Genomic DNA, 71,488 nt, shown 5'->3' on the forward strand with positions numbered 1-71,488 from the left:
GCAGAGTAAGGTCTTAGCAGACATGGTTCTCAATGTGCTGGTGGCTAAACTGGCCTAAGAATATTTCCAAAGAACCGAGAAAATGTTTCTGGGGCTGCCCAAAGCTGCCAAGGGACCCAAATTGATTGAAACTTCCTGTGTTTGCTTTTTGGTCACTAGGACATGCTGCAGGACATGGTGACTTCCCACTCAGCAGGACCAACTACCTAATTTGTGGGGCCCAGAGCAAAATGAAAATGCAGATCCTTTGCTCAAAAATTAAGAATTTCAAGACAGTCACAGCAAGGCCCTTCTCAGCATGAAGTGCAGTGTGTCTGTACAGATTACATGGCCCATGAATGCTCAAATCTGAGAGGGAAGTCAAAAGCAACAGTGGAAACTGGAAAACCGTTAAGTGAGGAAATGATAGTGTACTCATTAGGAAGAATTTGGAGAGTCCTCCGTGTAGGAACGTTTTCCTTCTGAATCCTTCCTTTGGACTATGAGGCAGAAATACATGAAGACCTCATGGAAAGGGGGAAGAGAAGCTTGGTTCCATGATTGAATGTAGCATCCTACACTCTCCACTGACTCAAAGTGTTGCCGGATCTTTTACCTCAGTACCCGGGGTTTGTTATCTTGCGGCTTCCAAGAAGGAAGAGGTGGGCACAAAATAAAATGAGCAGCAGGCAAAAGTTTATCAGAGAATAAGATTAGAGAGTAAGAATAGTAGGAAAGCTCTCCTTACAGAGAGGGGGCATTCAAAAGTGATTCGAAAGTGAATGCCTGAGGACTATAGGCAGGTTTTTGTTTTATAAAGTTCTGGTCAGCCCCCACTTCCCTTTCCCCTTATTCCTTCTCAGGTCCTACCCTTATGGGCTGGATAACTCTAGGTTGTCCATTCCTGATTGTCCTACCCTTATCGGCTGGGCTGTCCACTCCTGATTGGCTCGTTTCCATCGTATGAGGGGTGGTCTATGGCCAAATCTTTCCTTGTGGGTCATAGGTTTTATGGTCTACTTATTTTTAGTCAGGTCTTTTGTAAAAATTCCTGAGGGAAACTTGAGGGGGAGTAGGTGGTGTCTATTACATTCTTAAGAGGGACCTTATGCCTGAAGGGGTTTGTAGTCAGACATTCCCAGCATTGTTACAAAATATGTGTCTTTCACTCATACGTGAATCTTGAGAAACAGAAGACCATGGGGGATGGGAAGGGGAAAAAAATAGTTACAAACAGAGAGGGAGGGAGGCAAATCCCAAGAGACTCTTAAATACAGAGAACAAACTGAGGGTGGATGGGAGGGTGGGGAGAGAGGAAAATGGGTGATGGGAATCGAGGAGGGCACTTGTTGGGATGAGCACTGGGTGTTGTATGTAAGCTAATTTGATAATAAATTATGTTCATAAAAATGAATAAATAAATATGTGTCTTCTCCCCCCTCCCCCCACCCCGCTATCCCCAAGACTTCAGGTCCTAATCCTTTCCTTCTCTGCCTATTTTATCCTATTTTTCCCTATCATAAAAGTATCACAGGAAGGCTAATTGACCTCATGGGTGACTGCTGCTAGCATAGGGAAGGGTAGTCAGTATAAAGAGGAAGGGAAGTGGTTTGAGATTCAAAAGGAAATTTTATATGTAGTAGCAACATACTGTGCTGTTATAGTGAAGCAGTTTCTTTTTATTATATATGGGAGCTTATAAACATATAAATGAAAGAAAAATGTTATTTTTTAAACAACACTATTATTGGAGAGGTAAGCTAACAAATGAAGATACAGTATTATTTCTAAATAACCCAAAGGAATTGTGTTTTCACTTATTCTACAATAATGACAACTGTCTAGAAATGAGTTCCACTTTTAGTATGACACTTTTAGGACTTCCAAGGACCCACTCCCAGTAAAACTAGTGAAAATTACTTAAAAAAAAATTTTTTTAATCTTTATTTATTTTTGAGAGAGATTGACAGAGTGCGAGTGGAGGAGGAACAGAGAGAGGGAGACACAGAATCCCAAGCAGGCTTCAGGCTCCGAGCTGTCAGCACAGAGCCCGATTCAGGGCTCGAACTCACAAACCATGAGATCATAACGTGAGCTGAAGTCAGATGCTTAACCGACTGAGGCACCCAGTGCCCCAAAAATTATTTTTTAAAAAGCCAAACATTTAAAGTCCCTAGAAATAGTCTTAAGGGCATACAGCAAATGAAGAAATATTTATACAAGAAAACCTACAAAATCTCAGTAAGAAAAATGAGAAGTGAGTGGTATTTGACCAAGACTTACTTCTTTCTTCCAGGTCAGTGACTGAAACTTTACTCCAGATTGATGCAGCCAAGAACAGAGTTTGCTCTCTCCTCAGTTCCTAGTCAAAGGCCTATCCTCTTAGGAAGGGGATGGGGCAGGGGAGAAGCAGGATATCAACATTTCTCATCCTGCCCCCAGCTCCCAGTTGTTGAGTCTAATTTCCTGACAAGTACAACCAAAAGATAGAGGCTCCCTTCTTCCACCTGTACCCCACTCATAAGGTGGAAACTCTGTCTTGGGTTTGGCACCACTAAGAATTCTGGAGCATTAATTGCTCTTGCCCAGGATTATAAAATGGAGGTTCTGCACAGAGCACTCAGTTCCTAACGTGATGATGTAATTAAAAGAAAAGCATGCCATTGTCCCAACCCCCAGCTTCAGGGTCTTGGCTCCGAGATTGGGCAGGGCTATGGAAGGGAGGGAAAGCAAGTTGTAAGACAGAGAACTCCATATCTCTTTCCATAATAGGGAAGAGACTGGTAGATTCTTTGGAGATAGAGGCTACCCCGGTAAGCTTTCTAGTTTCCTGAAGGCATCTGGGGAATAAGACTGCGGGGTGGAGCCCTCCTGAGGTGAGAACAACTCTCAAACTCTGCTGGCAAGGATTATTCTGTCAAAGGAGCCTGCCTTTGATTGGATCCATCTGTGGAACAATTCGTGCCTGGGGGCGTTGTTGAAAACAATGGAGAAGCAGCGGTGGGGTTTAACAGCTGGTGTGGTCAGGAAAAGAGTCAGAAAGAAGCTTGCCAAAACCACCATCATCCAAAGGTGACCGTGGGCATACCTAAGGCTGTACCCCTGAGGAGAAACCTCAGAAGCTTCACAATGTGGATGGAAACAGACTTCACTAAAATAATTCAGCCAGTCACTACAAATAAAAAAGTCAGTAACAAGCCCCTAGGTGAGGGGAAACCAGTACCCAGAGTTGCTATAATATATTAGCTAAAATCTCCAGGTTCCAACAAAAAAAAGATTTATTAGATGTACAAAGAATCAGGAAAGTATGACCAATACATGGCGGGGGGGGGGGGGGGGAAGGTGGGCAGGAAGCAGGCAACAGATACTTATCAGAGTGATCAGATATCAGAGTTAACAGATCAAGATCTCAAAGTAATCATTATAAATATGTTCAGTGAGGTAAATGAAACCACAATTAAAGAATTGAAGGAAAATGTAATGATACTATCACACCAAATAGAAAATATCAATAAAGAGAAATTACACAAAAGAACCAAATGGAAATTCTGGAGTTGTGTCTATGGCAACAGATTTTCTCCAAAGGTGCCAAGACCATTCAATAGAGAAAGAATCATTTTTTCTCAAAAATGGTGCTGGAACAACTGGATACGCACACGAAGAATGGGCACTTTGTACAAAAATGAACTCAAAATGGATGAGAGACCTATAAATAAGAGCTAAAGCTATAAAACTCTGAGAAGAATACCAAGGAGTAAATCTTCAAGATCTTGGATTTGGCAATTGATTCCTCGATAGGACACCCAATGTATGATCCACCAAAAAAAAAAGATATGTTGGAATGCATCCAAATTAAAAACCTGTTGTGCTTCAAATGACATTATTAAAAAAGTGAAAAGATAATTCAGGAAAGGGAGAAAATACCTGCAAATCACATATCTGATAAGGAACTGGCATAGACCTTTACAACTCAATAATAAAAAGACATATATAACCCAACTTAAAAATAGGCAAGGACAGGGGTGCCTGGGGTGGCTCAGTCGGTTGGGCATCTGACTTTGGCTCAGGTCATGATCTCGTGGTCCATGAGTTCGAGCCTCGTGTAGGGCTCTGTGCTGACAGCTCAGAGCCTGGAACCTGTTTCCAATTCTGTGTCTCCCTCTCTCTGACCTTCCCCCGCTCACACTCTGTCTCACTCTCTCTCTCACAAATAAATAAACATTAAAAAAATTAAAATAGGCAAGGACATTTCTTCAAATGGATATATCAAATTGGATATACCAATATCCAATAAGCACATGAAACAATGTTTGATATCATTAGTCAACAGAATAATGCAAACCAAAAACACAATAAAATAGCACTTCAAACCCACTAGATATTCAAAAAGTCAGATAAAAACAAGTGTTGGTGATGATGTGGGCATACTCCTAGTTATAAGGATTCATCAAAGTAAGGATCCCCAAGTTCCTGGGAAGAGGAAAGTGGGCTGGCCATACAGCCTTCCCCTGGCCTGTCTCTGATCTTTCCAGGCTACCTGAATTTATGGCATATGTTAGCAGCCACCCAGCACAAGTCAAAAGCCTCTGTTCTAGCTTTCTGCTATTCATGGAATATGAAAGGACCCTTTCTAATATGTAAGCAATAGTCATCCAAATATAGTCTTTCCACCCTCAAATCCTGTGCCTGGGATCACAGGAAAGCACTATGATATCTTTTAACAAGATGTCTTTATTCACTAAATGCTGCTTTGTTTGACTTCTGAATCAATACAGTCTGGTACAACTTTTGGGGGAAAAAAAAATTACCTTAGATCGGTGTATCTGGAAATAGTTCAAAAGTCAGAAAAGAGAAGAATAAAGGAAATGCCTTTTTCTCACTGCTGCAGAATTTTCCCTCTAGGTTCCCAAAGTCCAGTTTTTGCTATAGGTTGATCCTAGTTTGAAGAACCAGAATTAACCAAATGACCATGTGAAAAATAAATTTCTGTAGGCAAATTCTTATGTAAGATTGAAAAGAAAACCCTCTGGATAAGAAAATGATTAGTCTGAAAAAGGAGGAATTAGTCATCTTCAAGTAGTTGGCAGGTTGTTATGATAGATGTCAGAGTCGTGTAGTCCAAAGAACATAGGAGGGACTTTGTACTTCACGGAGTGGGATTTGAGTAGGTACTGGAGTATTCCTTCATGAACACAAGCTGACCAGAGAACCACTTAGGCTCCTGAACTGTGAACTCAGGAGCTCTACTGGGCAGCACGAAGGAGCTTCTCCTCCTTCTGCTTCCCTATCCTCTCTTTGAATTCTTCTAGCTCTCAGCGCTGGTCCCCCTTCTCAGGTGGCCACAGCTCCCTCTTGTGCTGTATGACCTAGTCATCAAACCACACGGCCTGCCTTTGTATCACCTTGAGATCGAACAGCTGTTGTAGGTCAAGTATCCACCATGTATCTTGCACACAGTACATACTCAGTAAAAATCTGATTAATGAATTACCTATCACCTTCTAGAAATATTATGAGTGAAAATGAAAGATTATGTTGGAGGAAAAAAAAAAACCCAAAAACTAAGTCCATACAAACTAAAATTTATGCTAACAACTTAGGAATTTTCAAGAGACAATTGATGATGAAAATGATTATGTCAAAAAACAAACAAAGTAACGACAAAAACACCATTGCCAAAATGCTTCTCATCTTAAGTGGTCAATATCGGTTAAGAAAATCACCATCATTTTCTTGTCCAGGCTGGAAATCCCAACGCTATCCTCGGCTCCTTGGCTCCAGGGCTCCATCTGACCAACCACCTGTTCCAGTAGATTCTACTTTAGTGATCTCCATGTCCATCATTGCTTTTCTAGGCTTGACACTCATCCTTTATTCTTCCAAATTATTGTAAAGCTGCTCTTATAAACCGTAATATTTCTTCCACTCCAGCTCCCATTTTCCACACACATCTCATCTAATCGTGTCACAATGCTTAACCCCCACCCCCAACCCCCGCCATGATATCCCAACTCCATGCATAAAAGGCTCTTCAAAATCTGGTCCCATTCTGACTTCCAGTCTTGTTTCCCTGTCACCCGCCAGAAGCACCCTCTTCTGGCTTGCTCCAGCAACTTACCTCCATTTACTCTTCTATAACAAGCCCTGTGTTTTCCTGCCTCCAGGCCTCTTCCGCTGCCTAATATGGTATTTCTCTTTCTCAGTCCTTCTCCCCTGCCTGAGTCCTACTTCGACTTTAGGACTCACCTGACTCATCACTTCTCATTTCCTACCTACAGTGCCCTCTCATCCCCCTCCCTCAGGCTGAATTAATTTCCTCCTCATCTATATTCTCATGGCCTCATATACTTCCTTACTTATCACCTTGTATTATGGTTATGTCACTTACGTGTCAATAAAATTTTTAAAGGAAAGGACTTAGTGTTATATTTTGGCACCGGGCCTGGTATAGAGTAGATACAGAGTCTGTTGAATGAAACTTCCAGTAAAAACAATTCAGGCATTATGATCTTTGGACCTGAAGTTCTAAAATTTTTATTGACCAAAGAGGCAGGGCAGTAATAGGTAAGAGGTCAAACCTGCTTAGACAGCGTAGATTCAAGTCATGACTTGGGTCACCTGAGGACTTATTTAACTTCTCTGTGACCCTGTCTCCTCAACTACACATTGTTGATGATAGTACTATCAACCTCAAAGAACTGTGCCTTGGAATAAATAAAATTACCCATGTCAAGCAGGTTCAATAATATCTAGTACATATTAACTGCTAAATGAATGTTAGCTATATAAAACTTCTGTCATATTGACGAGAAGACTCTGCATTATATATTTTATTTTCAAAATATAAAACTTCTACTATAATCAGGACGTAAGGGCATTTAAAGTTAAGATTAGGGTTATTACAAAACTTAGATATTAGTTAACGCTTGATAGTAAAAGTAGGAAGAATCAATGTTAGAGGGAATAAGTTTTGAGTCAGACAGAACTGCTTTCACATCCCAACTCAGTCAAAGTCAAGCTTTGCAACCCTCAGCAAGTCAATTAACCTGTTCTGGCTTTGGTCTCCTGACCTCTAAAATGGATGTTATAATACATAGCCTGTAACCCACAAGAGATAACATGAGCCTGGTGGTATATAATAGGCTCAAAAAAATAATAAAATAAAAAAGACATTGATTATTACCATGAGATCAGCCATCTGTGAAAGAAGTCCAACTTGAAATATGGTCTAAAATTAGACTGTTGAAGGAGTGTGTGAGTGGCTCAGTCCACTGAGCGCCCAACTTCAGCTTAGGTCACGATCTCACATTTCATGGATCCGAGCCCCGCATCCGGCTCACTGCTGTCAGCAGAGACCCCGCTTCAGATCCTCTGTCCCCCATTCTCTCTGCCCCTCCCCCACTCGTGCTTACTTGCTCTCTCTCAAAACATAGGACATAAAAAAAATAAACAAATAAAATTAGACTGTTGAGAAACATTTAGAACCCGCAGGTCAGTCAATCTTACTGGGCACTTAGCTACAGGAAAACATGATTAACTGGAAAAAAAAAAAAAAAAAAAAAACCAGGAATGACTTATTAAAAGAATGTGTTAACAGAAGGGCTGCAATCTGCATAGAATGTAAATGCATGGAAACACAAGAGCCAAGATTTTGACAGTGTTTATCCAACTCTGAGTCAGAAAAGAGAAAAAGAGACACTGAGCATAGAAGATGAGTCACAACAGAAGTATATGCTGTGGAGAAGAGAACATTCACTAAGATTTACCATGGCATCATTAAAATACCATTCAAAGTAATTCAACTCGTGGGATGCCTGGGTGGCTCGGTCAGGGGACCAGCTCTTAATTTTGGCTCAGGTCATGATCTCACGGTTCATGGGATCAAGCCCCTTATCAGGCTCTGAGCTGACAGTGTGCCAGAACCTACTTAGGATTCTCTCTCTCTCTCTCTCTCTCTCTCTCCTCTCTGCCCCTCCCATGCTCGCTCTTTCTCTATTAAAATAAGCTTAAAATTTTAAAAAGTTATCAAACTCCTTTTGCTTTGATTCCACAGATACCAAGTGATATTCCATCTATTTATATGTCCTGCCTTGTGACTTAATTCTAGGAACTGCCATTCCTGAGGGGCAGAAACAAATACCTGATATTAGAAGGATATATTTTCTGGAAGTTAATACATTTTTGCTTTTCATAAAATTAAATGTTCATTGCTGTTGTTGTTCAGATGGTTAACATGAGCCAGACTGGAAGAGGCTGGTGAAGTCTGAAGACGTGGCGAAAATTTAGGATGCTTTGCTTTCAAACCAGAGGAAAAGTTCCCTGGGTCAAAAAACCCCACCACATGACTGTTTCCCTGAGAAAACCTGTCTAGCTGGCCGGCTCACTTACCTCCACGACATCCCGACTCTGACAGTATGTCCTTAACACCAACCACTGATGTGTAGTATGAATTACTCAGTTTGATGATTTTCAGCCCTGAAAAGAACATCCATTAGACACTCTTCTCTTTCTCACACATAGAACAAGAAGAATCTTGAAATTATATTAGGTATCTTGCTAAAGTCCATACATCAAGTGTTAACAGAGCAGGGATAAAAATCCTTAGTCCCATCCTAGACTCTGATATTATCTCAAACCTACTTTCATACTGATGGTCATTTTCTCTTACAAAATATTATTTACTGTTGCTAACAGGCCAAGAGTAGGAAAGATTATATTAATAATGCCTATAAAGGTATATTAATCTTGGTATACTACAATAATCTGCATATGTCATAAGGTAATTTACATACTCATAAAACTTGGTTTCCAGTCTGGTCCTCACTAAGATGTTTGTAACAACTCACCCACAAAAGATGTTTTAAGGTTTAAATGAAAATGGAATCCAGCATTCTATTTTCAAAATATAGTCATATCAACACCACCAAACACAAGCTAAATGTTTTCCAAGTATGTTAAATCTAAGGATTACAGAGCATTTCACAGTTTACTTCTTGGTTAAGGGTGGCATCTCAAAATATGGACCATTGGTTTTTAAAAGCTACTCAGCAAGACATACATGTGAATCAAAAGGCGTGCAAAACTGGGAAAAGAAAAATGAGCCCTAATTTTTATTTCCAAAATCTATTACATGAAAACATATATCCTCTTAAGAAAAGAGAGAGACACTCCCCTCCCCATTTTACTCTTAAAACGAAGGATGTGTGAAGTATTACAGCCCCCAGAGAGGAATATTTGACTCACAACAGACTACGTGGTTTCACACCTTTGTTACTATACTAATCCAAACAGATGCAGAAATACACAGCCACTCATTCCATAAAGAGTTTCTAGGTTACTTATAAAATTTAGAAATCTTCCTTAAAGATGCAAATTTTCCTTCTGTTTATCATGTTCCTACCATGGGAATATGCTACTAAATGGGCCTGTGGTCAAATTTATTGAAAATCCTTTGAGCCGCATTTTCATCAAATATTTTTAAATGTAACAAAATAGATATATGTAATATTTACTAAATCGGTGTTAATGTGTTCAGAGATAAAAGAAAAAATGAGCTTCACCTTAGTGCCATCCATGGGTTCCAAGTCATTGCACTAAAGAGAGAGAAGGATCCAAAAGGCACCTAAACCCTTATTTAGTGGTGAATTCTACACATTGATACCATGTCACCTAAAAGGCTTGTGAATATGGCAGAACAGTGTTGCACTGGAAAGGAGAGCCAGACTGAGCCATAGCCATTAACTATGATATATGATATTCCCCAAATCTACTCCAGTCTCAGGGGAGAAATTGCTCAACGTGTCAACAGGAACACAGTTGTACAAAAACCTGAACCACTATGCAAACTATGTATCTATGCAAAGTCCCATTTAAATCAACCTAGTGATATACAGTCTTTTATATTCATCACTCCTGAGGTGTTGCCCCAGCCCACAGCCTTGTCAGAGAACCTCCATCGCCCACCCACGTCCAGGGAAAAATTTGGCCTTCTGGTTTGTACCATATGACCCCACCTCTCTGGCATGGCCCTGACCACATGGGACCTATCAGAATCTCTCTCCAGGAGCTTGGAATTATGAGAGGGGAAAATCGGTAGCCACTCTCATCTTTGATCTCAACATGTGCACACAGGAGCTGTGGTGCAGCCATGTTTGATCCCATGTTGAGTAGCAGAGTGGCAAATGCCCAACCAGAGAGAGGGGAGGAGGAGGAGAAAGAAGGCAGAGGAGGAAGAAGAGAAGGAGGAAGAGGAGGAGGAGGAGGAGGATGGGGCCGCTGCGTGTCTGAGTCAGTTGAATGTGGACTCTTGATTTCGGCTCAGGTCATGATCTGACGGTTCATGGGTTCACACCCTGGGAGGGGCTCTGTGCCAACAGCTCGGAGTCTACTTGGGATTCTCTGTCTTCCTCTCTCTCTAGGCCCCTCCCCTGCTCACATTCGTTCTCTCTCTCTCTCTCTCTCCCTCAAAATCAATAAACTTAAAAAAAGGAGGAGGATGGGTGCCTGGGTGGCTCAGTCAGTTAAGAGTTCAACTTCAGCTCAGGTCATGATCTCACGGTTCGTGGGTTTGAGCCCCGCATCGGGCTCTGTGCTGACAGCTGAGAGCCTGGATCCTGCTTTGGATTCTGTGTCTCCCTCTCTCTCTGCCCCTCCCCCACTCACGTTCTGTCTCCCTTTCTCTCAAAAATAAAAAAACATCAAAAAAAAATTTGTAAAAAGAGGAGAAGGTGATAGAGGAGGAGGAGAAAAAACAGTAGAGAAAGCAGAGACAAAAAACCATGTGGAGATGTGGGGCGGAAGAGGGGAGGGCAGGGAAAAAGAGACACGACCTGATTCCCAGCATCATTCCACCTCCTATTTCCAGTCCCTCAGGTTTGGCTGCGTTTCTTTCCTCCAGTTCAATTTTCCCGGAGGCTGGATGGAGTGAGTTCTGCAACTTAGTCTATTATGGCTCTTCTTACCTTCCTCTTTGAGATGTCTAATCATGTCCCACCTTGAAACAGCATATTTCTCCTTCCCAACTGCTTCCTTCTCGTAATTGTCAGGCAGAATTCTCTGAAAAATATTTCTCTAGGCGTCTATTGCTGCAGCCAACGAGGCAAGTTTGAAATAATCGATCCTTGTTCTCACGTCTCTCTTGAATTTGGGACTTTTAGGCCCCTTTTTCTTAACGAGTATTCCCTTTTAAAAGCTACTTACGTTTAATCAGAACCAGAAACATACAAGCAACGGCCACGGCAACAATGCCTTTAAGAAGCAGCTGTTTTGCCTTCACTTTGATTTCCGGTTAGTCTGTCTGCCGTGCTTGTTTCCAGGCTTTACAAAGAAAGAAAAAAAGGAAGAGAAGACCTTCTATCTGGCTTGCCATATTTTTTTAATGATTTAGCACACTGACCTGCCAAAAAGCCCAAGGCTCAGAAACCCTAATAAGGCCTTATAATAATAGAGTTTCTCCTCAGAGCAAACTTCTCAAGAGCACCTGAGTCAGCTGGTTCACTGTGTAACAAGTCCCCTAACGAGCTGTGTGTCTACAGATCCCTGCAGAACCAGATAGGAGGACTGAGTTCCCGGGGAAGCCAAGCGGGGGGATTCGGAGTCGGATTCGGGCCGATGCAAAGCCTCGGCGAAGACACGGCTCCAACCTCTGACACGATGTGGATTCTGGTCTTAAAATTGTGGGGCTCACGGTTTTTCTGGATGAGATGTCACGCTATTCTTGAGAGTACAGATGCCGGTCGAGAAGGTCTTGTTTTGTTTTAACATGGGGGGCGTGGGACAGTTTCATGTCAGGGCACTGTCACGAATTTGCTTACGGGCCTTTCGCCACCTCTGCCTCCCTGCCGGGCGAAAACCTTCTGCCTGGTGACACTTGGTAGGCACCAAAGTCTAAGTGGAAGTTGCCTGCCTGTGTTTTAAGGGTTAATAAGCAGATGATCTGCACCTGTTCCCCCCTGCCCCGCTAAAGGGGAAAGAAGTTGAAGTCCACAGGCTTTCAATGCAGGACAAGCATGTCACAAAACTGTGCCCTGACAAAGAGTTCTAGGGCAGATAGATGACTGACTGATTCAGTCAGCGGTGGCCATTCTCCAACGCGTGTCGAACCGGTGGGAGAAGGTGCGGTAATCTGAGCTAGGGCCTCTTGAAGTTGCTCCCAGGCATACGGGTTTATTCTTCATAACTCCCAGGAATACACTGACGCTTTTATTTTATTTGCCTGCCCCCTGTTTGTGGAAATAGTCACAAATCAAAGTCACGGCCGCGGGGCACGCGCCACCTTTATTTAACACTCACATTAATTAATGAATTTTACCTGTTGGTCAAAGGCCTTTCTGTAAATTGAATTTTGAGGACTCGGGCTCTAAGACGCAATCCCCATTTCCAGGCTCTCCACGTCTGGCCGCCTCCTCCTGTCAGGCCCGCTCATTTCCTCCGGTACCGTGACTCCAACAATGCTTGGTGGGTCCAGGGAACCTCAGTCTGTTGATCCTGCCACCTTTGCAAGGTCCTCGGCCCCCCTCGTGTCATCGCTCGTCTCCTGTAGCGGCTCCGCTTTCCTTGTCCATCATGATAATTGCTCCCTCCGTTAGGCCTTCACTCCCAAGACCCTCTCTCACTTTGTCTTCCTTCCTTGGCAAAGCTCCAGGTCCTGCCTAATCCGCGCCTGCACCTGCTCAGCCGATTGGGGCTGCAGACAGGCTGGGCTCTGTTTAAATTCACCACCAGAACCTTAAAGGGGCCCTTCCGGCTGGCAGGCCACTCGGCCATCAGTTCCCAGTCCATTGTTTCGTATCCACTTTTCAGCAAACCTCCAGCGCCTCCTCACCTATTTTCTCGCTCAGCTGGTCACCTCGCTTCCTCTTCCACTGAGAAAATGGAAGTAATCACTAAGGAACTCTAACCACCCCCGCCCCCACCTCCCCGCCCTGGTTTCACCATCACATTTACCCACTCCTTGTATCTGTGCCACGAACTCTTTTTTCTGCTTATTTCAAATAAACTGCCTTGCCCCTTGGGGGCACTCAATCCCTCATTCACCTCCTCCAGAAAATTCACCCTGCAGACCTCCGCCTCTATCGACACTATCAGTTTCCTATCTCGGCCACATCTTTCCCGCCAGCAAACACACATCACGTCATTTATTCCATTTTACCCAAATAATGTCAGTTAATTCCATAGTAACTGCTTACGGAGCATCTCCACTTGAATATCTAATTAGTACCTCAAACTTAACTTTTCTAAATCCAACCTCCTGATGTCCCCACCCCAGGCCTTTCCCCCTATAGCTTTCCCACCTCAGCCAATGGCATCTCCATTCTTCTGGTTGTTGAGTTGGAAGTTTTTTGAGTAGTTCTTAATTCCTTCTTTTCATGGCCCATATCCAAGCTGTCATTTTAATCTTTAAAATATATCCAAATCTGGGGGGCCTGGTGGCGCAGTTGGTTGAGCGACAGACTTTTGATTTCTGCTCAGGTCACCATCTCATGGTCATGAGATAGAGCGCCCCCTTGGGGCTCCTCGTGGGTGTGAAGCCTGCTTAAGATTCTCTCTCTCCCCCTTCCTCCTCTACCCTGCTCCTGAGTGCATGTGCACTCTTTGTTTCGAAAGAAAGAAAGAAAGAAAGAAAGAAAGAAAGAAAGAAAAAAAAAATGGGTCACCTGGGTGGCTCAGTCGGTTAAGCGGCTAAGCATCCGATTTCGGCTCAGGTCACGGTCTCACAGTTCGTGAGTTCGAGCCCCATGTTGGGCTCTGTGCTGATAGCTCAGAGCCTGGAGCCTGCTTCAGATTCTGTGCCTCCCTCTCTCTCTGCCCCTCCCCTGCTCATACTCTCTCTCTCTCTCTCTCTCTCAAAACAAATAGACATTAAAAAAAAGTCCATATCCGATTGCTTCTTGCCACCCCCATTTCCTTATCCTGCTTAAACCCGCCATTTCTCAAAAGGTCTATCACAGTGGTCTCCTAACAAGCCTCTTAGCTCCCTTCAGGTTCTTTTCAACATAACAGCCCAAGTGATCTTCTTTAAACATTAGACATTTACACATAGTGCATCACACCTCAGCTGCTAACCCTCCAGTGGTTTTTCCCACCTCACAGAGAATTCAAAGTAGAGTCCAGTGAACACGTGGCAAGACTCTAAAGATCCACATCGTCCCCCCGCAGTAAGGCTCTGAGCTTATCTCCTTTGGCTTTCCCACTCCTGCCACACTGGCCTCCTTTCTGTTCTTCCAGAACATTCAGGCCACTCGGGCCAGGAATTGCCTTTCCCCAGTTAGCTGCATGGCTCCCTCCTTCCCTTTTCCTGGTCTTTATTCAACCTCAGCTGCATTTGAAATTCTGACCCCAGCAAGCACTCCCCTACTCTCCTGCTTTGCGCTATTCTCCATAGCAACCCATCAGCATCCAACACCATTTCCATAGGGAACTTACATTTGTGGTTGTGCTCTCTTTCACCACCACGGACAATGAACTGAGAATGCAGCCTTCATGAAGGCAGGGGTTTTGTCTGCCTGCTGCTTTATTCCCAGCACCTGGGGCAGTGCCTGCCACATGTATGCCCTCAAAAACTGTTTCATGAGTTAAGAATTTTGTAGTGACACGACCCTAGTTTGTAGTGCACCAGTGTTTTAGGTCGTGCCCTTGTATTACCTGTAAAGCAAAAATGGTGAAAAGTCACTCTTGCCGTCTTACCTCTGGGCTGGCAAGGGGGGGGGGCGGATTGGGGGGGACTGTTTGTTGATACAAATTAGGAGCAAAGAGAGGAAAGCTACTGGGCAGCCATAACAAAATAGCATACACTGAGTAGCTTAGCCAACAAAAATTTATCTTCTCAGTTCTGGTCATAATCAGGGTTCTGGCTGATTTTGTTTCATCGTTTCAGATGGCTGCCTTCTCTCTACGTCCTCACGGGGCCTTTTCTCAGTAGGTATGCAGGGAGCTCTCTGGTATCTCTTCTTACGACACCAAACTTAGGGCATCAGGGCCCAACCCTTACAACCTCATTTAACCTTAATTTCTTCCTTAGAATTCCCATCTCCAATTACTGCCACTCTGGGGGTTACAGTTTCAACATATGACTTTGGAGAGGACACAAATATTCAGTCCATAACCCGGTCGCATTGAATCATCTTGCCTCAAGCCTAGCACAGAGTAAACTATCTTCTATTTTTCTTTTTTAAGTTAATTTATTTTTTGAGAGAGAGAGAGAGAGAGAGAGTGAGCGAGCATGAGTGGGAGAGGGGCAGAGAGAGAGGGAGAGAGAGAGAGAGAATCCCAGACAGGCTCCGATGTGGGCTCGAACCCACAAACCAGGAGATCATGATGGGAGCTGAAATCAAGAGCGGTGGCTTAACCCTCTGAGCCACCCAGGTGCGCCCCCCCGCCTTGCTTTTCATAATGAGTGATGGCATATATGGAATTCAATTCTTAGGATATTTTTTTTGTTTGTCCTCACACACAATGTCCTTTTGATGGCTATAATTATGCTTTTCCTTCCTGATATGATTATTATGGCTCTACTCACTGCTCAAATGTATTACATCTCATTCACAAACACAAAATAAAAACACTACCTAGTATTGGAGTTTCAAGGTTCTACTCATGATCTGATTCCTTAGTAGTACACAAACGGTCCAAGATTTGCAAGTGGGTTTTCTTACTCCAGTCATACAGCTACTAACATTTGCTATGCTCAGGCACAAAGATACAGGCCACAAAGACCACAGAAGAAACATGTAACACTGTCCCTGGGTTTAAGAAGCTTGTGCTCTTAGAGAGGAGAAAAGATTTACGCAGAGCACAGCAGTACAATTAATACAAGGCATGACAGAGTGAAGCGGCAAATAAAGTGTCACAGACAGTATGTGCTGTAGAATGACAGAAGCTTTCTGTGCAATTTGAACCCAATGAAGCCTCTTGATGGCATTTCTATGTATGAAAGTACTGTTGTGGTATTTTTTTATATAAATTTTTTTTCAAGTTTATTTATTATTGAGAGGCAGAGAGACACAGAGTATGAGCAGGGGAGGGGGCAGAGAGAGGGGGAGACACAGAATCTCAAACGGGCTCCAGGCTCCGAGCTGTCAGCACAGAGCCCGACGCGGGGCTCGGACTCACAAACTGCGAGATCATGACCTGAGCCAAAGTCGGCCGCCTAACCAACTGAGCCACCCAGGTGCCCCTATTGTGGTATTTCTTAACGTTTATTTATTTTTGAGAGAGAGAGAGACAGAGCGTGCACCTGCATGAGTCGGGAAGGGGGCAGTGAGACAGGGACAGAGGACCCCAAGGGGCCTCTGTTCTAACAGTGAGCCCACGCGGGGCTCAGACTCAGGAACCAGGAGATCTCGGCCGAGCCGAAGTTGGATGCTCAACCAGCTAAGCCACTAGTGTTGGTTTTTTTAATCTCAGTCAACTTTGATCTAACATGCTATGTGAGGATGCAGAGAAAGGGGAACCCTCTTACACTGTTGGTGAGAATGTAACTGGAGCAGCCACTTTGGAGGCTCCTCAGAAAGTTAAAAATAGAATTACCCTATGATCCAGCAATTGCACTATTAGGTATTTATCCAAAGGGTACAAAAATATTGATTTGAAGCCACACATGCACCCCGATATTTACAGCAGCATTACCAACAATAGCCACGTAACGGAAAGAGCCCAGATGTCCAACAACTGACGGGCTGATAAAAAAAGATGTGGTATGCATGTACAATGGAACATTACTCAGCCCTCAAAAAGAATAAAATCTCGCCATTTGCAACAACATGGATAGAGCCAGAGTGGATTATGCTAGGCGAAATAAGTCAGTCGGAGAAAGACAAATATCGTATGATTTCACTCATATGTGGAATTTAAGAAACAAAACAGATGAACACAGGGGAGAGAAAAAAAAAAGAAAGAGAGGCAAACCATAAAACAGACTCAACTATAGAGAACAAACCGAGGGTTGCTGGAAAGGAGGTGGGCAGGCAGATGCGCTAAATAGGTGATAGACATTAAGGAGGGCACTTGTGATAAGCACTGGATATTATATGTAACTGATGAATCGCTCAATTCTACTCCTGAAACTAATACTACACGACTTGTTGACTAACTAGAATTTAAATAAAAACTTCAAAACAAAACAAAACAAAAATAATATGCCACATGAATTTCAAAAACACAACAGTAGAAAACGATCCTGATCAGGAGAGCAGAAACGTGCCACAACACGACTTCCTGTTCACCAGTAGGAACAGGTAACTCCTCTTTGGACACCGTAAGGCTTTAAGGAAGGGAAGATAGCTGGGTACTGGTCAGAATGATTCCCTTTGCTTGTACACTCACTGTTTTCTACATCAGGACAAAATTGTCAGTCACCAGAGGCAATTGACACATGCGGCAAACTGTTACCTTGTAAAGTAAATGTGTGAGAGGGCAGAATGTTTCTTAAATATTGCTTTCACACTTGTGAAACGGGTAGTAGAATTTTTGAGTTCTTTCGGGGAAAGAAATTTTTTCCTCCCTAATTTCTTAGAATGGATATGAATAGGCGCCTGGGTGGCGCAGTCGGTTAAGCGTCCGACTTCAGCCAGGTCACAATCTCGCGGTCCGTGAGTTCGAGCCCCGCGTCGGGCTCTGGGCTGATGGCTCAGAGCCTGGAGCCTGTTTCCGATTCTGTGTCTCCCTCTCTCTCTGCCCCTCCCCCGTTCATGCTCTGTCTCTCTCTGTCCCAAAAATAAATAAACGTTGAAAAAAAAATTAAAAAAAAAAAAAGAATGGATATGAATATAAAACATTCAGCAAATTTCGTAGCATAATGTTTACTGTGTAAGCTGTATGAATATATGAAATGAAATGCTGAAATTTTCTGAACATGTAAAAAGAACCCGAGTCTTACTTAACTCGATTCCTTATCTATGGAGTGTTCATTGCATAAAGGAAGGAATCCAAAATTTTTGATATTTCATTATCCTGAAAAAATACTGTGTGTATAAAGTGGTGTATTCTGTATTCTAAAGCCAAGAGCTTCCCCCCGCATATAAATCCAACAGCTGCGTTTCTAAAGATATTAATGACAACTAGCCTGTGTCAAGTTTGACACACTGTCACCTAATTGTGATTATGAGTGGAAGGTTGCCACTTTTCAAGGCACATGGCTTCCTTATGACTTAAGTCCTTGTGTCCTGAGCAGGGCACATTCTACAGTAGCCCTGGGTGTTTTGCAATTTATCTCTGAAAATGGTTGGATACAACAATAGCTGTAAAATCTACTCAGACCATACTGATGTTTTTAGTACCCTTCATAAAAAAGTAGAATCTTAATGGGTTATGATAACTTCTACCAGGACCTGCTTTTATCACCTAAAAACCAAGCGTTGCAAAAATTTTGACGCTTTGGTTCCTACAATGTGTCTCTATTAACATCATATTAGAGATTGTAGTGATAGAATGGAGCACATAGTGGTTCACAGTCTCCCTACCCCCCAGCTTATAGAAGAAGCCTTTGGTTTTCCCCAGGACCATTGTTCCCTTATCAATGAGGCAGGTAGTGAATGGAGAATGAGAAATCAATATAGATACAATTTGGCCCCCCACACACAAATGTTATAGTCTCCCTTTTCTTCTATTAGGCTGTTCTCACTGCTCATAAGGCTTCTTCCCTTCTTTCCACTTCCTGCCTAATTTTACAGTCTTCCTTTACGGGGATCCTAGGGCCCAGGTAAATTAGCTGCTTCTCTACACCTCCACATGCAGTATTTGCCTCCTTTTCTTGGTACTATTGTTGTAACCACTCTTCGTTCATATATTTTTTCATCCTATTCCACCCTGATAATTCACCTCCTCAACCTTTCTTAAATTCCTGTAAAGCTGATTGTAAATCCCAAGAACTATTTCTATAATCATTTCAGTCTGAACTGATTTTTCTTTTTCATAAACACCCATAGCAATTATTGGCCACAATAACTCTGGCTCCCGCCAATTTTTAAATGTTGTCGTTTTTGACTCAAATTTCTCTTATCTACTCTTTGCACCTGGACAGAATTGTAAATCTCTTGAAGGCAGTAACCATGTCACCATCATGTATTTAATTCCCTAAAGCAATGGTCCTCAAATTGTGGTCCCTGGGCCGGCAACATGAGCATTACCTTGGAACTTGTTAGAAATGTAAATTCTTATGTGACACCCAAGACCTACTGAATCAGAAATTCTGGAGTTGAGGCCCAGCCATCTGTGCTTTAACAAGCCTTCAGGTTATTCTGATGCTAAAGTTTAAGAACAGGTGCCCTAGAGCATCTAAAACAGTGCCCTGAACATACTATTATATATTCAATCCACATTCACTCGATAAATATTTATGGAGTGCCTACTACATGCCAGGCATTTTGCTAGGGATATAGTGGAAAAGCCGAAATGTCCCTGCCCTCATGAGTTTATAGGCTACTTAGGAAGGCAGACATAATTAAGTAATCTCACAAATAAATATAAAATGGCAGCTGTCATAAGTTGTATAAAGGAAAGGCACATGAGGCTATGAAACCTTATAGTGGAGAATTGATCTTGTCTAAGCTGTGCTTCTGAAAAAGTGTCACTCAAGCTAGAAATGAAGGATGAATATGTGTCTAACAGGTGCAGAGGGACTAATGCACATTCCAGACTGAGGGAACAGCATGTGCAAAGGCCTGGGTGGAGGGGGAATGTGGCCCGTGTGGCTGGAGCATAGAAAGTCAGGAGGACCATGATGAAAGATGGGCCTTCCATCCCAAGTTAAAAACTGGTCTTTTTTTTTTTTTTTTTAAATGATGGGATGCAATTTAAGAAAGTGTAAAAGCAGGAAGATGGGTGGGATTAGTGTGGTGATTAGACCTGTCTCGAACAGATCACATAGTATGGGACAGGGATTAAGGGCAGCAGGAGTGGCTGTGGCAGCAGGGATTAAAGGCAGCAGGAGGAACCAGTTAAAAGCTTTTATTTTCATCCAGAAAAGGAAAGACACAAGGTTCGGCCACAGAGGTGGCAAAGGTGGAGGCAGATTTCAAAAACATTTTGGAGTAAAAATTGACAGAAATTGATGATGGGTTGGATATTAGAGATGAAGAAAGCTAGGTGTCACAGATTGGTCCAGGGTTTCTGGCTTACATAATGGATAAATGATGGTGTCATTCCCTAAAATAAAAAAATAAATAAAATAAAAAAAAAACAATCAGATCGGTTGACAAACAGGACAGAGTGGAATGAATTTCTGTGTATGGCTCCTGAAAACACTGGAGAATGTGGCCACACGGGGGAAGAACTGTATATAGGAGATGTAAACCTCCTGTACTGTGACAAGGGAGAAGAGCTCTGGCTTCGTGATGTGGCCAGGTTGGTATGTGTTAGCAAGCATTGATACAGTCCTGTCTGATAGATGATATTTTCTAAGTCATCTGCATACGAACAGTGAGATGGTGTGGTGTCATGGGGGGATGATGTCAGAGGCCTGACAAGAGTGGAGCAGATCTGAATTGTTGCAGAGGGTGAGAGATTCGTTTATCAGAGGGATACTTGGACCACCAGGAAATCTTGAGGTGAACATTGGGAATTTATCACAAAATCCCTGTGACCTATTGTGCAAATCTCTCCAGCCATGCTCAGCTGTTTCACTGCGGTCATGGGAAAAAATGGTCAGGCTCATCCAAATCTGAATGTTTGTCAGTCAAATGTGGGGAAAGATGGAGCGAGAGAGACTAGAGTATTAGCAAAAGTGTACAGGTGAGTGAATGAATGAATGAACGAATGAGTGAGTGATGAAAGAACTCTAGTCCATAAATATTTTAAATTTAGTTCCTTGAACATGATGAAAATAATCACAGCCAGACCATAGTACATGTGATTGTCTATCATATAACCTTACACTACTTCTTCTAACCTTGCTTGAAGGCAGCCCACATCTAACTATTCCAACATTTGCTTAGGATTTTGGCTGTCACCTCCCCTCTTCATCTGCTCCATCTGATGAGCCAAAATTACAGTGAGCTTGACTTTAACATCCGGGGCTGACCCTGGGGAACGGTTCCAGGATCTCATTACTGGTGACCTGATTGGGAATGAAAGGGCCGGAGTTATGCCTGTGGCCTTGATAAAAGCCACCATGTCCCTTCTCATGCTGCCTGCATTCCAGCAGGGGTTGAAACCAGCCTCTATCTGCCTCGCCTAGGTGATATGTATCTTCTCTGAGACAAAACAAGAATATGGCCCTGGAAAAGTTAGAAAGAAAAAAAGAACAATGGGAAGGAAGGAAGGAAGGAAGGAAGGAAGGAAGGAAGGAAGGAAGGAGAAGGAAGGAAGGAAGGAAGGAAGGAAGGAAGGAAGGAAGGAAGGGGGGAAGGAAGGAAGGAAGAAAGGAAGGAAGGAAGGAAGGAAGGAAGGAAGGAAGGAAGGAAAAGGAAGGAAGGAAGGAAAAGGAAGGAAGGAAGGAAGGAAGGAAGGAAGGAAGGAAGGAAAAGGAAGGAAGGAAGGAAAAGGAAGGAAGGAAGGAAAAGGAAGGAAGGAAGGAAAAGGAAGGAAGGAAGGAAGGAAGGAAGGAAGAGGGGAAAGGGAAGAAGGGAGGGAGGAAAGAAGGAAAGAAGGAAGGAAAGTGGGAAGGGGAGAGATCAGGAACTTAACAGGCCAGAAATCATATGAAAATTCATTAAGAAGTTACATGAAAATACAAAAACTCAAGTTCTTTGTATACTCAGTTCTTCTATGCTTTTCCTTTTTTTTTTTTCCTTTTGATTTCTGCATTGTGAATATCCAAGCAGAGGACTATTTTTAAGAGAGAGGGAGAGAAGAATAGCCCAAGTAATGAGGCATTTCCAAGTACATGCAGAGATTTGGAAGCATCCAGCACTTACCTTACGGCTTCCAGACTCTGCAATGGTCATGACAAACTGGGCCCTAATTTCACGACCGTTGGGCACTGCTAATACATATCATGCAATGATCTGGGCACATCCTGGCTCCTTCTCAGGAGTAGAAACACCATAAAGTAGGGTTATCCAGACAAAAGTGTCATTCTCCTTTTCTGTGAGCACATCTCTGCCACAGTGACCATGACACCTGCTCTCCCTACATCCTCATTTGCGGAATACAAAAGGGTGGTGGGTATTAATTCCCTTCTCCAATCTTGGATCTCTGGTATTGTTTATCAGTCTCCAGTATTCTTCTTCATCCCTACTTTTCAGTTTTACTCCCTGGAGATCTAGTAACAATCCTAACACTTTGTTGTCAGGCAGATTTCCTAAAGAATGCCCTTAATTGAAACAAAATCCAGACAAAAATTTCCATGAGAAAGAATCATGCCAGAGCTTCAACAATCAACACATAAGAACTGAAAGAGAACTAGAGGTATTACAGGATGATTACTTTTCAAATTCCTGGTGGACCCTAATGAAACCAAATAAGGACAGAAGAGCGGGAAGTTCAAGAGAGAAACAGCAGCACGTGACCGACTTGAGAATGAAATTTTGCTATTTTGATAACCTTTTAGAACATCTGTTCTCAAACTTTTGGCCTCACTCTTAGACTCTTAATATTTGTGGAGGACCCCAAACATCTTTTGCAGGTTATTTATATCAATATTTGCTGTATTAGAAATTAAAACAGATTCTCAGAGCTGCTTCTGCTTTCAATCTGTTACAATGTGTTGTTTTGGTTACAGTATATAAAGAAAATTTGGCCTCATTAGAATAGGTAATTGGAAAAGAGAGGACTATTTTAATTGCCTTTCAGATAATTGTGAATAGTCTGATGGCACCAAACCTTGGCAATGGTAGTTTCTTAAAGGTTAGCAGCAATATGGGATCTGGAAATATGACCATGAACTTCTCATACTCTCTACACTCATGAGAGAATAAGAGTGAAAATGGCAAATAACATCTTTGTGTTATTAGGCAAATAATGTTGACCCTGTGGAAGCCCTGAGACCCCCTTGGGATTCCCAGTGGCCCTGGTACCATACTTTGAGACAAGTCATTTTAGAATCCCCACAAGGAGACTACATGACTCTGACACGGAATGGATAGATTCAACTGTAGTGTAAAATACTGTGTATTATCACCTCTGTCTCTAAAAGACATGTTTTTCACTAACTAGAAACTATGATAGGATTGTGAAGCATTAAAGTTGAAAGAAACGTTGAGAGATCATCCCATTCGGTTCACTTGTTTTTAAGGTGAGGAAAGTGTTAAAGAAGGCCAGGGCTGAGTTACATGGTAAAACTGGAGCCACTCTGCTAATTTGGGGACACAGACACACAATCTGTCCCCTTTGTGGATTGTGGAAAGAATACTGGGCACCTTAACTGTGTAGAGTATTTTTACTGCCTCAGTTACTCTTCCCACACACCCCGATGAGGAAAACAACACACCCTGGTGTTACTATAATTCTTTAAATCCTAGAGGAGCAAAAATCCCTTTGTTTAAAAAAAAAATTGTTTCATTTTCCAGCCATACCCATTGGTGTACATCTGATCTTAAAAGAAGCCATCTTAGAGTTTTGAATGGCAGTTAATCTAAAGGAAAAGTGAGAAAAAGTTAAGCCAAACACCTTTTTGTTATATAGTCTGTGAAAATACCATCCTTGAACTTGCACAGTCCACAGCCTGCGCAGCCATATGTGGCATCCCTCTGCAAACTTCCAACAATGTTAAAAGGTTTATGAAAAAGCAAGACGCAAAATTAAACCTTACAGAGGATCCCAATGGTGTGAAAACATAATGCTCCTGTGTGGTTTGTCCGGCAGAGATTCATTCCCAGTCTTACCACTCTGAGTCTGTTCACGCACCATGTTCGAGGGATCAACAACCTCACACCACTGGCTCATAGTGAGTTCACCTCGAACTAAAACTGATTAAGTTTCTTTCACATTCCATGTTCAGTCCTCCTATCCCTTTCTCCCCACGCTTTCCCCACCACCCCAGAGTCCGAGAGTTTTCAAGCTATGTCTTGCCAAAACACAGAGGTCTTAAAGAAAGGTGGGGAGGAATTGGAAGGGGGTCCCCAAGTCTTCCACTCCCATCTCAACCAGAACAGGTTTTATCTTACATATGAGAATTCGGGTAAGGTTTTATCTGATGGAAGTATTATATGGTAAAATAAATCTAAACCTCATTACCATAGCTTAAAACGGCAGGTTGATTTTAGGGCCTCCATGTAGCTTTACATTCTCTTTCTACTAAATGATCTCTTGGGTTCAAACCAGAGTTCCAACTTCTTGGTATCTTTTCAATTCTGATTTTTCCATCCGCCGTATTTTCTGTCCCTCCCAGCTTTGCGCCATATGCAAGTGTGATCAGCTTCACAGCTCTGTCCTCGCACTAATCCAGTTAATATAAATGTTGAAAAGTACAGAGTCCTTGACAAAGCCCCTAGATGCCCCCCTCAGGGTATATTAATTCATTAATTGGCCCTCTCTGGGACTGGATTTTTGAAATCAGTTATCAATCTACGCAGCTAGGCGTAGCGGCTCTCCCGCCTTGGGCCCAGATTGAGACTGAAACCTGTTGAATCGTGTCTGGCAAAAGGGGCAGGCCTAAGAATAGATTTGAAGGAGGTAGTTGGCTGAGGACTTTTGTCTGGGGCTGAAGAAGGAAGGAGGGTTGTGTACAGATGCCTGGGAGTGAAGTGGGGGTGATTTTAAAATGGTATTTCTCTGGGGTCTCTGGCTGGCTCAGTGGGTCAAGCGTCTGACTCTTGATTTTGGCTCAGATCGTGATCTCATGGTTTGTGAGTTCGAGTTCTGCGTCAGGCTCTGCACTGACAGTGCAGGGTCTGCTTGGAATTTCCTCTCTCCCTCTCTCTCTCTGCTCCTCTCCCCCATGCTCTCCCTGTCTCTCAAAATGAATAAGTAAACATTAAAAAAATAATAAGATAAAATGGTGTTTCTCCCACACATAGTCCTGTGGACTGGTATCAAAGTCTGGGGATAAAAGAGGCCATAGGCAGAAACGGAGGGAAGGAGTGTGATAAGGGGGTTCCCGCAGCACTACTCAGGTCCCAAGTGATGAAGTGCACCAGTGAGTGGGGGAGAAGGCATGTTTCTTCTTTGGGAACATTGAGGAAATAGCACCTTTGGCACAAATGTTGCATTCTCACGGTTGGCATGGTCACATGGCTTTACAAGCAGACGACACCCAGGGAAACCAGAACAGAAGGGGGGGACATGAGGGCTCCTATTATGTACCCAACGGACAGATACATTGGTAACTCTAAAACACCCCTCGGGGATTTGCAGACGTTTCCAGAAGGGGGTGTTAAGAGAATGGTGGAGGGGTCCCTGGGTGACTCAGTCAGTTTTAAGCATCCGACTTCAGCTCAAGTCGTGATCTCGCAGTTCGTGGGTTCAAGCCCCGCATCAGGCTCTGTGCTGACAGTTCAGAACCTGGAGCCTGCTTCGGATTCTGTGTCTCCCTCTCTCTCTGCCCCTCCCCCCCCAAAAAATAAATAAAACATTTAAAAAAAAAGAATGGTAGGGATGTGTAAGTCCTTTAGAAGCAGAAGGTGGGTAAAAATTGAGATTTGGATGTTTGAGGTTAATGTGATACCTCCATAGTCCAGTTTGGTGAGGTCTGGAGAGATGCTAAACTAGGCATTTTATTACTCAGTACACATTTCACCCCAAAGGACATTTATAGCTTATTGAACCCCAAATGCAGTCTTCCAATATATACCCTAGTTTTTGCTACTTTCTAAAAGATGCCTGACAGCTGTTTGGGTGAGTTTTCTAAGAGGAAAACACCTTTTATATAATTGCCATTCCTTCCTCATGTTGAAGTTCCTGCCTTTCAGAGTTTCTATACCGTTCCCAATCTGAAGAAATGTCCCCATCACAGAAGTTATGGAGGAAATAGAGGAACTGAGTGGAATCCCAACAACGGTTGGTGATGAATGTTATTGAAGAAAATATCTAAACTTGTGTTTTCTTCCCAAACTTACCTGATCGCTTGAGAATAATTGTGATATAACAGAGTTCAGTCTTCTTGCATGGAGTAAGGGTAAGGCAAGACCCCCCACCCCAACTTTTTTTAGCACCTAAGGTCCAGGTAAACGTTAGGATCAGGTAAATGTTAGAAAGAGGGTAACCTCTCTTTTTTACAGATGTTGAAACTCACACCAGCTCTGTTCAAGTGATTCATTCAAGGTCATACCTTCACTTTCCATCTCCCTCCCTCTGGCTGCCACAGAGAATCACTTTTGTTCCTCTCTGCACCTTCGTCAAAATCTGTAACAGGTCTCAGGACTAGATGCAAAATTGTGGTTTTCAAAGCGAACACCTAAAATCTCCCCGGGCCCCAAGATGAGGCCCGGGGTTGCTATGTTCGAAGAGGTTGGAGACAGGAAGGTGGAGCCACAATTTTCCACACGCCTTTTTCTCTCCAGCAGAACAAGCCTGATTCTTACCTGTTTTTTATATTCGCTTTTGTGAAAACAGTTTGGCAAGCGAGCTTTTGTTGCTGAAAAGAATTTGAGAGAAGCTGATCTAAAATATTCCCGTCTGCAAACTTGATCATGCTTAAAGTTCACCTATCTCGAAAAAAAAAGAGCCTCTTATTTCAATGTTCATTAATCCTTGTTGCTAATAACACCTACGTATATCTATCTAAAGGTCATACTTACTTTATTAATGGGAAGATGGCCATAGTATACTGATTACCATTTATCTCAAAAAGTTCATGCTTAATAAGGACTATTAACATAGATTTGGTGGAGGAAATTAATATGTTTTCTATTGTGAAGAATACCAAAACCAACAACCATCCTTGGAAAATAAAAGGATCTACAAACACCAATGAGCTGTGGCCTCTTGGGAAGAAAACAGCATGCTGCCTTCTCTTAACATGGGCATTCTCGACTGAATGAGGCAGCCTGTGGAAGCGAGGCTGTGAATACCGCAAAGGTTTCATACCAAACTTAGATCTATGTGTAAAATTTGCTTTCGCTCTGCATTTATACCCTGATACGATAATGTTGTTGGTTAGGTGTTAGACGCACTTGGTGCCAGCAAGAGGAGAAAATCGAGCTTAACACTAATCTGGCACCAAAAAAATATTTATGCTTATCGAAATGTGAAGTCTGCTTGCTGAATATACAAGAAAGTCTGGTCAGGGCAATACACAATCTCACGCAAATCAAGACTCAGAACAGAAAGACAGACAAGTGATGGGGGCAAGAAATAAATGCCTTTGTCTTCCTGTAAGACGTTATGATTCAGTAGTATGATTGTGTTTTTATCATTAGTGATGCTGCTCTTTGAGTTTTTAAATTCTTTTCGAGTGCACCTTCAAAAACTAAGAGTGGTAAGTTCTCTTAACAAAATGGAAAGAACTTCTATAGTAACATAACCAAAAGGCTTAGGGCAAGGAGATCCTGTGCTTCCCCGTCGAGGCACCAGGACTAGTCCCTGGAATGCTCTCCATATCAGAAATGGATAATGGTGATGGGTGTTATATGCTACATTATATGCCATATTATATGCTTATCATTCTGGAGAGATTAACCCCAAGAAACATTTGCTGGTCTTAAAGACAGAAAGTAAGACTTGAACAAGTCCCGCTGGACCCATATCTGTAAACTTTCCCCTGACTTACATCATGAAGAATTATACGGGCCAGTAGAAATTCATAATGAAAGCTGCTCTTGAGTTCAAGTCAAACTGTCTTCTTCAGTCTATCCTATCCACTAATCTATGAAAAAGTTACTGCTTCACAATTCAATTTTTAAAAATGCTTACCAAGCAATTGCTGTTTTCCTAGCACTTTTAGAGAGACATTGGAAGCATAAGACATCATCCCTTTTCTCAAAACAGGTATAATATTTGAAGGAGGCATAAGAAATAATTAGACTTGGGGCGCCTGGGTGGCGCAGTCGGTTAAGCGTCCGACTTCAGCCAGGTCACGATCTCGCGGTCCGTGAGTTCGAGCCCCGCGTCGGGCTCTGGGCTGATGGCTCAGAGCCTGGAGCCTGTTTCCAATTCTGTGTCTCCCTCTCTCTCTGCCCCTCCCCCGTTCATGCTCTGTCTCTCTCTGTCCCAAAAATAAATAAACGTTGAAAAAAAAAAAAGAAATAATTAGACTTGCAATGTATATATAATAAAGACCTAACATTACTCACATCAAGTGTATGGGACATACAGTGAGTTATGCCGGGGTCAGGAAGGACGACATTGATCATCACAAATGTTGGTGGGAATGCAGACTGGTACAGTCACTGTGAAAACCAGTATGGAGCTTCCTCAACAAGTTAAAAATAGAATTACCCTACAACCCAGTAAAGCCACACTACTGGGTATTTACCCCAAAAATACAAAAACACTAATTTGAAGGGATATATGCACCCCTATGTTTATGACATTATTTACAATAACCAAATTATGGGAGCAGCCCAAGTATCCACTGAGAGATGAATGGATAAAGATGTGATAAAGATGAATGGATAAAGATGTGATACAGACACACACAAATACACACACACCCACACACACACACACACACACACATATATATATATATATATATATATGAGATATATGCACACAATGGAATATTATTCAACCATAAAAACTAATGAAATCTTGTCATTTGCAATGTCATGGATGGAGCTAACAACAAGTGAAGTAAGTCAATCAGAGAAAGACAAATACTGTATAACTTCACTCGTTTGTGGAATTTAAGAAACAAAACAAATGAGCAAAGGAAAAAAAGAAAGAGACAAACCAAGAAACAGACTTTTAACTATAGAGAATGAATGGATGGTTACCAGAGGGGAGGTGGGCAGGGCACAGGTTAAGTAGGTGATGGGGATTAAGGAAGACACTTATGATGAACACTGGGTGCTGTATATAATTGTTGAATCACTATATTGCACATCTAAAACTAATATAACACTGTATGTTAACTATACTGGAATTAAATTTTTTTAAATAAATTAAAAAACAAGTGCTAGTGAAGACAATTTTCATAAAGATACAATCAGAATAATTTAAAGAAATGATAGTTTTGAGATTCAAATCAACTACCATTTATTATTTCTCATGTCCCAGGTACCACACTATGAGCTTTATCAAAATTATTATAATCTCATAAAAAAATACCAGAACTGGAAAAGAGCATGGAAAAAAATACATAGATGCTATATGGCAGGTCAAAGATATTAGGTGATTTTATTTCTTCTGAAATGTTGATATATTAGTATTATGCATGAAATAAGTAATAAAGAAAAAAATCTACGATTTAGGCAGATAAGAAGCCATGAAAAAAATGTTATGAATAGAGAAGATGTGGTGTGCAAAATGGTGACAGTGAGAATAGCCTGTGATACTGACAAGGAAGGATTAGTGCCGGGAAGGAGTGAAAAATAAACTGAAAAGGTAAAACAGTCATACTGTGAAGAAGCTTAGCTTTCTCGGATAGTTTCTATTTAATCATACATACAGTGGGAATCCATTACAATTCCTGAAGAAGAAGGTGTAGCTGAAAGTCAGTATTTTGAAAGATTACCCTTGCTGCATACAGGAAGGCTTCTGAGTGGAGAGAAATGAGACATAAAGGGACCCACAAAGTTGTAGTTGCAGTATAAGGAATGCGGGCAAATCGGGGCTTCGACTAGAATCTCAGGGGAAGAGGTAGACTATGAACTCAGGTCTGTCTGTCCAAAGCCTATGATTCTTCTCCTTCTTCGGACACCTGTCACATATGGCTGGAGCCAGGAAGAATCTTGGAGACTTCCTATATTCCAATACTTCTCAAACTCCTCCACCTGGGTATTCCTAAGGAACTGGGGTCCACCTACATACCAAAATGTTCTTTGAACTAGAAGATTTTATGTTCCCAGTTTGAGCAACACTTACTTTCTCCGATTGTGTGTCCCATTTGTTTCAATACACAATTATTTTAAAATTTTATCAAGTGAAATTAATGATAAGTATATTCTATTCCAGTTATACACGGACGGTGAAAGCTCTCCTCCACCTCCTCCAAATAAAAGGTAACAAGGCTCTTTTTAAATCTCCACCATCTTTTAGGTCACATGATTCTACATTAGTAAGAAAGCTATGTCATATAATTCGTTTAAATATAATCCAAAATACATCTGAAATACCTTATGACCTCCTACACAGAATATCTTCCCACAAGCTAGGAAAACCTAGTTCCAGTGAGTATAGTGGTAGCGGGTATGGCAAAACGAGATAGATCAAGAGGGTTGACCGAAGATATACAAAAAAAAAAAAAAAAAAAAAAAAGATGATGGCCCCTGAGTGGCTCAGTCAGTTAAGCCTCCAGCCCCCGATTTCGGCACAGGTCATGATCTCACAGTTGGACCCCCGCATCAGGCTCCGTGGTGATGGTGCAGAGCCTGCTTGTCATTCTCTCTCTCTCTTCCTGTCTCTTTCTGCCCTTCAGCACTCTCTCTCTCCAAAAATAAATCAATAAACTTAAAAAAAAAAAAGGATAAGTAGGATTTGGTAGCAAAATGGTATAAAATAATTTTTAAAAGAAAAGGCAATGGGAAAATTGGTAACTCGATGACTCCCAGCCTGCGTGACCAGGAGAAGAGTAATCTCATTAGCAGAAATGGAAAAGTCCGGAAGGACAGTTGGCTGAAGAGAAAAAAAAAAAAAAAATGTGTTCAATTTCATTTATGCTGCTCTTCAACTAACAGAACAGGCAGGTGGGAATATCCCAAGAAATATATCTGGAGTCATCACTAAAAAGTTGAGCCTTTAATGGGGCGCCTGGGTGGCGCAGTCGGTTAAGCGTCCGACTTCAGCCAGGTCACGATCTCGCGGTCCGTGAGTTCGAGCCCCGCGTCGGGCTCTGGGCTGATGGCTCAGAGCCTGGAGCCTGTTTCCGGTTCTGTGTCTCCCTCTCTCTCTGCCCCTCCCCCATTCGTGCTCTGTCTCTCTCTGTCCCAAAAATAAATAAAAAGTTGAAAAAAAAATTAAAAAAAAAAAAAGTTGAGCCTTTAAGAAACAATGCAGTTTGGAGAGAAGCGAGCAGAGGGGAGAGGAGACGTGGTGCTGGACTGTGATGTGCTCGCTCTGAGTCAGCAGAGCCGGGGAGGAGAAGCAGCAGGTGCACTGCCCGTGGCAAATGCCAGTCAGGGAGATCGTTTTAAAGACAAGCAAGTAATAAGGGGTGTAAAATCTGGCAGGAAAGCAAATGTGAATAAAGACAGGGAAAATGCCATGATTTTGGTAAGAAAAAGATCATTGCTAACTTAAGGGAAAATGTTTCAATAGTGCAATGGGAATAGAACTGAGATGAAAGAGAATTTTAGAGGAATGGGGGAGAGCAGCTGATGAGCTAAATAGAAACTGTGAACATTTATAGAAAATTCCATGAAGTAAAAGTCATCAACGTTTTGTAATAATTGTAAGGTTTCTTTTTTTTTTCTTTAAGTTTATTTTACTTATTTTCAGAGAGAAAGAGAGAGAGATTCCCAAGCAGGCTCCATGCTGTCAGCGTAGAGCCCAAGGCAGGGCTCAATCCCACAAACCATGAGATCATGACCTGAGCCGAAATCAAAAGTTGGATGCTTGGGGCGCCTGGGTGGCTCAGTCGGTTAAGTGTCCAACTTTAGCACAGGTAATGATCTTGCGGTTCATGGGTTCACGCCGCCTTGCATCGGGCTCTGTGCTGACAGCTCAGAACCTAGAGCCTCCTTGGGATTCTGTGTCCCCCTCTCTCTGCCCCTCCCCCACTCATACTCTGTCTCTCTCTCTCTCTCAAAAATAAACATTAAAAATTTTTTTTAAAAAAGAGTTGGATGCTCAGCTGACTGAGCCACCCAGATGCCCTAGTTGTGATGTTGCTAAATGAAATGTAAATTGCACTAACAATTCAGGAGCTATAGATAGGAGGTATTAGTATATTGCTGCAATGATACTGCTTCAGCAATGGTTTGCTTTTTTTTTAAATAGATCCTCAGAGATTTAAACTGAAACTCTTGATATCCATACTTTTGTGAAGTTCACAAATGTCTGAACTAAGAACAATACATGTCTGTCTGAGTGCTTTGTTTCAACTGAAAATAATAATAATAAATAAGAATTTGAACCAGACATCCTAATAAGGCTCCTTCTAGCACCAAGAGTGATTCCATGGGTTTATCTATATCTGAGTCAAAATTCAAACAAAAACAAAACCCATAGTGGTCATTTATATTGGTAATACATTCCAGTACAAGGTGCTCTAGAAAAATAGAATACCAGAATTGATACCATATGCTTCATAATCCAACACTTAAAAGTTAGGTGTTCAGGCTATTAAAGGTGCATATATGATGAAATGTCTCTTGGGAAGCCTCAGATTCTAGCTTGGTCTATTATATAACATGCATATTTAGCATACCATAGTATTTGCTTTTGTGTACATATATATGGGTGGATGAACTGATTTATACTTCTTGTTCATTAATGAACTCATTGAGATCCGGCCACCTTAACAGACTAATAATGCTCAATCTAAACCAAAATATATCCTCTCTGAATTGTGAAAGAAACCTAGTGTGCCTCTTTTAATAGATGAAATAAATTAAACTATTCATTCCAGTGAAATTTGTCCTCCTTTTTTTGTTGTTGTTATGGTTGTTTATGTTGATATATAAACATTAACCAAAACTTTGTTGAACAGAAAGTTCAAAAAAGCAACATAATTGTAGTAAAAAACAAAGTTGTGGCCAAGCTCTCTGAAGACAGTAACCTACATAGAACCTAGAAAGATTCCTGATTTAGCAGGGACACTTCTGGAAACATAGCTCCATGTTAGGTTAACAAAGAGTAGGTCTATTACAATATCTCCAACTAAAGGAAAATTGCCACTATTTTTCTTTTTTGTTTTGCTTTTAGTTAAAAATTGGTTTACAAAGATGAGCCTTCTTTCTTTAAAAATATATATCTTTTCATGAGTGTTAGAAAGAAAGTCTACAACACACACACAGATACACACACACACACACACACACACACACACACACTGCCTGGTGATGCTTCAGAAGGAAACTGAATAAAGAACTATATTAGAACCCTTGGAAATATAAAGATCTCATTTAAAAAGGCAGAAGGAGGGGCGCCTGGGTGGCGCAGTCGGTTAGGCGTCCGACTTCAGCCAGGTCACGATCTCTCGGTCCGTGAGTTCGAGCCCCGCGTCAGGCTCTGGGCTGATGGCTCAGAGCCTGGAGCCTGCTTCCGATTCTGTGTCTCCCTCTCTCTCTGCCCCTCCCCCGTTCGTGCTCTGTCTCTCTCTGTCCCAAAAATAAATAAACGTTGAAAAAAAATTAAAAAAAAAAAAAAGGCAGAAGGAGACCGCATATCTCTGCTGAAATAATAAAGTAACTATGTAAGTGTATTTATAAAATAAACCGTCTCAATTTACATCATAGAAAAATACCATCATTTAATTATTTACATCATAACATTTTGGAGGTTTTTATAGCTCTTTAAAATTCCTGTGGAGCATCTAGGTCAATCTGGTAGGACGCTACAAATATTATATTTAAAATAATTCTCCACTATATTTTTCTTCTGAAAAACCACTCTTGAATTCAAACAGCTCCAGCTGCTTGAAATGGTGAAATACCTTTGTGCTTTTCAAAAATCACATCTCATAAAGGGCATTTATTCTATAGAATTAAAGTTTACTGAATAATAAATATAACTTTAAATGATGCAAGCTGTCAAAACCCTTGAATGTCAAAGTTAAAGCCGATAGCCCTGCATGAGTTTTGCTACTTTGGAAAAGGAAAAGAAGCAGAATAAGTAAAGGCAACTTCACCTTTGAATTTCTTCATCTTTGTATATTTGTCACAAATAACAATTTAAATATCCTTTGAGGTTAATATTTTCTGGTTGAGTGGGAAAGTACAGAAAAAAATTAATATATTCATGCATAATATGAGACAACAGAGACTGGAGCGTCTTATTTGTAGCAAATTTTATTTTCAAATAACCATAAAAGGTATTCAGTTACTCTTCAGATTAATTTATAAGATCATGCAAGATGTAAACAAGAAGTTCCAAAGGAAAAAATTGTTCCTGACAATTCTAATATGTGAAGAAAAAGTACACAGAAATGCACACCAGGAACTTTTGACATATGGCTAATACCTGGATCTTTATTCTCGCCCGCTTTTTGTCATTTCAGCACAAGGTAAATGTAGTGCAAAGAAGCAAAAATTAGTAATCCAAGGAAAGAAAAACTTGCTAATGTGATGCATGATAAGGGAGCATTTACTATATTAATATTCACAAACAAATGTTGGAAGTGGGAAGTGATGTTAGATTAAAAAAATATCTGTTTTGCAGCACAGATGAAAAACAAGTTTGTTATGGTGATTATATTGCTACTCACATCATATTCATAGACTTTTCCTTGAATCCCATGCACAGTTCTGATTTTTTTTGGGGGGTGGGTTGGAAACAGGTAAAATAAAATGAAAATCTTCCCAGAGGGTATTAAAAATAAGATATTAACTTAGAATTTATGTTGCAAGTAAGGTTAATGGTCATTTTATTCTGATAAAATGTTGGAAGGGCAGAGTAAGTATTATAAAAATATTTCAGAATCAATGGCATATCACAAAGAAAATAACTTCCTGTTTTCACTTTGGCTGTAAAGCAAAGGACTCTGGCTTTACATTAGACGGTTTTTATTTATTTGAGTATTCAGAGTTGGTTCTCAATTGCTAAGAGTATGAAATATTTGAAAGGCCAATCCAGAGTTTATCTATGTATGGTTTCAAAGAAACTACAATGTCATTTCACTAATTTGGACTAAGTGATAGTATCCTTATTTAATCCTTGTGTCTAGAGACCATAAAACATAAAAAGTATTGAATCACCTGGAGAGTACACAAACTCTCTACAAGTAAAGATAGCTTTGTTTAACACACAGTTGAAAATTAAAACTCCATACCAAGTTAGGGGTTTATATTTATCTTTTACAACAATGGTATCATCTTTAGTATTCTCCTTAAGGGCCTAGAATGACACGACTCCACATTTCCATTCCAGAACTTCCCACTTCCAACGCTTTTCTCCATGATGCCCTTTGCAAGCACTCGAGCAACACAAAATGAGATGCTATGTAAATGTGGTTTATAAAATGCTTTGACTTCAAAGAAAGGTTACTGGAAAAGAGTGTGCTGTGGGTTCTACAGGGGTTTTGTTAAATAAAGCTATCTGTTTTTTAGGTGATGAAAAATCACCTTAAAAGTATTAAAAGTGTTTGCTTTGGGTCCTTTATTATGGAGTTTTATCCTTATTTGAGGTATGAAAAACCTACTCGCTCTCTAAGTCAGCATTAAGATGGCTACTCACCCAAGGGGACAGATGCTAACTCTCTGTAGAGCTTTTTTTGCCCGAGATCAATTTGCCAGAAGTTAGACTAACCCAGGCATCCGGGAGGTAGAAACTATGAAAATTTAGTACCTTGCTCCCTTCTGAGAAGTCTACATCCCTCTCTTCCATGCCCAAGAATGAGTGTGTGGTTTGCCCAGACTCAAAAACTGCCATACATCATGGGAAAGCATGGCAGACCTTCCAACTCTACATCACATGCTTTTTTTTTTTCCCCCTCTTCCCACTCACATAATTAGTGCTCCTTTCTTTTACTTTTTCAAAATGTGCCTGTTTCAAATTTGTATTATTTTTTTCAGATGTCTAATTGCAGTTACGTTCTTTCCCTCTTTGGTCTCCTCCCGCATTTCACATACCAGACAAATATTTAAAGGTCTGTAAAACCAGGCGAGGCTCCAAGATATTTCTAACTGAAACTGCCATAGGTGACAGCACAGGGAAAGAAAGCAAAGTTGTAGGACGAGGATTTGAATAAACGGGGTGCAAACGTATTGGAAAATCTATTTAAGTTGCTATAGCCATGGATGAGGTTTCAATGAGGCATAAACATTCAAGTTCCTGACAAAACCAACATGTTTCATGACCAGTCAAAATAGTCTACTTGTCATGATGCATTGCATTTTTTTTTATTTTTTTAATTAGTAAGTTGCTCTCTCTTTTAATTTTTTTTCCTTTTTTAGTATTCAGGAAGTGAAAGCATTTAAGAAAACATTCAAAGTTCTGAGAATACATGTAAGTGAAATATTTAATGTCTGTCATTCATAAAAGTTACATCATTTACATAGGGTTCATTTGTATATAATAAAAATTTCATCATAATGAAAACTTTTCTGGAAAGTTATATGTTAATTTGTTTAACATATGCTTTGGATATACAGCTAAATAGGAATCGTTAAAAAATTCTTTCTTCAAATATTCCCTTTAACAATTAAAAAAACCTCATTCCTAAATATTTGTTTTTCTTTCCACTTGCTCCTTTGTTTGTAATATCATATGTAATTTGAACTATGCAAAGATTGGATCTTTCCATAGTTCAGAATATATTTGTATACTTCAATAAATTTGCTCATTGCATAGCAAACATGTAAACTTACACAGGATCTATAAATTTTACCCTAATAATCTAAAAACGTTGCTGAAATTTTACATGATAGTTTAGTCTAAGGTTTAGTTTTTGTTGTAATTTGCGTTTTCTCTGTGGGTTTTGTTTTGTTTTTTTTTTTTTTGGTAATTTTTAATACATGGGCCAATTGAATACAACAAATAAAAAGTCATGAAAAGTTAAAAACCAAGTAAGTCATTTTATCCTAGACTACCAGAATTTAACCTCATTATATTGTTTGGATTTTTGGTTTTTTTTACTAAGTATAACAAGTTGGAAATGTATTGTGCTGCCTCTTAAGACAGTGTTCAAAAGTAATTTCAACAGTGTGTATTTAACATAAAGTTAACTATGTTCGCATCAAATAAAATGTTTATTAATGAAAGCTATTTATCATACAAGAAACAGCAAAGATAAGTCATCATACAGAGATGTACACTAGGAGTGACAGATGTAAAAGTGCATGCAGAGATTTCTGTTTAAAAAGGAAGTAATAAACAATAATACTAAAATTACTGGGTTTTGATTCCTATACTCTCAAGTGAGTGATAGCTTTTCTTTGAATTTACAATTGGAAAATGCCATCAACAGATAGGACTAATACACATTAGCAAGCAGGTGAAATGAATGTTTTTGGACTTTATTTTACAACTACTGTGCTTGACAAATGTGTGGGATTTTTTAGCAATAATAATTTTCTTCAAATATGGGGTGGGCATATTACTGCCAGGTTGCTCTGGTTTATACACGGCTTAACTAATTTTGTTGTAAACCACATAACTTTAAGCCTCCATTTGTGTTAGACACCATAAAGAACAGAATTTTTGTTAACATTCAGTAAATGACATTTAAGTCTCTCTCTGTCTCTCTCTCTCTCTTTTTTTTTTTTTTTGGCTCAATAGATTTTAAAATGTATGATTATCATAACCTAATATTGTCTTTGTCTTCACTGCAGTGGATTTCCGATCAAACTTTTCCCCTTCTTTTAATACTTTAGGGAATTTTCAAACGTCGGGATGTTTGGCTGTAATGCCCCAAGATTTGTTCTCCCTGAAAAAAATCATAGTGACAATTTATTAACTACAGAGCAACTTGGCTTTTAGGGGTCTGCAATTTCTATTTTGATTTACAAATATCCATTTGTGCTCAATAGACCTAACATTAAATCTTAATCATAGTTAAGTTTCTTTTCATGCAATTACTTTGTCTGCTAATTATCTTTTTTTTTTAATTCTAAAAATTGGGCGGAGTCAAATCGGTGGGGCATTACTTTTATTATAAGAAAATATATTAAAAGGTAATTCGAGGTTGAATTACATTGCATATGCAACGGTGTGTACATTTAAAATGAATCAGAAGTTTGGAAATCTGAAAACTATTTGTATGTTTGAATATTTAAAAATTGTTTGTATTCCCACTTTAATAGCTTTTACATATAGATATTGGAAACACACTAGTACAGTTAAACCTTAAATTGATGGGAAATAAAACTCCTTAGATTCAAAATGGTTTATTCACACAAATTTAATAGGATATATCACAATTGTTTGGTCCATAAATATTTAGGGGAAATAGTTTCTATACAATGCATTTATCAATAAACAAAGAAACATGGACAATTTTGCTAGACCACTTACTGTACTATAAACACGAAGCTCAATATATAAGATTATTGAATTTATCAACTATATTTGAAAGAGTGCACAACTGCTTTCTATGACATGTCTGTCCCCTCTAACAGGATACACCATAAAAAGAGTTTCGGAAATAAGAGGTAAAACAGTACAAAACTAGTGAGGTGTCAAAAGGGCTTAAAACAGTTAATTTAACAAACAACACATATATCCTGATTTTTCACAAACTTACTTCCAAGTTATATCATAAGGCACGTAGGAGAACTGAGTTATAATTAGTCTACTTAATAAAGTAGATCTATAGTACCATACATTGTTCTGTCAAAGAACAAAATTTATAAGTATCAATATTTTACCTGTAAAAGTGTATTAATAAGATCTCAGCCTTACCAAGGTTGTTTGGTCTGGTTAGTGGTAAATGCCCAAAATGTAATAGAAATATGAAAAGTCAAGATTTAAGCTCCATATAAGATGATAACCACACTTGCTAAATATATAATGGCAATCACACCTTTCTTCTGTTACAGTGTTAACTTATCTTCCATCATCTTTTTTTTAAAAAATAAGCTACTTTCTGTGCTAATTTTCTAAAGACCCTGAGCAAAAGTTACAATAATGCACTTTAATGTGGGCAGTGAACTGTCAATATGTAACCACACATTTATACAGCCAGAAGGACACCTTTAAAATCTATTAAATAGCCACTTCGACCACCAAAGGAGATTTAAGGGGTCCAAAAAGTGGAGAATATGTGCAAAGTTATTCTTAACAATCCACTAAAGCAAGACATATATCTTGACTTCTTTTTTATTTTTTTTAGGAAATCCACAATCTAATTGGTATTTAACTACAACAGAAGCGTATAGATGAACATTCACCACTGCCCAGACCATTAAGATTTTAGCTTAAATTAAAAGAAAAATAATGCTACTGTAAACTAGGAAATATATTCAGATCAGCATCCACGAGGCTTCTGAGTTTATCTACTTTAAGACTAATAACTTTAAATCTGTAATGCCAGAAAAGTTTTTTTTTCTGACAAATATATCAACCTATGCCAAAGTAAAATAAAGCAAAACAAACCAAAGAATTCTCATTGTCGATATTAGTCTACTAAGGTTTTCTTTTTTAACATAATTCATATAGAATGCCAGATACAATATCATGGTACAGCTGAAGCCAATTAATAGAGCTATTAATTAAATTATACTGATTTTTTTAACTTCTTAAAAAATTATATTTTGCTTATTTCCATTTTCCCTAGGAAAAAAAATTAATTTAGAAAGAATGGTTTTAGAACTATCATTTTTAGCTTTAGGTTAAAAGTATAGAATTTCAAGCTCTATATGGAATTTTCATAGATACACAGGGAGTTAAAATATTTTTCAAATGTTGAAAAGCAAATAACTAACAAGTGTTCCTGGGATGTACACCCCTAAAAAGAAGGAAAAGTCACATTGCTAGAACAGATTTCTCACCTAATTAATCTTTAATATTTAGAGCTGCTATAGTTAATGCTTTTTGTTTAATCATATTCCTCATTTGTAAGATGAAAGAATAATCAAAACATTTTTTCACTTTTAAAATTAAAAAAAAAAAACAATGTGAAGTTTTCAAAATTCCATAAGTATACATACAATCGCAAGATTTAAAAAATAACTTTAATTATCTGATTCTTTATTAACCTAATCATTTAATTGGGAATATGATTATTTGCCCATTATCATACCACTTTTTTTTTTCTTCGAGATTCTGGAAATAAGTAACATACAATTTTAAGAGGCACTTATTAGAATAATTCAAAAACTCTCCTTACCAACTGAAAGCTCTAATTAATTTTTTTTAAAAAATCCAAATACACATTGTAGACAAAAAGAAAACAAAAACAAAAACAAAACCAAACCAAAACAACAACAAAAAAAACACTTCGTAAAGGAGACAATTCTGTAAACTCATTTGCCAAGTGGCTGCAGATGCTACACACCAAGCTGTTGCTTTTATTTCCCAAATATCTTGTGGGTTAGGAAAAAAAATCTTGTAAATAATAAAATAATAATAATTAGAATAATAATAAAAAGAAGAGGAAGAATGAAAAAACAAAAACAAAAACAAAAACCAATGTTAGAAAAGGTTCGTTAAGGTAGTTTGTGAGGGGCTTCCGGATTCGTGGCTGTCCATGTTAGAGGTCACGGATGTCACTACAGTGATAGTGGGATTGGTCAGGTCTGTTAAAGTGGTCGCTGTGCCGGGTGGAGTGAGAGCGCCGCTGTCTGCTGAGGGCGGGGCCGGAAGCGACGTGCCATCAGCTTTATCAACACCCCCATTCTCCTGCCGCAAAAGGTTCCTTCTGAATTTGGCTCGTGCGTTTTGGAACCAAACCTGCAAACCAATCCCAATTGATTTCTTTACCGATGTTTATTTTAGACTTCTTTTGTTTCTCTCTCTCTCTTTGTCTTTCCTTTTTGTTTCTTTTTTTTTTTCTTGCTTGCTTTCTTTTTTCTTTTTTCTTTTTCTTTTTTTGAGAGTATGTTTTCTTTTTAAATATAATTGTTTTTATTTTTCCTGGCAGAGAAGGGCTGGGGTTTGTTTTGTTTTTGTTTTTGTTGTTTTTGGTTTTTGGCTTTTTTTTTTTTTAAAAAACAGAATATTTCAAGTAATACTATGGGTACTCCCTCTCAACTGTATATATCCCCCCAGCACCAACAAGTGCCACTTGGGACAACTGATGCTTAAGTGGAGATACCATAGACATGAAGGCACAGAGATACAAGGGGGAAACTATATCCTGATTCCTTAAGCGTTTGTTATCTTTTGAGAATGAGGAAAGGCAGGGTCATTGAAAGTTTCACAAAGTAAGAAGGACTCCTATGAAATGAACATCACTGAAACAGATTTTAGGCTGTTCTTGAGTCTGACACGTGATAACTATTCTCCACATAGGAAAAACCCAGGGCCACAGACCCCAAGCAGCCAGAAACTGGTCGGTGGAATTTTAAATGCCTGCTCTTTGTCACTGAGAAGTAGAAGAAGATCACAGGTGACCCACAGCAACCCACTGTAATTTCATGAGTTGTATACTCTTACCCTTACAAGTTTAGAAAAACAATTGGACAGCAGGTCTAACTCTCAGTATTTAGTTTTGCTCTACAGTTTGTTAAAATGGGAAAATTCTTGCTACACTTGGTTGCTGAGACACATTAACCATGGCTGTGGCTTTTCCGGAGTTGAAAAAATGAAAAAAAAAAGGGGGGGTCGATCTGAATTTGGAAGGTCATGGCATGTGAGTGAGGCTGCCAAGAGTTTGCTGAAGTAAAACAGCACCAGCGGGTCCCCCTCAAGTCTGTGCACTGAGCCTAACGTGAATGGAAATCTCTAAAGCCACAACTTGTACAAATAACATCACCCACATTAGCAGAACAGTGAGGTGAGCTGTGCTGGCTTGGGTGGCCCCATCTCTCCATCGATAGGAAGGAAGAATGTGGCTGCATTTCAGATGATCCTGGGTCTCTCTTTGGGCACCCTCCCGGAAGCCCCTGCAAAATTTCCGCACACCCTCTGGGGAGATAACTAAGGTAAACTAATGAGAAGCAGTACAGGAAATATCTGTATTGCTCTAAACAGGGAAGAGAACTGTTTTTACTGGCAAGGGTAAGGGAGATTTATACACAGCCAATGATGGAGGTTTCTTACCTGCAAAACTCTTTTGGTGAGGCCTGTTTTCTGAGCAAGCTGCTTGAGGTCCTTGGCATCCGGGTTGTGGTTGATGGCAAAGTAGGATTTCATGGTCCGGAGCTGGTGGTGCTTGAAGGAGGTGCGCATGCGCTTGGTCTTCTGTGAGGGTGGGTAAGGCTGCTGATCCCGGTCCAAGTGGTCTGCCTCGTTCTCGTTACAACCTGTTGCGGGATCAGCGAACAAACAAACAACTGCTCAGTGGGAAGTCCCGCACTTGCTGCAACGGTAGCGGTAGCGGGCTGTGCGATGCTAGGAAAATAAAGCAACGGTGGGAAAGGCTGTCGACCCAATTTTAAGCTGTATCGAGACAAGACAGAGGTTAATTACCAAAGTCAGCCAAAGCAGCCTCTTCACGTGGCCACAACCAAAGTTTATGTAATGGAAAAATGTTAGATGAGTCCTCTCTTTTGTATAATGGTTGCTGGAAAGCTCGAGAAGATGAAGAAGTCGCAAGTGTGAAAGAAACATCCCAGGAGTAAAAAGGATAGACTCTAATACGTTTATGCACAACCGCACCCTGCCCTACAGCGCACACAACAGTTTTTAGAGACTCCACACTTTGTCTATGTTTGTGAAATGAGACATACTCTCTGAAGGCACTGCTCTTTGTCATGAGGGATATGCAAACCATTTCATCTCTCTCCAATCTGAGAGTTTCTGAGAACCCACCAACTAAGGAAGAGTCTAAGTCAGTTCCAATTTTTAGCTTGTTCTGATGTTCCTCGAGTCTTCTCAACCAGGAAAAAGGTGGAAAGTAGCTGGAGAAGGGGGAGAGTTTTACAAAATTAGAATTTGTAGATTTCTTATGTAATCCTAAGAATATTATTTTTGAGGGTTTTTAGCTATAGCTGCTTAATATAGGGCAGTGCCAGGAAGAAAACAGTTTTCCCTTGGAGTTATTTTAATAAATATTTCTGAAAGAGAATGAGCCCAGACTTCTCTTCACTCAGTTCATGCCTGGAGCACTCCCCACAGCTCACAGTTCAGAGACACTGCTGGTGCTTATTTCTCAGCTCAGATCTTGGCCCTCTTTGCTGTGGATGTTTGTGAGTGGGATTTGAGCTGTGCCCCTGGCTGGTTTGGCAGAAAGAGGGTGACATCTCTCTCCCTGCAGAGCTCTGCTCAGCATTGAGGGTAAAACGACCCAGACTTTGAAACCAGCCTGAGAGTCATTATCCCCAGGATGTAAAGCTGCACATTTAAAAGGTCATTTCCAATAACCTCCTGGCTCTGTGTAGGAAATATGACTACAAAATGAAAAATGTTTTGCTAAATATTTACTGATTCGACCAACTTCTCAACTTAAAGGGCATGGCGATTTTTTTTTCTTTAAACCCTTACTTCAGGTATTTATACGATGTATTTTCAGATCTGATCATCCTACATTTTAGCACATTATAATAGAATATCTAAAATTAACCTGATCATGTTACTTGGTGGCATACTACTTTACTGAAGAAAGTAAAACATTTCTTAATATTAGCTCTTCTGCTTGATAAAATATTATTTGCCTGCTTTGCTCTGGTTAGAATTATGTTCTGAAACTTTCTGGTAAACCAGCATAATCAGCAGAAACAGTAGTTTGGGCCATCAACCAAGAGGTCAGGCACATCACAAAATCCATTTAACAAGAAATTTGCTCTATTGTAAGAAGACATTACATTAGGCATGAATTAATGTTTCCTTTGTTTAAATTTCCATAAGATACACAAGGAGGAGGGCACATCTGGCAAAAGAGCAGATGACTTCATTGAGAGAAAGATTATATACTATTCACCTTTGGGTCCCCTGAGTCAAGCACAGGGCCAGGACTCAAAAGCATTCCACCAAGATTTTGAATCTTTGTTCATCAATAAAATCAAGTGACTATTAATGCAAAGCCAAGTCAACTCGAATGGAATCCAAGTTGGCCATATACATACAAATGTTGACCATATCCTTCTTTTAAACTGCCCAGAAAAGTAACATACCCTCAGAGATCAGAGAAAGAATATACGCTACATTTTATCCTATTTTAGCCCAGTGGGGGACATGTTGGGTTCAAATATTCTACAGAATTGCACTTTCATATCCTCAAATGGATGAAACGGCCTCTTAAGACCTACTATAAAACTATATTTATCTCTAGTAAACTGAGCTATATTTCACAACCAGATTATAAATGTACCCACCACAAAATGGTCAAAGAGGCACACCTGGCTTTGGGGCTTCTTCAAATAAATTTCATTCTTACCGTATGTGAGTAACATTTAACTTTTCCTGAACAGCACATCAGATTGAATATTACACTTAGAGGACTTAACTAAGTGCTTAACTAATGCCCTTAGCCACTGCCCCAACTCAAGGTATTATTTCTTAGAGATGAATGTGATTCCTCACCTCACTATGTACTCATTAGTCTTTAAAATGAAGTTTATGAAAAATAATCATAGAACAGTTTGATTAAACTGCTTTTCTAAATATGCATTCTACATTCATTATTGCTGATTAAAAATTCAGCAGATAACGTTAGTTCATTAAACACAATTATGGGACTTGTTTCCACACAGTATACAGTTCAGTGTAAGAAGATTGTTCGCTCTTTATTAAACAGACATTACTGTATGCTTTTCCTGTGACGGTGTTATCATATTACTCAACTGAAAAGAGCAATCTACTTCTTCCACATGGTAACTCAGTGCATTATCCTAAATTGTTTGTGTTTAACTACAGATGCATTATATAAACTTGCAAGTGATTGTGTTTCCCCAGGGTCTACTTCAGAAGTCTACTTGTTTCCCCCCACCCTCTGAATTATGAGATGGAAAGACAACTCTCTTAAAACTACTTTAAACGTCCACCTATAAGTACACATCTGACACACTATAAAGTCAGTGAGAAGATCTAAATATTTTCTTTTCCAGTCACTGATGAAATAATGGTCACCTGTACTAAAGCGAGTTTCTGTTCCGAAGGTATGTAACCTTCTGAGAACTAACTGATCCCTGGGAGACCACTAGGGGTCAGTGCCAGGCTAATTTCACAACTATCAGGAGCTTTAGAATCCAAGAAAACCCAAGGAAAGCAGATTTTAAAAACTGGCAAAAATTTAGTCTCGCCACTATCTCTAAGTTACCCAAATAGGAGCTGCCTATCCTACACTAAATCTTCACTCCTGGAGGGCTGCCTTTCAATCTAGGATTCCAAATAAACTCTCTATGTCTCTTTCTAAAATATCTGCCTGGGATCTGCACAGGGAGGATTAACTAAATTAGTAATATTCTCGCTAAAAGGCATTTGCCAGATGTCAAACACTAACTGATCTTTGCCACCTTTCACATCTTCTCTGGACGTCTTTGAATCATAAACATATTTAATGTATAGGATTTTTTTTAATATATCAATTCATAGATTGCATTTTAGTGTCAACGCTACTCTTTCTGAAACTAGTTTACAATTAAGCAGAGATGGCAATATAAGACCCAAAGAAAGCAAAAATAATGAGTTAAAACTGTGGGTCCATCTCATTTTCTACCTTTTAACATGTTTTCAATTTGCTGAAGCTTTTCTTTTGCTAGTTTTGTAACAAGCTGGCATAGATGGTTAGATGCAAAAATAATGAGTTAAAACTGTGGGTCCATCTCATTTTCTACCTTTTAACATGTTTTCAATTTGCTGAAGCTTTTCTTTTGCTAGTTTTGTAACAAACTGGCATAGATGGTTAGATGCATAACCTTTTTTTTTTTTTTTTAAACAGTGGGATTGATTTCTGGTCATGTATCTTTGATCCAGTTTCTCTAGATTATTTATTTCCATCTAATTTTAAAGAAGTATGTACTATTCATTTGTATCTCTAGGAAAAGTCCAGAAAGGATGGGGTGGATACTAATTAAAAGACATCCAGTCTGAGGTCGTGTGATGTTCAAATTCCAGATAGTGAGGCCTCAGCAACCGTCTCCTCCTGCAGGAGCTAAACAGCATCACCTTTCTCGAGAAACCTTGCAGCATTAATATACAAACTAAAGGCCTAAGTGGAAGGAGATTTTCATTCTTTTTTTTTTTGAAGATATAAATTTGTATTCTCTAGCTACCACTAAATTCTATTGTCCTTAAAGCTCCCAGCTCTTCCCACTAAAGAAAGATCCAAGGCGAAATCAAATTGAGCTAGTTAGATTAAATAAACAAGCGGAAAAAATAGGATTGCTTCCTGTGGCTAGAAATGTCCACCTTTTTGCACACTTTCTCGGGCGGAGGGATTCCCTCTCTCCCAAGGACTCTCCAGTGATGTGGGTCCCGGCCTCTCGGTCTCTGTCTCTGTCTCTGTCTAATTAGGGCATTAGGGCCTTGGTGAGTGGCTCGAGATTCCGATGTCATCTTCTATTAATAAAGAACAATTGGTGCCCTGCCTGTCCTGCTCCGGGGACCTCGCATCAAAGGAGATGAAATGAGCGCGCTGGGCAAAGTGGCCCCGAACCAAACCCCCGCGGAAGTGCAGCAGGGACGAGAGCCAGGCCGCGACCCGCAGCCGGGGGTTGGCAAAACCCGGGGCTGCGCCCGCTGCCCCGCCACAAACCGATCCTGGTGGGGTCTGGAGAGAGCAGGCTGGCCTTTTCCCTTGCTCTAGCGACCCTGGCCTGAACCCCCTAGGGACAAATGTCGCTGCGCTGAGCTCCCTGGTCGCTAATCTCCCTGGGACGCCGCGCGCCGCTCTGGCCGGGTCGGGATTCCTTCTCCTCAGTTACAGCAGCCGAGAACCCCAGGAGGCAGCCCAGCAGAAGGCTGGGGGGGAGCCGCCCTTCCTGAGAGGCTTCCCCAGGAAACTCTGGGCTCCGAGCAGGCCTATCAGTTCCAAATGGTTCACGCTGGCTGTGTGACCGTGGGTAAATCACTTATCCTACTGGATAACTTTGAGCCACAATGGGTCAGACACCATACCAGGCACTGGGGACCGGAAGGCAAAAACCAGCAAGATCTGTGCTCTGGGACGTCCATGCTTTGGCTGGTAACTGGGTGCTCATGGTAACAGAGTAGGGTTGCCACAATGAGGGTCCCTCGGGTCCCTTCCGGTAGAATGGACTCCCTAGCCTGAGTCTACTGTCGGCTAAGATTCCCAGCCAGGGCTGGGCTGGGCATGGGAAGCCAGTCCTTGGTTTCCCAAGCATTAGCCTGGGGGCTTTCCAGACCCCCCTTTTTTTCCCAGTGTCTGGAACTCCTAAGAAGAGCTTCCTTCCTGCTTGGAGTTCCACGTGCTCGACAAGGTCCATCCCTATCCTCACCTGGGGGATGCAGAGCAGGGGCAAGCTACCAACCATGGGGAACGGATGATTGAGAGATATTGATAAGTGATACATGTCTTCCCAAAGCAAGGGAGAAAGTGTGCTCTCAGGCCTGTTGCCTGCATTTCGTTTTTGATTAAGACAGAAGGCTGGTGGAGGATAAAAGAGTGGCCTGTCACACCACCGCGCTGCCTCAGTGGTCCTGACCTGGAGCATCTTTCAGTTTTCCAGGGGCTCTGGAGGTCCTGGTGGTTTATCATACAGGGAATGAGCTGGCTGGATGACTGCCCTGACCTACACAAGGGGCAGGCCAGCTCAGCTGTGGAGGGTGATTCCTACCCCTACAGCTGCTTTTTCACCAAGACCAGGGATTTGGTTTTCGACACTCCTGCCAACTGTGTTCCTGATTAACTCTGGGCTGGTGACCACAGCCTCTGCTCCCTCTAGACGACTGGAGTTGGGCTCTGAAGATTTTTTTTTTTTTCAGTATATAGGAAAACCTCCTCCAGGATCTATAATTTGGCTTCCACACAGGAATTGCCCTGGGGCTGTTTTGCTCCAACTGGGAGCCAGAAACTAATGGGCTCATTAACTAATGGGCAACAAGGATTTGGCTCTGCCTGTTTGGGGGAAGTCATTGCAGCCTCATGGTTATGAATGTGTTTTTTGCCACAACCTAAATAAAGGTCTCTCTCTCTCTCTCTCTCTCTCTCTCCCCTCTCCCCCTCTCCTCCTCTCCCCCTCTCCTTCTGTCTCTCCTGTTTCTCTCCTTCTTTCTCCTCCTTCTGAGCGAAAGGGAGGTGTGCTGAGGAAAGGGGAGTGTTAAGCAAAACACTCTTGCCACCAGATCTCGGACGGGAAAGGAGTTCTGTGGAATCCTCCGCTGGGCAGCCGGAGGCCAGGGCTGCTGGAGGGGTGAGGGGAAAGTAGCAGGGCTCACCTGAGTTGTAATTGACGATGTCCACTCCCAGCGCTGGGCTCTTCCGCTTCCGGGGCCGCCCTTTCTGCACGGTGCCAGTGCCGTTGAAGTAAGGCAGGGCCAAGCCGCCGCTCTTGGCCGCCAGCTCGGTGTAGCTCAGCTGCGGTGTATACTCCCCTTGCAAGAGGGTCTCGAAGTGGGCGCGGCAGTACACCAGGCTGTCCTTCATGCCAAAATGGTCGCCCGTGGTCAGGGTCTTGTTGCACGTGGAGCAGGTGAAACAGCTCAGGTGGTAGACTGAGTCTCGGGCGCGCATGACCATCTCGGAGGCGGAGATGCCAAGGTGGCAGCGGGCACATCTCTGCACAGAGAACCTTCTGGAAAAACAAACCCGTCAAGTCAGGGCGCTGGTTGAGGCAAAGACGGGGCCATCTCCCACCCCTGACACCTGGGGTTTGGTCAGCGGTGGCCCAAGACGGGCACGTAGGAGGGTTCCGGGAGAAGAGGACACGGGTCCGTTTGCATTTGGTCATTAATTTTGTTTACTTTTTGACCTGTTCTGGTGAACCAGGACAAAAAAAAAAAAAACCTTACATTAAAATAAGAAGAATTGGGTAACATCCTCAGTTTCCTTTTCTGTAAAGATTAAAAGGGAAAAAAACACAACAAACAAAAAGCCAAACAAAACAAAACAAAACCAAAAACCCGCATTTAACTAACTCGAACGCTATGGAAAGAATCTTAAATTTCAACGCCGAGGGAAAGCGTTTCATCCGTTACAAAATATCCTATGAAGGGTGGTATTATTATTATTGTTATTTATGGATGTGTGAGTGTACGAAAGCATTCAGACAGACGCCTCCGCAGAGGAAAGCTTATTCTTTTTTAATCACCTCTCTCCTCTGATTGAGAGCAGAGCGAGGTCACTTGCACATAACTGTTCTCTTTCCCACCCCAGAAAAATAACTGGGAAGCATCACAAAAAAACATCTCCCGAGTTTACTCTCCAGGCTGACCAGCACGGTTCTAACTCGCCGTGAATGGAACTCAGAACTGAGTGGCTTAGGTTTGTTTCACCAACGGCGATTATTCCTTTTCATGGTCATTTACGCGGTTTCCTGCCACCCTTGTGAAACCATGACACCCGGATACGGCCGCCTGGGCCACCAGTTCATTTCCAAGGTGCGGATCTCGCCCCGTTCGTAGTAAACGGAGAGAGAGAGAGAGAGAGAACACCCCGCTTCGGTGTTGGTCGACAGACAGGCGTGCATTCAAGATTCCGAGCTTCCCCAGATCCCCTCTACCGAGCTGTGCAGTGTCGGGAATGGGTGCTATTCACTGGCAGCTCCAGACCTTGGGGGTTCCTCCCACCCATCCTCACTGCCCTTGGTGGGGGTGGCTCAGCTCGAACCCGTCTGCAGTGGACTTCCCTGGTCTCGGGATTGGTAACAGTACCCCGAAGGGGCGAAAGGGGGCGAACCGAGGGGAGGCTCCCCGGCTCGGGCAGGTGGCCGCGCCAGGTGTACCAGGGCGTAAGAGATCGATAGGGGCGGGAATACCTGTAGTAATCCTCCTTGCAGTAAATGCTACCGTCCTTGGCGAAGCAGGTGAGCTCCGACTCGAGGGCCAGCTTACATTCACAGCACTTCAGGCACCTCAGGTGCCACTGTTTGTCCACAGCCAGCAGGTAGTACCTGTCCGAGATCTTGCCCCCGCAGCCGGCGCAGAGAGCGGGCTTCTCGGGGCTCAGCGGGGGCATGCCCTGCAAGGCAAGCACAACGCACCGCTGAGGAGGAGGTGCGGTGGGGACGCACAGCTTCGAGACCCCTTTCCGAAGCTCAAGTCGTTTGGGGAGCACCTCCAGGGGCAGGGGCCACAGTGCAAAGGCAAACGTCGGGGAAAAGTTCCCCGCCGCGACTCACTCCATTTCTGTAGTGTCTGCCTGGACCCGGCGTGCGCATCCTCCTGGGACTATTAACCTAAAGACGCGTCGGCCACCTAGAGCCTCTTTAAAATGCTAGGACCGCACTGAGCAGAGGTTGGGCGCGTGCTCCCCAATTCGCATGTACAAGCTAAAAATTGTGGGTTTCAACGCACACAAAACTAAACAACGGAAATTTTTACTGGGGAGTGGAGAGGAGATTTGGACGAACACAGACTTTTTTAAGACATTGTATTTCTCTAAATTCCTATGGGCAGAGTTAAGTTAAAAGGAAGGAAGCGATTATTATACCCGTGCTCACAATTTGGTCGACATTGTTTTGATCTGGATAGATTTGGCTGTTCTCTGTTTTTCAGGGATATCGGTCCCCTCCCCAGTAAGGGTATAAAGTGCCTGTTCCCAGGAAGAGTCCATTGTCTGGTCCCCTCTGCACAGTCCCTCTTTCCCCGGCATTAACATACCCAGGAGATCTGTGTCCTGAAAATCTGTTTAGTGGCCAGGTTAAGCTTCCCGCCCGCTGACCCACCGACACGGCCGCGGATGAGGAAGCCTCACCTTGACCAGCCCAGCCCCGCCACGCAATTAGAGTTTGGGTTGCTGCTTTTTGTTTTTAGACAAGATAGTCACAGCAAGGAAAAAGAAAAAGAAGGAGGTAACCGCTGGACATCTCCCTCAAGACTAGCAGGAATGGGTTGGACTTCCCCACAAAACTTTGGCGGGCCTGGAAAAGTAAAGTCCCGTCCTTTACTCAGACCAGCCCCCACCTCCTCCCCGGTACAGAATTCATGTTGCAAATGTGGAAACACCCACGAGCTCGGCTACTTGGTGGAACCCAAAACACCACTGACCCGCTCGGGGCAGAGTACCGGGTTAGTTTGCGTTACAATCCCCGGTGTGTTGCCAAAGGATGTGCACAGCTCTGTTTGGCTGAAATCATTTCCGGAGACTTCTGCAGTTTTCCCCTCCCGGCTCGTAAGTGGGAAAGGGAAGCACATAGACTATTAATTGGTTTTCTTTATTAATCGGACATGACTTTCATTAATATGAATAGCGGTAACAGTGGTCGTTGATTACACCGCTCAAGGGCTCCGAAGCTCTCGCGCTGGGGCTAGGTGCCCGGCTCCTCCGGATTTTTATTAGGTTTCCCCCTGCACGTTCCACCCGCCCGGCCCGGAAGTTGAACGCCGTCCCGCTTCGCTAGAGGGGCCGAGCCGGGCTGCCCGAGACCCCGAAAATCGCCGGCTTAGGCAATGCGGAGCTCCGAGCGTCCCGAGAACTGAAGGTGGCCCAGTTGAGTCCGAGTCCTCTCCAAAGGTCCGGTCACCACACCCAGAGACTAGAGCCACCTGGGCTCCTGCTTGGCCCGGACGCCCCGGCTGCGCGCGCCGTCCGCGCGTTGCCCGCGCCCAGCTCGCCCTCCCGGCCGCCACCCTCGCCGGGGAGGCGCCCGCAGTCTGGGGGGAGCGGAGACCAGAGGTTGGGGGGCTGCAGAAGAGGACATCCCCATCCTCTCACTCCCGGCCCTCCCTGCTCTGCCGGGAACAGCTGCGGCAGAGAGTTGCGAGCTCACGGTCTCGGTCGCGGAGACATTTCAAGCCAGAAAGGCGGCCGTTTCTTAGCCCGGCAGGCAGTGGGCGCGGAGAAAACCCACCCGACAGCCGGGAACGGACGTTCCCTGGGACCCTCCATCCTCAACTCGGCCGGCCAGCGATGGAGACCCGGCTTCGCCGAGCGCGCAGGGGCGCCTGCCTCCCGCCTCCGAGGGGGCCCTTCCTTACCGCGTCGCGGCCGTTGAGCTGAGCGCCTTTGGCCAGGCGGGCCTCCGTCTTAGATCTGCGCTCCATCTCCTCCATGATACCTTGGATGTGGCCTCCGGAGATCCCGTGGAAGAGCATGGCTGGGGGACGGAAAGGACACGAGTTGTCTTCTGCTCGGCACCCCACTATTTCCATATACACACGCCCGCGGCTCTCAGCTCATCCGAGTGAAGGAGCAGAAGGGACCGCAGAGAGCTGCGTGTTGGAGGAGCGCAGAGGCGCTCCGGGACAGAGGGCAAGAGGGAGAGAGGGAAGAAGAAAGAGGCAGACGGAGTGGAAATTGGTCTGCTCGGAAAAGAAAAAAAGAAGGGGGGGGGGAACCCCAGCGTCTCCCTGAAGGAGATGTGCAGAAAACAAACAAACAGGGGCGGAGGGGAAAGGAGACGAAGAAGGCGAATCTTACTGCTCTGAGAGATCGAATTACTAATGGGAAACAACACTGCAGCGGGGGGAGGAAAACAAAATCTGGCGAAGAAAGAAAATAGTTTCGAACACAAAGAAAGAAAAAGAAGTGCTATTTTCAGCGGTCCCTGGCTGCTTGCAAGTTCCCAGTGCCTGTAGGTTGGGTTGGGGACTGCTCCTGCCGTAGCTGTGTCCAATTTGTTAAGAGACTAAAGCCAGCCCATTTTTGATAATTTAGTAGGAGGAGTTCTCTCCCTGGAGCTGCCACGGATTTTTATTCAGACAACAAAGACCTGTCACACTCCTCTCAACCCCCTGGTGATGGGCAAGCAGGGACAAACATTACAAAGGGGAGGGGGCTGGAGGGGGGGAGTGGGAGGGGGCATTTACTTCCCCCCCAACACACACACACACACACACACACACACACACACACATGCACACACACACATCCTTCCAAGAGTTCCCAGTAATCATGTTTTAAAGGGGAAAAGGAGCCCATATTGCCCCCGCCCTTGTGCAGGAGGCAGAAAGCCCATCTATTTGGTCCAAGTTCAAGATCAGACCCCAGCTCAAGGCACACAGAATGTCAGCTCCAAACTTTGGGTTTCCTCTTTGTGGACTTTTACGGTCCCTAGCTTGCAGGGGCTCCCAAATAAGTAAATGTTAAACAGAGATTCCTCTCTTCCCGTCTTCTTCAACTCACTTTTTAAAAGCAGGTCTCCTCACCTCTCCTAGAGGCCCTCCACCCTACCAGAGCCTGGAGCACCACCACCCCCCCCCCAAAGTGAAAAACAGGCTAGGAGAACCTAAGATTCTGGCTATTGGTGGCAAAAAAGCTTTTCTTTGAAAAATGAATGTAGCGGACGAGGCATGGACTTGTAGTGGGGAGTACTCAACTGAACCATGACGTGGGGTGAGGTGTTCTCTTACCCAATTCAGGATTGCAGGTAATCTGCTGGGGATCCCAGGGTCCCCCTTGAAACCTGTCGATGCGGGCAGCAAGTGGAGGACCCTGAAGGACTAGGTGCCTGCCCAGTTGCGTGCTGTTCCCACTGCCCTTGTCGGACGGAGACTTGTAAAACTGGATGTGCCGCAATTTTAGGAGGATGTGAGAGGGGCTCCTCGTGGTGGAGGAGGGGAAGGTGAGAGCTGACAAGCAGAATGGCAGACCTGCGCCCCACAAGAGGCGGGATTGTTCTGTCTCCCTCTGTTCCCGTTAGCGGTGGCCCCTCCTTGGCCCTATTAAAAAGTGTCCACAATACTCCGATATTGTCGATTCATGCAAGCCACCAGAAGCCCCCTAGGGGCCCGAAGCGCACAGCAGCGGCAGGAACCAGCCCAGCTTTAAGCAGGGAAAGTAGGAAGCTGGGGCTGCTCTCTGCTTCTTTCCTCCCGAGTGCCTGCCTGTTTCCCACCACCCCCATCGGCTTTCCCAGGAATGGCTCACGTCCCGACACATCCTGGATACCTCAGAGGGGCATGCTGGTGGCAGACTTGCTTCCCTCCAGGGAAACTGACTTGGAACAGCGGCCCAATTTGGAAAGATGAAGGGAGACAGGGAGGGAAAGAGGAGGGAAAGATGAAAGAGAGAAAGAAAGAAAGAAAGAAAGAAAGAAAGAAAGAAAAGGAAGAAAGAAAAGGAAGGAAGAACGAAAGAAAGAAAGAAAGAAAGAGAGAGAGAAAGAAAGAAAGAAAGAGAAAAAGAAAGAAAGAAAGAAAGAAAGAAAGAAAGAAAAGGAAGAAAGAAAAGGAAGGAAGGAAGGAAGGAAGGAAGGGAGAGAGAAAGAAAGAAAGAAAGAAAGAAAGAAAGAAAGAAAGAAAAGGAAGAAAGAAAAGGAAGGAAGGAAGGAAGGAAGAGAGAGAGAAAGAAAGAAAGAAAGAAAGAAAGAAAGAAAGAAAAGGAAGAAAGAAAAGGAAGGAAGAACGAAAGAAAGAAAGAAAGAAAGAAAGAAAGAAAGAAAGAGGAAAAGAAAGAAAGAAAGAAAGAAAGAAAGAAAGAAAGAAAGAAAGAAAGGGATGGGAAGAAATGAGACAATGAAAATGAGAGGGAGAGGAAGGAAGGAAGGAAGGAAAGAAGGAAGGAAGGAAGGAAAAAAAGGCAGGCAGGCAGGCAGACAAGAATGGAGGGAGGAAGGGAGCTACTCTCTGCAGCAGTCTGACTTCCTGTCCCAAAGCTTCGCCTTCTGAAGCTGCTGGAGTCACCTCTTCCATGAAACCCAAGACTCCACTGCTTCCCCTTGCTCTTTTCTCAGGGTCAAAAATAATGTTATTCGCAGACTGGACGCTGTTACAGTCCTCCGGGTGCCAGAATACAGCTCATAAAACACAATTTCACACAAAAACGAAGCCAATCAAGTGAACTAAGCTGGAGACCTCCCCCCCCCCACTTTGGCAGCCCTACTGGACAGCAGGGCTGCTATTTACTGTAAGTAATGTAATTAGCCCCTTTGGATGGAAATCAATGAGCTTTTCAAACCCACGTGCACAAATGAAGGGCCCCAAGGAGGGGCTGGGACCAGCAACCCTTTCAGAGACAGCAGGTCCTCTCACAAAGGGGCAGATTGCCTTCCCACAAGTCAACAGCTAAATGGACTCAGACCCCAAGGAGGAGGAGGAGAAGAAGAAAGAGGAGGGGTTTCTGAGAAGAAAGTCAGTTAGTTAACCCAAGGAAGCTCCAAGGAAAAAGTAAATTTGGGACCTCAATCCAGGGACTGACTTTGTCTAGTTTCTGGACTAAACTGCCGCTCTCACCATCACCCCCATCACCGCTCGCCCCCATCACCACCTACCAAATGGGGGTGTTTGGAATTTGGCTTGGCTGTTATTGGATTTTGGTCCGGGTCAGCAAAAACAAAGAACCCAAGAATACCACCCTATTCTTGCAAGAGATGAAACTTTAGAGACTCTATGAAGGGAAAGTTTAACAAACAACTGCAAGAAAAAGCCAGAGCTCGATGAAGTCTCCAAGGAAGCCAATCACAGAAATGATGTAAACCATCCACACATCCACCCATCCATCCACCCATCCATTCATTCTTCTTTTCCACAAGTATTTGTTAATCATCTATCAGGTACTGGCAGGGCAGACCCCCTTCTACAATAGTCTTTGGGGCTGGATCCCAGCTATGCCTGCTTTTTCTTATAAACTCAGGTTATAAGTTCCTACACCCGGTGGGAGTTGCTACTTCCCATAAAGAAGCCAACTGCCAGGAGTCTTCGTTCGCAGCCAATGTAGGAAGTTTTTAGAAAGCTAGGGGTGGGGCAGGGGGTGCTGCTGGAGTTTGGGAGGTCCTTTTTAATCCTGCAGAAATTACTCCCCACCCACCCAGCTCTGCCTCCTCTCACATTTCCTTGAAGAAGAAGCCCATGGTGGGGGGGTGGGGAATGCTCCAAGAACTGGGTGTATCCTTTTTGTCTTGGAGCCCTTGAAAGATACCTAAGAGGGCCCCCCTTACTACCCCTTATTCACAAAAGACAGCAAGCACTTTAAGGAGAGCATCTTTGTAGCTCAGACTTCTTTCACCTACGGTGAGGAGGGACTGGAGCCAGTCTTCCCTCAGAATAGCCCGAGAGTGCTCCATAAAAGTCGGAGTGTTCCCTGGTTCATTTCCTGGGGCTCCGCCTATCTAAATGGGACAGGTGCAGTGGGTTCCCCCCACCTGGGGCCCATAATAGGATGTCAACTCTCCTCTCTGAACTCAAAGCTGTATTTGGAGCAGTGGGGCAGAACCCTGGCCAGGTGCAGCCCTCCTCACAATTGGGCACACGCAGTTCACTCTTTTCAGTGCTCCAGGATCCATCCATCTGGCTACTGTTGCAGCTTTCAGAAGAGCGGGCGGTTGGTCTCTAGCAGGGCAGAGGAGTAGGGACGAAGGGTTCAGGGTCCTGGAATCTCCATGAAAGTGGCAACTTAGTCCCAGACACCTGCCCAGAAAAACTCCTCAGAGAGCAAGAGACAGGAAATAAAGGAAATGCATTGCTCTGCCCTGGGAGCAACCAGAGAGGGAAAACCCCAGCAGACCCATCTCTTGATAAGATAGGCAACTCAAGTTCTCTTTATATCTGAACCTTGGAGGCCAAGATCCTGTGCCCTGGGTTTGCCCTTAAAAAGGCAGAGGTCACCTTTCCTCCTGACCCAGTTGAACTGTTTGAGGAGCCCCCTTGGTCTGAAAGGTGCAGCTCTGGAAGCAGTGTCTGGCTTTTGGCACTGTTGAGAACGTCCCAGGGCCCGGGGAAATCAACATCGTCTGGGGTTAGGCACCGCTCACTCAGTGGTGTCACCCTGGCTGCGCTGGGCGGAGGGTCAGCGGATGTTCCCGAGCCACCGGGCCTTTTCTAGTCGGTGCGCACAGGGAATCTCTACGTTCAAACAGGTCCAGACGGGCGCTGCAGCACGGGAGCATCTCTGACTCAGTCCTGCTAGGAGGGCCTCCCTCCAGACAGATGGGAGTGGGCTGAGCGGAGCTGGGCCGGGGGGAGTCCTCCTGCGCCGAGGGGAGACCCAGGGCCGCGCCCCAGCTACGCGCCGTTAGAGCCCCACAGCCCTGCCCCTCTGCGCTCTCTGAACCACGCACCTCGTCGGCACCCTCAAAGCCACCTGCCCATCGTTCGCTCAGTTCAAATCTCCTTCCTCCGTGGCCCCTGGCTTCTTTTCCGGGGGGGGGGGGTGGACGGATGCCACCTCCGAAATCTGAAGCCCTTTTACCTGACATTTGCCGCGCCGCTGGCCCTCAGCCGCCCGAGGAATAAAGGGAGATGTCCCGCACCACGGCCTCTGAGGTCGCGCGCCGGAACTGGTGCGCGGGTTTGCATTGAACAAAAAATGTCCGGGAAGCCAGTTTCCAGTTAAGCTTTACACAGGTGAGCAGCGGTGTCAGCCCTGCCCCCCCCCCCATCCCTTCCGGTGGGGAGACGCCCCCAGCAGCATCGGGGAGGGTCGAGGGCGCATCCCTCTCGCGGCCACGGATAACTCGCGGCTCAGCACCACCGTGACCTCCACGTCCCCCTCTCCATCCTCAAAAAAGTCAAAGATATTAAAAAAAAAAAAAAAGGCAAAAGGAGGGAAACGCAGCTTTCAGGAATCTTGGCAGGAGACTGAACGAGACTACATTTTAGAGCCTTCTAAACGTGGTTTAATTTCTAACACACACACACACACACACACACACACCTCTTTCTTCCACCCAGTGAAGTCACACGCGTGTGCGCGCACACAACACACACACTCACCGATGTGTACAGCAGCCCAAGAGAAAGGGCAGAGGACACGAGAAGGAAACTGGTGTATAACTCACCTGCCTCTAGAGTGGTGCCGTTCAGCATTCTTAGAGCCAAAGGAGTTGATCACGCTGTAATGGTGGCTGCATTGGCAGAGAAAAGCCGCGCGTCAGCCGGGCGGTGCGGCCCGGGGCCCCGGGCGCAGTCTACCACCCCGCTGGGATGGTGCGTGGGAACCGCTCCTCCCGCCGCGACCTCGGGCGTCGGGCGGCTACGAGTGAAGCCCGGCCTGCCTCCGCTAGTGCTCGGGACGCTCCCGCGGCGCCCGGCCGTCCGGGCGCACACCCAGGCCGGAGTACTGCTCCTAGGAGACAACCCCCGTGGGGATCTTACCTTGAGGTCCAGACGTTTCCCCCCAAGAACCTGATCCTCGGCGAGGGAGGGCGGGAGGCTGCGGCCAGAGGTGCGGGCTGGTCCCCAGGTCTTGGCAGAGGGTTCCTCTGCTAATCCAAATAAATAACCCGTTGGTGGAAATCAAGCTTGCTCTCGCTCTCTGTCTGTCTGTCTCTCTCGGAATTGACCCGAATCCCTCACCTCTGACCCGCAGCTCCTTCCACCTGTCTTTTATTTTCAGTTTATGCTTCCAAATCGGGAGGAGGAGGAAGGGGTGGGCAGAGGGCAAAGACGCGGGCTGGTGCGCGGAGACGCGCTCTGAGGCTGCGTTCAGCCCTTCCAGCCTCTCAATAATCAGGGGAGGTGTTAATGGAGGACTCGGCTGTAACTGAACCTCATAAAGCCCAGAGCATCTTGAGGCTTGGGCGCAGCGGGGGTGCTGGGGTCCCGCGGCGCGCCCTGGGCTCCCGGCCCCCCAGCAGGCCTTTGCCTTCCTGGAGCTCGTACCTAAAAGATGCTGCCGCCAGCTGGTGCCTGCATAGACCGTGAATGGGCGGTAGCTCCTGCGGGAAGCCGGGCTAAGCCATTGATTGCTCCCCCGCCGCATCCCCGCCTTCCCCTCCCGGTCCTTCTTCACTCTCGGCGCTCCCGGGCTGGGCGCCGGGGACCCAGCACTTTGAGGTGCACTCGGCGCACTACAGCGGCATTCCCAGTCGGGTCAGCGCGGGGGCTGGAGGTGTCTCTCCCACCGGCCCCGGCTAGGAGGTGCGGATGGCGATTAACCGGGAGAAAACCGACTCAAACCTTGGGGGATGCGCATTCTCGGGGTCACAGACAGACTCCCAGACCCAGGACGGGGCGGGGGCCAGGTTACCTGGTGTCAGGTTCCCGAGGGGGCTGCGTCGCCGCAGCGGCCCCGGGCGCAGTCGGGCCTCGGGGAAGCAGAGCGAGAACCGGGAAGCCGGGCCTCTGGCCAATTATTTACTCACTCCCCCACCCAGTGCGCTCCTCGCAGTCGGCGACGGGGGGGCGGGGGGCTGCTGGGAGGCTCCTGCGCGGGTGCGGGAAGGGCGTGCGAGCAGCGAGATTGGCGGCTCGGGGCTGCGGGGTCCGGGTGCCCGAGCGGCCCTCCCTCCCCGCCCCTCCCCGCGGTGCCACCCGCGCGGCTCCTGCGCGGTGCGTGGGCTGAGGGCGCCGAGGGCCGGGGCGCCCGCGCTCGCATCAGCCGCCTGAGAAACTAGTGTGGGATGGGGGCGCCTGAGGCTGTGCGGGGCGGGAGGGGGGACCACCTCTTCACCAGACCCGAAAGCTCCGCCACACGGCTTAGGGGTGCTAAGGGATCCAGCCGGAGGCACGAATCCAAGCCCGCTGGCTTTCCCTTTCCGTCCCAAATCCCGGAATGTGGCGCAGAGCACCCAGGACAGAGACCCTGGTTCCACTCGAACACTTGGCTTCGGGGGCCAGTCCCACCGGCGACTAGTTCCACTACTTTCCCTTTAAGTTCCCCTCGCCCGCGACGTTTCCCTTCCCATCTTGGTCCCCTTGGCTCTCTCTCTCTCTCTCTCTCCTCCAGACCCCCACCCCCACCCCCCGCCTTATTTCGGTGCGTTTTCTCAGCCAGGGAGGAGACGAGCCTCTCAAGTTTAGCTTCTCTGCTCCCGGCGAGGCCAGCGAATGGATGGATGGTTGGCGATACCGACCAGAAACGCTCAGGTGCTTTCATTCATTCCTGTTCAAAGCAGAGGATTTTTATCCTCTTTGGGGTCACGAACCGTTTTAGATATTTGGGGGGGGCATTCATTCTACAAACACACACACACCACTAGGTGCGCGCTCAGTGAAGCGCACACCGGAGCTCACGCTTTGGTACAAATCTTGAGTGGGAAGATGTGGGTCGTCATGAATCTCCCAATCCCTCGAGAGCCCATGTTTCCCAGGTTTACACTCTGTTTTACACCTTTAGTCTCAAAAAAGGAGGGTCGTGTGTCTGGAGATTTTGCGTCATGAACCCAATCTTGAAACCGTTTGTAGGGAGGAGGGTCAGTTCAGCGCTGGGGTGCCCACACACAGCAGGGCCCCCGGGGTCCCGGGTAGGCTGGGCGTCCAGGAACGACTTAACCCCTAAGTAAAGACAGCTGAGGGCTCCTCTCCAACCTTTTCTCAGAAACCAAGTTCTCCACAGAGGTGTGCAAGAGGGTGTTGACAATCCCCTCCCCACTACACGCACGCACGCGCACACACACTTAAACATCTCACTTTTTTTTTTTTTTTTGAGGGCAGAGGAGAGTTTTGGCACCCGGAAGTACCTTTTAATTGTTGCAGGGTAGTGAAAAATAGCACCGACTTTTAAATCCTCCCCCCCGCGAGCAGACGTCCAGAAACTCAAGCCTTTGGTGGAAGATACAGAGGATGAAATAGCAGGTGTTGGTATGGAGTGGAGAGGGAGGTTCCTTCTGGGCTGGCCACAGATTGTGAGGTCTCTAAGTGCTCAGAGGAAGGCAGCACACTAAATGCCATTCGCCTGGTAGTGAGCCGGCTTCCCTAGCTTTGTCTGGAGATTAATTTAAACCCGGCTGCTTTCTGGCAGTGGAAAAGCGCATGCCGGAACAGACTTTGCAAATGCCTTGGATAAAGGGCATTGCGGTGGAACAAAGATCGGCCCAGGGCTCAGCAGCATCTATCTCCCCTTCTGGTGGACTCTTCTTTTCCAAACACACCAGGTGTGGGAACCCCAAGTTTCATTTGAAAAAAAAGGGGGGGCATTCTCTTCCTTGCCCTGCAAAATCAAACGGGCTAGCCCATTTGAAGTATGCATTGCATACTGAAGAGAGCGAAGTATGCATTGCAATTCACCTGCAGTGAAAACTACCAGGACAGGGCCCTTCTCCTAGAGAAAGGAGGTCCCCCTGCTTCAGGGAATTTATGCCCATCCTCCACCAAGGTAAATCCCACAAGAAGATTCCCCAGTTCCCTGGGTTCCAGCGGGTCTTTCTATGTTGGAAACAATCTAGAAATTAATTCCCCTTGACTTATGGTGACTTATGATAGGAGTCTCCAGAAACCATGAAAGTGGAGCAGTGCCAGGGTTGACTTAAACTGGGAAGTTTCTATTTCTCAGCATCCACATGTGTTTGTATACACACACCCAATAAGAAACCTGAATTTTTACTTTACAATGTGTGAATACAATATAGCTTGGAGCTCTTGCAGTGAGGCCCATTTATGTGGCCATATTGTGTTTAATGTGGGAGCAGCGCCCGCCGCCACCCCTGACGTGTGGTTCACAAGCATCTCCTTAGAACCACAGCGGAGAACTTCAGACCTTGGCTACCCGGCCCCAGATGCTGGAGAGAGTAAGAGCGCCCCCCATCCCCCAACGGCTACTCCTTCCTGGTTGCCCACAAGCTTGAAGTTCTGCCAGGAAGAGTCCCACATGACAATCATCCCTGAGGGACATCGGAGTCCTTTTTCTTGGGCCAGTTTCCTACGGTAGGAAGAACACGGGGAGGAGGAAAGAGCTGCCTCTAGGAAGGAGACATCCCATAAGTTATTTCCGTCTGTCAAGGGGCTTTCTCAAAACACTGCCTTACACGGTGCTTTTCAAAATGAACTTCCTTTCCCCTTTCTCTTGTTTCTTCAGAAAGATGACCTTTTCAGGCTCCATTTCTTTCTCTTCTCCCTCTGGGGACTGCTGAAGACAGCACCATCCAGCTCCCACCCAGAAGGTGGACTTGGTAATCTTCAAATCTAGTGGAAAACATTGAGCTATCCGGTTGCTTCTTGACCTGAGAATAGAAAGGAAATTGGCTCCCAGGAGTCCATAAACCTGTCCGGAAAGCCTGACTGCCTCCACAATCGTAATGCTTACCTCCTTCTCCTATTCCCCTCCTCAAAATGATTTCTAGAGAGGACAACACCAGGCCACAGAAACTGACTTTTTACATCCCAAGAGGCTGCCAACACCTCACAAGGCCCACAGGCAGGGTTACTTAGGGCACCACAGTGGGGGCAATAGCAAAACTGGGGCACTAAAATGCCAACGTTTTGGGAAAACAGCTTAATAAGTGACGTAAAAATAACAGCATAAATCACAATCAAGGGGGGAAACCAGAACTTTACTGGGCTTCCTTTTCACTTATTTTACAGTTTGGAATGTCTTTTACTTTGACTCGAAGATGTGAGAAGGCACCAGAATCTCTTGGTTGCTCCAGATCTCTAAAACTCGTATTCAGGCCATAGGCAGAGCCTAAGAAAGACCCCTGAGATGCCCGAGAGCCTTTTGGATTCTGTTGGGAGAAGAGGCTGAGGGCCAGCTCTGGGCAGAACCAGTCTTCCGATGCACAGCAGCCTCATTTTACTGAACAGCTTCCACTGGCAAGGAAAAGGCTTTCTGGGACCATTGTCCTCAGAGCGAAGCAGGGAAGAGAGTGTAGAAACAATAGTTCCTGCAAGCTCCTAACCCAGGTTGGGTCCTGATACCCCAAGCTGTCACTGCAGTGAATGGAATGGGCATAAAGCTGATACAATGTCCTAAGACAGATTTGCCTGGGAAGTGCCATGAGACATGGAGGAGGGAACTGTGGGGGGAGAGAAGAAAGAATGGTCTAATCAGAGGCATCTTAAGCAGCCCTGACCCTCAAGTCAGAATGATTTAGAGTTTTTATTGAGAGAACAGATGGAAGATGAGAGCATTTCCTGATGCAGAATGGCACTTCTTGGGCACTCATATGCTGCACAATATAGCATTATATCAATCTTCTTATAGCTCGAGATATAAATAAAATGAAGACGGTATTCAAACCCTTCTATTTGCCAGCAACCTCCCTTGGGTTGCTAACACTGAGGAGAAAACAGTAGGAGAACGGAGGCTATAAGAAAAATCGAGAGCTACTAAGGTGACCCGATTGCTACTATTTATTTAATGGAACAGTCATTATTTTCTTTCTTCAACATATGTGTCTGATAATGAAGCAAAAAGAAAGGAAAATAACTATCAATGTGCCACTTCAGAAACACACAAACATTTGCTAGCTTTTTCATTTTATTGATGTTCTTTTAATATATGTATTTATGATTAACTAGTGCTCAAAGACTAACAGCACAGATAGCAATTCCGGATTAGAGTTGTTTTTTTTTTTTTTTTTTCTAAATACAGGCTCAATAAGATGGAGAACAGAGAAGAAATTGTTGTCAAACATAAAAATATGAATTGAATTTCTTCCTTTTCAATGGATCCTTAACATTGACTTGACCATATGGACACTGCAGAAGAAATAAAACAAACTATTATTGAATTATTTAACAAGCTTCTTGAAAAAGTGTAACACTTCTCATAGTGAAAAAAAGAGGCTGCTAATAATGTTATATAGATCATTTGATCTATTGGGTCCTGCCGACTAAGAGGAGAATAATGGCAACCTCTGGCAAATGGTCCTAATTAGGGTCCAAGAATCACTTCCTAAAGGCATCCTTCCAACTTTAAGAATTTTACTGTCAAAAACTCACTCTTAGAAAATTCTCAGGTCCTCAATTTATGAAAGGCTCTTATGCATTTAATTAGAAACAGCTAATGGCACAGGTAGAAACACACATAAATGGGAAGGCTTAATTTTTCATTACTGGCTATAGTTAATACATGCATTTAATGTTTATTCCTTCATTGTAAAGTTGGTTAAAGGAAATAATACCTCCTTACCCCAAAACATACAGTCAAAATGGTCTGTAAATAGAGGTTGTTATCTGTTTATAATCTTAATGCTATAACAATTTACCTTACTAATATGCTTTTTAAAAATTTTTTTTAATTTTTTTTAATATTTATTTATTTTTGAGACCCAGAGTGAGACAGAGTACAAGCAGGGGAGGGGCAGAGAAAGAAGGAGACACAGAATCTGAAGCAGGCTCCAGGCTCCAAGCAAGCGTTCAGTACAGAGCCTGATGTGGGGCTCAAACCTATGAACTGTGAGATCATGACCTGAGCCGAAGTCAGTCACTTAACCGACTGAGCCACCCAGGCGCCCCTTAAAATTTTTTAAAAATGTTTCTTTGAAAGAGAGAGAGAGACAGAGACAGAGAGAGTGACAGTGGGGGAGGAGGCAGAGAGAAAGGGAGACACAGAATCCGAAGCAGACTCCAGGCTCTGAGCTGTCAGCACAGTGCCCCAAGCAGGGCTCGAACTCACAAACTGTGAGATCATGGGCTCGAACTCACAAACTGTGAGATCATGACCTGAGCAGAAGTTGGACGCTTAACTGACTGAGCCACCCAGGTGCCCCGATTACTAACATGCTTTTTAAAAGTTATGGTGACACACACAATCCCATTTATATTTTTGCTCAACATAGGGAAGGATTAGTTAGTTCACCTTAATCAGTGAGCACAGAGATATATTCACTGAAATATACATCTTAGGAGATACACAGCACTAAGTTTGGGAGAGCTATCTTCATGGTTATGAAAATAGAGTAGAAAACAGCCACAGAAAGAATGGGAGAGGGAGAGAAGGAAATGAAGAAGAATAAAAGAAAGAAAGGGAAGGAGGGAAGGAAGAAAGGAAACCACCCTCATTGAAAGGAAACCCACTTCACAATGCTGATCAGATTTCTATTTATTCAGCTAATAATGAAGACAAAAATGTTGTCTGGGATCTAGTTTGTAATATTCTGGATTTCTTTTCCTGCCCTCCTTGCCCTTGCCTAGTGAATATGACTTATTTGAAACCTCATGAAAAGTTTCCTTGTAATAACGAACTCCCATGAATCTCAAATCACAGCATCTCAAGGAACTGATGCTCACAATGAAAAGTTACAAAATTCCATTAACTTTAAAGGTCCTATGTCGGTCCTAAGGATTTCGTTGTCCTTGGCTAAAGCTGCTTGTGAAAAGTGCCCTCCAGGTCTATCAGGCTTTTTTCACTTGACTTGTTTTTCAAATACTAGGCATTTACGAAGTTACAGAAGCACCGAAAACTGCTGGTGTAATGCGAGAATTTGCTACTCACGTGTCTGCAGGCAGACCCGCAGCATTTGCCTCTCTGCAAGTGGGCAAGCCGTGTAAGCACCAGATAGCCAGTGGCTGGATCCGTGTAGTTTAGCTGGCCAGCCTGAAGAATAATGCAATGAAACAATTCATTAATCTCAATATTCACCATATCTCCTCACCATAATTTCTACTCATAAAATACTGCAAGATTTTCTTTAAACAATATTAAACTTCTTCCCAGCAATTCTGGTGGCACTTGCAATTAAAGACTGAATGCATTCCAACATTACATACAATCCAACTTTATGTGACATAAGGAGAAAATATACAGTTTGAGAAAAATGAGAAGTTGATGGAAAAACAAGAACTCCTCTATACCCAATAACTATGTAGCCACTGCTCAGGTATTTTTCATTCAGTTTCTAGGTAACAAGTTTAATAACAGGTGATTTAGATGACTTTAAGAGCTTAAGAGGCTGAAAATGAACTTTCACTCAGAAGTTGCAGTTACAATTTTAGTACTTAAAATATGTGGATAATGATTTAAACTTACAGAAGAGGTGCTAATCAAAACCAACAGTCCTTACAGAAAAGTATTACCTTGCTATTATTGGACACTTTTCTTTACCTTCATGATGTGTTACTCCATTGCACATTTTATACTATTTTCTGTTTTGGGAGTGTTGTTAGTTCTGTTTTTAAGTGAAAAAGGTATTGTTTTAACATATTAACACGCACTGCTTTCACAAGGTTGATCAAAAGCAACTTTTACTACACCACTTCAGACGTCAAGGAAGCATACTCTACTGACATTCGAACTCAGTTTTTAAAAAGTGTCCCAAGTACATGGTATGAAGGCAAAGGACATAATGTGGCCTATCCTGTGAATCTGGGCCATGGAGGTGATATTATTTATCCTTGAGATTTTGTAGAGGAACCTTCTCGTGGGCTGTTTATAATAACCCATTTAACCACAAAGTAACACTGCATCATTCATGTATAGAACCTTTTCATTAAACTATGCATGACACCTGAATGTCTTCTAACATACTTTTGTATGTGCCACAAGTTACTTCTTCTGAGTGTCTTCCTTAATGACTAAATAGTTAATCTGGCTGAGAATTTAACCAACTGTGCTTCAAAGATAAGGCATAGAGCAAAAAGACATAGGGTTCAAGTCTAAGTCTACTCTAAGGCATTCCAGCAAAGCCAGACCAGGACCAAAGAAACCAGCAAGCAAGTCTCAAGGCCAGTCTACAGGGCCTCTCAAATCTCTTGGGACCACAGAGGCAGATTACACAAAACCAGGAGCAGTAAACTACTTTAGAACGATCAATTGTCAAGACCTCACTTCTTTATGAAACCTGGGTTTGAAGACTTGGAAGAAAAGCCAAAAACACCAGGAACTCTGTCAGCAGCCTTCTTTCCACTTCTCACAGTTTCTGCGAGTCTTCTGAGGGCAATCACCTAGCAACCCAGAAGCGTACCAGATTGCTCCTGCATTTGCGCCCACTCTCCTGATTTCCCTATTGATTGAGGAACTGTGAGCTTATTGGCTGCCCCCACAAACTTGATTTGTCCTCAGTAGATAAGCCTCAGGTAATGGTGGCAACAAGGATATGACAAGAATGCTGACAGTTTACAAGATGTTCCGTGATACAGATCAGCACAGGGAGAAAGAGACCCATCCGCCTTGAGGTGTGGGAAAAGGACCATGGTGGGGGGGGCGGGGGGGGTAGGGCTCTGATTTGTTGAAAAAGAAAAACAAACCTGTTATTGTATTTACTTCTGGTCTCCTTGACATTCATTTCACTTGTGCTCCTGACACTGATGAAACAAATGTGGATTTCCTAAGTGGGAAGAATTTTTCCTTTCCCAGGCTGACTGAACCTGTCTTTACATGCCACTGCTGTTTGCGCTAAAAAAGATGAAACTTTTGCTTATATTTACCATATTTATATGGTGATGTATGGCAACAAATTACATATGTTATTTTCAATACAGTATAAACAAGAACACTCAAAAGCTGTCATTTCCTGATGAATCTTTATGCAGAAGTTTCAACACCTGAATGAGCCAAACAGTGGATTCCCAGGGCCTACTGTCAGCAGGGGGAGAAAAGTCAATTTTAGAAAATCTCCAAGGTTTTCTTCTCTACTTCTTTGGTACAAGCAACACCAGATATTAAGGACTGGTCACACACAGTGTGTGTGACCTACTTAATAGGTTACTTTTACATCGCGTTTGTATCTTCATGATAGAGTGCATGTGCTCTCTCAAGATAATAAAAACATAAATATGTTCCCTTTACACTTATGTGGTCTGAGGTGTTAGAAACCGTGGGCGGAAATGGTAAATTGTGATATTGGTACTAATAAGGGATTGTCAAATCCCCAAACAGAGAAAAACATAGCTCAAGATTGTCTAGGAAGAATGTAAACGCCTGATTATAGTTTCTCTTACAATTGTGCTGTTAGGGTGCAGAGAAAAGACGAAAGGAGAGCAAAAATTAAATTAAAAATAAGTTTGGTTCACTTATGCATTACTAATATCATTGGATAGCGAAGTGTTTAACTGATGATGCAGATAAACACACAACCTATTTTTTCCTCTGACTTCTCAGCTCCTCTACCTCTTGCATCAATTCCTAACAACCCGCCCCCAACACACACACACACACACACACACACACAGACGCGCGCGCGCGCGCACAGAAGCATGATGGGTTCCAAAATGCGACCAGAGTTTAGCTCGGACGCTGGTCAGAAAGGACCCACACTTAGCACAGATATACATTAACTCTGCTCGGAATAGCAAACTGCACAGCTTTCCAGCGAAAAGGTCGGAGCAGGAAGCGCGCGTACTCGTCAGACGCCAGAGGCTGGACTGAGCGGGCTTCCAGGAACCTCTCCCTCTGCTCGGGGCGCGCAGGCGCACCGATCCCCGGCTCCCGCTGGGCCTGGGTGCGGCGGGGCGGGGTGCGGCGGGGTGGGGTGGGGCGGGGCGGGCAGGAGGGGCCTCACCGCGCACGCGGCGGCGTGCAGGTCTGCGATCCGCCTCTCGGCCGCCGTTAACTCTTCACTCTCCCGACTGCTCGCCGCTCCCTCTAGTCCGCCTTGCGAGCAGCGCCCGGAGCGTCCGCGGTCTTCTTTAGAAGCGGAGCAGAGGGTTAAGCAGAGGTGCCGTCGGAACCCTCCCCGGACCCAGAGAAGTTTCGGAGGCAGAGCTGCTTGCGGTTGCGTCCTGAGCGCGGCGCGTGCCCACGCCGGGATCTGTCTGGCCGCCATGGCCGCCGTCGGCCCGGAAAGGCGGGGCGCCCCGCGCTGGGGCCCGGCGGGACGGCCACGCGGGTCCGGGCTGCGCGCTGGGAGGCCGGCCTCGGGCTTCGGGCCTCGGACCTCGGACCTCGGACCCGCGCCGCGAGGACCCAGCTTTCGGCCTCCGTTGCTGGGTCCTGCTGCGGAAATAAAAATGGACTTTTTAGGCGGCCGATGAAGTTCCAGCACGATGCGGGGACGGGGAAGAATGGGCCATTTCTAATCTTGGGGCCTAAATTCTAAGCGGACATTTTTTTCTCATGTCACATTAAACTTGAGATCATTCAGCATAATCGCCACACCTGTTAAGATGCAAGAAAGGGATCAAAATACCCGAGGTTTGTTTATAACCAGCTAGGGTCTGTTCAGAAAAGGCTGGGCATTTACAGGTAACATGCACTATGAATAAAGCTGGCCTCGCCTAAAAAGACCATAAGTGCAATCGCACACTGAATAAGAAAAGGCAGTATTTTCATGTTGTTAAATACTTGCAAAATCCAGACAAAATTCTATCCTTTCTGAAACGTAAAAGTTATCGAGATACCCCCACAAAATTGAATTTTGAGAACATTAGCACAAGCCCAGGAGGCAATTTCAGGTGTTAGAATTAAATTAACACCGCTCCTACCCCTCTCGCTCCACCCCCCCACCCCCACCCCCTCAGCCTGCGTTTCTGCAAAGGAGGGTTGAAGAGTAGCCGTTTTGTAAGTGTTCTTCGGTTTTCAAGAATTGAGGGCAGGAATCCATCCCCGAGGGCAAGATTAGATCGTGGAGTTGCACAGAAGTTTGACCAAGCCACCATAGGCCATCACTACTTTTTTTTTTTTTCGTATCTGCATTTACCATGTCTGGAATTTACTTAGTAGGTGCTGATTGAACCGACCCTATTGGCCCATTAAAAATTTCATAGCGAATTAGTATTTTTGGCAACTGTTTCCTTTGTGTTGGAATCATCAGTTATTAGTTTAAAACCAGTAAGGCTAAAGAGGGACCTAAAGAAAAAACCAGTGCAAAGGTGGGACGAAACTTGAGAAGGGACTCCATCCACCACAAGTCAGGTGTGTTTGTGTGCTTTTTCCCTAACCAAATTCTGGAATAAGGAAATAAGTCTAGAAGTTCAGATTGATTGCGTTGTTTTTTTTAAATTGAGGATAAGGACCTATTAATAATTGGTCATGGCATTAATTCAAAGGGTGGGAACAACATTTTGCAGAGATGAAATAGTCTAGACCATGTTCAAATAAAAAATACATACTCTTACAACAGGGTTAAGTATTTTTACATGAAGCTTTTGTTCTGGTGGATGGGGGGGGGGGCGGGAGATCTTTGTGTTAATAAAATAGTTCTGTATTCTGATCATGATGGTCACACAAGTCTACACATGTGATAAGATATAGACCTCTATACACCTTGTTCCCATATAACATTCTTCGTTTTGGTATTGTACTATAAGTATGTAAGATGTAACCATTGGGGAAACCTGGGTAAAGGGAATCTATCTATCTTTGCAACTTCTTGTGAAACCGTAATTATTTCCAAATCTAAGAACAATAGTTTTTTTTAAAAAAAGATGTAAAAATGGTTTCCAAATTACTTGTTAAGGTAGATCACTGAATTAGCCAGAACCTTTCTACATCTTCTCCATTCCCAGGTTTAAAAATCAGCCTTTTTGGTTAAGGCCCTTTGGGCGTTTAGGCTGAGAAAGCTGTTTTGTACTACTAACATGTTACTTGGGTGTGCATTCTTACAGATATTTATTTTTTAAATATAATAACAGCTAGAAATCTGTGTGATTAAGAGTTTAATAAAGTATATTATTACAAATAATTTCCAAACATTTGATAATTATCATTTAGACATTGAATAAATTATCTGCCTCCTTCAATTTTCATTTGATTTTCATACTTTAGGGGCGCCTGGGTGGCGCAGTTGGTTAAGCGTCCGACTTCAGCCAGGTCATGATCTCACGGTCCGTGGATTCGAGCCCTGCGTCGGGCTCTGGGCTGATGGCTCAGAGCCTGGAGCCTGTTTCCGATTCTGTGTCTCCCTCTCTCTCTGCCCCTCCCCCGTTCATGCTCTGTCTCTCTCTGTCCCAAAAATAAATAAAAAACGTTGAAAAAAAATTGATTTTCATACTTTAGAGTCAGTGTCATTTCACATCCAGTAAATTTCATTCATTGTGTCTCTTGTTTTAAAAAGCTTCCTCAGGGCTTGACCCTTACCTTTTTCTAGCGTGTTTTCATTTCTTTTTCAATTCTCCACACTCACAGTGGACAAAACTGTATGAACATGGGGGCACAGCGTCCTACCTTAGAATGGTAAAGTAAGTCCTCACTTTATTTGCAAAGCATTTACATCCAGATATGCTTTAGGAAGAGTTATTTTGTGTCACATCTCTGCATGTAACATGAGATTGGATATATTTTATACTTCTTCCCATCATTTGAGATGCTTATGTTGATAATGAACATGATTGTTATTTTGGAGAGGAGGAGGAGAGGAGTTCAAAGAAATGCATTCCTCTAGGTTTCATCTATATTAATTTTTAAATAGATATGGTAGGCGTCTCTAGGTTTCAAGATACAGATCACACAACTTAATCTGGTTACAATAAAAGGAATTTGCTCATTTAACTATAAAGCATGACCTGATTCAGGGCTCAACAATATTATCAGGGCTCAGTCTTTCCATCTTCAGCTATGCCTCTTCACTGTTAATTCCCTTCTGAGTCAGGTTCTTTTCTCATTGGTGAAATATGGCTGCAAACGGCTCCCAGGGCTTCATCCTTTCTCACCCTTGTCCATTTAAAATGAGAATCTTGGGGGCGCCTGGGTGGCGCAGTCGGTTAAGCGTCCGACTTCAACCAGGTCACGATCTCGCGGTCCGGGAGTTCGAGCCCCGCGTCAGGCTCTGGGCTGATGGCTCAGAGCCTGAAGCCTGTTTCCGATTCTGTGTCTCCCTCTCTCTCTGCCCCTCCCCCGTTCATGCTCTGTCTCTCTCTGTCCCAAAAATAAATAAACGTTGAAAAAAAAATTAAAAAAAAAAAAATAAAATGAGAATCTTGTTATGAAGCTTCTAGACAAGAAGAAGCCTTTTTGCCCCCCAAAGTCCTAACAGTATCTCTCTTCACCGTGTGTCCATTCCTGGACCAATCTTTACAAGTACATGTTATCCATCAGCCAACTAGGCCCCATCTCTGCAACCGCCTATGTGCAACCCCATCTAAACCCCTGGCTGCGAAGGGCCTGTATTGATGCTGGGGGCACAGTTAACAAGTGTCCACTATAGTCCACTATAGTGTGGCTTGCAAAGGCAAAATAAATTCTACCAACCCACCCAGTTCTTTTAGGATTTCGTATTTAATTGTCATTTAAAACATTCTGTCACGGTTCCTCTGGTTCTCCTCTAGATGTCCTTCTTTTGATCTCCCACAATTATCTTCCTCA

General features: G+C 43.6%; 2 protein-coding genes across 5 annotated transcripts; both read right to left on the reverse strand.

The window, feature by feature from the left end:
* Positions 1-37,423: 37,423 nt before the first annotated feature.
* LHX9 (LIM homeobox 9) lies at positions 37,424-57,456 on the reverse strand. Of its 4 annotated transcripts, none has more exons than XM_047077288.1 (6): positions 57,429-57,456; positions 51,691-51,809; positions 49,530-49,732; positions 47,992-48,347; positions 41,755-41,957; positions 40,186-40,443 (listed from the first exon to the last, which is right to left on the reverse strand). In XM_047077288.1, exons 1-6 carry the CDS (start codon positions 57,454-57,456, stop codon positions 40,186-40,188), a joined length of 1,167 nt encoding a protein of 388 aa, XP_046933244.1. The 4 variants fall into 4 exon arrangements, with proteins under 4 accessions (XP_046933246.1, XP_046933244.1, XP_046933245.1 ...); XM_047077289.1 differs by lacking the exon at positions 57,429-57,456 and adding an exon at positions 44,100-44,105 and having other exon boundaries at positions 51,691-51,807; XM_047077290.1 differs by lacking the exons at positions 40,186-40,443; positions 57,429-57,456 and adding an exon at positions 37,424-37,480 and having other exon boundaries at positions 51,691-51,864.
* Positions 57,457-62,904: 5,448 nt separating this feature from the next.
* CUNH1orf53 (chromosome unknown C1orf53 homolog) lies at positions 62,905-68,012 on the reverse strand. The gene is made up of 3 exons (XM_047077273.1): positions 67,749-68,012; positions 64,745-64,846; positions 62,905-63,006 (listed from the first exon to the last, which is right to left on the reverse strand). Exons 1-3 carry the CDS (start codon positions 68,010-68,012, stop codon positions 62,935-62,937), a joined length of 438 nt encoding a protein of 145 aa, XP_046933229.1. The 3' UTR covers positions 62,905-62,934.
* Between the last annotated feature and the right edge of the window lie 3,476 nt (positions 68,013-71,488).

This window comes from Lynx rufus, unplaced genomic scaffold (genome assembly GCF_022079265.1).
Source record: "Lynx rufus isolate CCGP_SWC_20201006 ecotype Redwood Valley unplaced genomic scaffold, mLynRuf1.p SCAF_15, whole genome shotgun sequence".
NCBI lineage: Eukaryota > Metazoa > Chordata > Mammalia > Carnivora > Felidae > Lynx > Lynx rufus.

Bases quoted from the DNA above. Each gene is read 5' to 3' on its own strand.
- LHX9 (XM_047077287.1), bottom strand. From the start codon at position 51,864: ATGGAAATAGTGGGGTGCCGAGCAGAAGACAACTCGTGTCCTTTCCGT. The intron at 49,733-51,690 runs GTAAGGAAGGGC...CTTGCCTTGCAG, and splicing joins AGCTCAACGGCCGCGACGCG to GGCATGCCCCCGCTGAGCCC. The intron at 48,348-49,529 runs GTATTCCCGCCC...TTGTTTTTCCAG, and splicing joins TGCAAGGAGGATTACTACAG to AAGGTTCTCTGTGCAGAGAT.
- CUNH1orf53 (XM_047077273.1), bottom strand. From the start codon at position 68,012: ATGGCGGCCAGACAGATCCCGGCGTGGGCACGCGCCGCGCTCAGGACG. The intron at 64,847-67,748 runs GTGAGGCCCCTC...ATTATTCTTCAG, and splicing joins TGCACGCCGCCGCGTGCGCG to GCTGGCCAGCTAAACTACAC. The intron at 63,007-64,744 runs GTGAGTAGCAAA...TTTCTTCTGCAG, and splicing joins GCGGGTCTGCCTGCAGACAC to TGTCCATATGGTCAAGTCAA.